Source organism: Lygodium microphyllum, chromosome 14, assembly GCF_053477565.2.
Source record: "Lygodium microphyllum isolate KBCC chromosome 14, Lygodium_microphyllum_v1.1.10, whole genome shotgun sequence".
In the NCBI taxonomy this organism is placed as follows: Eukaryota; Viridiplantae; Streptophyta; class Polypodiopsida; order Schizaeales; family Lygodiaceae; genus Lygodium; species Lygodium microphyllum.
The window spans coordinates 103,778,716-103,850,804 of NC_141148.1; the positions used below are offsets into that span (position 1 = coordinate 103,778,716).

General features: G+C 41.6%; 1 protein-coding gene across 5 annotated transcripts; it reads right to left on the minus strand.

The window, feature by feature from the left end:
• Positions 1-10,939: 10,939 nt before the first annotated feature.
• Positions 10,940-57,007, minus strand: LOC148025923 (uncharacterized). Of its 5 annotated transcripts, none has more exons than XM_087693185.1 (8): positions 56,686-57,004; positions 55,962-56,314; positions 55,144-55,844; positions 54,591-54,707; positions 12,439-12,575; positions 11,872-12,280; positions 11,624-11,776; positions 10,949-11,535 (listed from the first exon to the last, which is right to left on the minus strand). In XM_087693185.1, exons 1-7 carry the CDS (start codon positions 56,727-56,729, stop codon positions 11,624-11,626), a joined length of 1,914 nt encoding a protein of 637 aa, XP_087549311.1. In that variant the 5' UTR covers positions 56,730-57,004; the 3' UTR covers positions 10,949-11,535. The 5 variants fall into 5 exon arrangements, with proteins under 5 accessions (XP_087549314.1, XP_087549313.1, XP_087549311.1 ...); XM_087693186.1 differs by having other exon boundaries at positions 10,952-11,311; XM_087693184.1 differs by having other exon boundaries at positions 10,953-11,317.
• Between the last annotated feature and the right edge of the window lie 15,082 nt (positions 57,008-72,089).

A 72,089-nucleotide genomic window follows, 5' to 3' on the forward strand; every position in this document is an offset into this window, starting at 1 on the left:
CCCAAATGGCCATGCCATAAGGAAACACTTGGCTACTCCGTTCACGGGAACAACATGGTCATGCACACTAGATACATGGAGAGGATACAAAGTATTGCTCTTTGAGTCTCTAGCAATAACCCTAAATCCCTTAGAGATCTTCCATTTCCCATCACCAAAGGTGGTATGAAAACCATCATCATCTAGCTAACCAGTACAAATCAAGCTCTTCTTGAGTTGCGGTACATGCCTTACATTCTGAAGAGTGAAGATAGAACCATGCTGAAACTGCAGTTGCACACTGCCAATGCCTGCAATGTCACATGCATAATTGTCCCCAAGATGGACAACACCATGTCAACCTCCTGTATAGTCTGTAAACCACTCATGGTGAGGGGTGACATGAAAAGAGACACTTGAATCCAAAATCCAAGTGTGCATGTCATCATCCATATCGGTTATCAAAGCATGTGCACTAAAACATGAAGAGACAAAGAGTACATCATTCCCAGTGTCGCTCTCATGGCTGACTACATTCACCTCTTCGATCTTTACACAACTCTTCTTAGTAGGCTAACTCTCTTTCTTCTCTTCCTTGATGTCATCTGTCTTCTTTCCCTTTCCTTTCTCTTTCTTCCATTTATAGCAGTCACATTTGAAGTGACCCTTCTTGCCACAATGATGGCATTCAACATTCTTACCACGTAATTTATTGCATCTGTTGCTATCAGTTTTTCCTTTCTACTGTGATCTGCCTCTAGTATGCAAAGCACTGGAAGACTTACTGGATGCATCATTCTATCGATTCATTTCTTCCATGAGTAGAGCACTCTCTACATCAGCGAACAAAAGCATAGCATTAGAATTGCTCATAGCAATCCTGAAGGTATCCCAACTCTCTGGCAAAGTGCAAAGCAAGAACGTAGCTTTGAACTCATCATCAATCCTAAAGGTATCCCAACTCTCTAGCTAAGTGCAAAGTAAGAACGTAGCTTTGAACTCATCATCAATATTGAACTTCAAAGTGGCAAGCTAGTTGAAAATGGAGTTAAACTCACTAAGTTGAGTAGACATTGCAGTACCCTCTTTCATACGCAAGTCCATGAGTTTCTTCAACCAGTAACCTTTGCTTGTAGCACTCTTCTGGGCATACAATTCTTCCAATCGCTTCCAAATATCATAAGAAGAATCCAACCCTTTAGTGTTAAATAGCAAGGTATCAGAAATTGATAGCTCAATGGTCGAGCATGCAAGCTCTTTCACCTCATCCCAATCGTCTTGCTCTTCATCAGGTGGTTTTGTTCCCTTTACTTTAATTGGCTTTGCTTGCTTCTTCTGCAACAAGATATTAAAGCACTGCTTTTGCCAAACTGCAAAGTTGTGTGCTTCTTCAAGCTTCTTGATATGCATAAGATGATTGTCATTGCTATTAGCACAACCAAATAACTGTATGACATTAAATGATAGCTAATTCCAAGCAATGGAAGCTCCAAAATCCACTCAATAGTATGTTAGGAATATCCCCAAGTATGTATAGCATGAACATACATCAGTTCATTGCCTAAAATGCCTCAAAATCATTCAACGATAGTAAACATACCAATTTCCTAACAAAAATAGAGTGCAGTCTTGAAATTTCTGAGAATACAGGTGGTTGTCTTGCAGTTCAGGTGTTCAATCCAGAAATTCCCGACATACATGTGGTTGTCCTATAATTCAGCAATGCAGTCCCCCAGACATTTAGGAAAAATCTGTCCTGAAAATTCTGAACTAAAATAACCTCTCAAATTGACTAAGATTGAGCTCCAAAGACCATGCAAAGCTACTCAAATCATCAAATTTCCTGACAGTGAGGTATGTTATCTTGGATATGCAGGAAACTATCCTGAATGTACATCAGTAGACCTGTAAGTAAAGCTTATCCAAAAAATGAGCTCTAATCACTACTCAAATGCATTCCAAAATCAAATCCAAGTATGTAAGATCAACCATAAGCATAAATACATGGTATAGAATGCCTGAGACCAAGTCCAGAAGCAAGACGTAATGCATACACAATCAAAATGTCATTCAGCCCTATTATTTCAGCAACCAAATCTCTGTCAAAATTGAGTGAAATCTCAATCAAAATCAGCCTAAATGCACTTCAATACATAGGCATATCATTCCTCAATGTCTTGACATCCCTTGAGCATGTATACGCATCAACATGCATGTCCAAGGACCAATGACATTAAAGGATAGAGAGCTACATGTGAATTGCAGGCCGTGGACTCTGTATTCTAGCCACAAGCACATCTATAAATGGATTCAAATCTTTGCCAAGATTAGCTCAAAATGGCCTCAAGACAATGCCACATGATTCCCAAAGCATCCAGCATCAAGATATCCAATAGTTATCATATGAGCATCAATCTCAAGAGAGCATGTGTTGCCGTGTTTATTTCAAATTTGAATACTATGTATTTCAAACTTAAAGCTAAATGTATATCAATCCCAAGTGTCATACTACACTTCAATGCTCAATAGTAAGCATTAGATGCAAAGTCTAGAGCACAACTATGATGCCAAATGAAGAGAAGCAGCTATTGTAGGTCCTAAGCATGCTGAAAACCAGATTTGCATACCCATGCTGATAGCACCTTCAGCTCTGAAGTGATTGGAATGCTGGTCCAAGTGTTGGAGATGATGGGGAGGGTCCCCAAGTGGCCAACGATCGCTGCCAACAAGCTCAAAATGAAGAGGGAAGCTTCAAGATTCAAGAAGAAGCTGCTGCCGTGCCTGCACACTCTTCACATGGAACTCTTCTTCAACTTCAAGCTCCTACACCTGAAGAAATGCCAAGCTCCTAATTACTTGAACCAAGCTATGATACTAGTTTGTTGAGTTAGCTTCAATGGATCTTCTATGTAGAGATGCAAGTTATGAGAGAGAGAAGAGATAGAGACACACTATTTTTGTGGTACTGAAGAGTGTACCTTAATAATGATTTTAGATAGGTATATGTACTATGTACAACCTGGCCCTTACGGGTGGACACAGGCACTACCCTTTATCCCAACATCGGATGCATCTCTAAGGATAAGGCACAATAGAAATCTCCCTTGAACACTCCCAAAATTGATAAAACTCCACATGGAAGGTTAATTTCTACATCACGCAACTTTGATATACATAATCAGTAAAAGAGTACAATCAACCTTGATTGAAAAAATATTATCCACAATAATCAAATAATTTATTTTAAGAGAATAAGATATTTAATCATGATGTGGTCGAAACAACAAGATGCCAAAGGATATGACATGCATCAAAATCCTAATCTAATCAAGAATAAATGTTGTAAACAATGCCATCAACTTGATATATTGGTCATAATTATTGTACCAATGTTCAAATGATAATGAAACACTTTTCAATGCTAAATCCCACTTCTTCATAGCCATGAATGACCTCTCTTACTTCAAATTTCCTTCTCTTAGCTTCTTTATATCCAATAATGGCTGCTCCATCCTTTGAATAATCCAAAAGAGCAAAATGAGCCCTAGAATGTCAAGAGCTTACACACAAAATCTCACATACATTTTTTTTTCAAATAATTAGTTTTGCCTACCTAATCATTAAAATTTACTTGGCTACCCCAAATTTTAGAATAGATTTTAAACCATATCATATTGCACAAATTATTACATGGCTTCACTAAAAAGTTTCATGTTCAACATTTGCAATTGAACTTTTCAAAGTCTTGCCCTTGTGCTACTATGTTATTAATGCAATATCCATGCTCGAAAAGCTAGGAATAAGATCACATGTTGTGTTGGGGTAAAAGGCCCTTGGGCCTGCCTGTGTATAGTGACCGTCCATTTTCTTTATTCATATATATATATATATATATATATATATGAAAGTGCAATAAGACTGTCATAACATTGTTGACAGCACCTACATTGTGTGTGCTCTTCTCTCCCGTGTCTCCTATATCCCTTTCAACTGGTATCAGAGCACGTCCTTCGCGAGCACTTCTTGGACTTCCCCGGTATCTACACGAGGTATGAGAGCTTGCTTCTCACTCAGTTCTCAGCCATTCTTTGACATGAACAGCAGGGTTTCATGAAGAGGCAGCCATAGCTTCCATCATTGAAGCTTGTTCTCTTCACCTCTTGCTTGGACTTGTCCTAGGCTTGTGTAGGCCTATTGTAAGACTTCATTGAACTCTTGCTTATCCCCTACCCACTCTGATTTGGCCCCTCAAGTATAGCAGCATGCTCACGTTTTATTTGCGCCTATTTGCAAAAATGGCTTAAAAATCACTATTTTTGTCATATCTCGGGCATTCAGAACCCGATTCAAGCAAGGTAAGAGTCTAAGTTGGGGTTTTTGCACACTCCAGACGCGATGGTGATGTTGGATTTGCCAAATTATGATGACAGAATATTCTGCAACAAATCTCAGGTCTGAGACAATATGTATTTGTATGCCTATGGCTTCTATGATGCTTCTACTGATGTCTATTGATACCGGATCACTTGTGGATGTTATGCCTCTTATGTGAGACGCATTTGGAGCTGATTTAGCTCAGCCATTGACTGTTTTGAATAGTTCTAGATCTGTCTAAAATAGGGCAGCCACCTGTTACTTCAATTTTATACTTACAAGTCTTGGCATTTGATGCCCGGTTGGTGCCTATACATACGGAAATGCATGCCTATGGTTTGCCTATGGATTTGAGATTGGATTGAGCACTGATTTGCTTAGCTTACAGAGATTATATGCTACTGGAAACTTCAAGGCTGAAGCTATTTAATGATTTGCCAGGTTATGCCTATTGCGTATGGGGTGCTCCCGACTACTTGGGTTGATGTATTCCGGCATTTGGATCATGCCACGTGGTTCTTCTATGCTCCAAAATTGTTTTGAGCTGAGATTAGAGCTCGATTTTATGGTTCACTGTCACTTCCTTGCAGCAGGCATTTCACTATCATGACATGGTTTATGCATACGCTACACAGTGCGGGTTATGATGTCTTAGTGAATGTTTTTGGTTGGTTGTGGATGGCAGTTGTTTAAGCCTCATCTCGACACTCATTTGAGTATCCCCTTGAGCAATTGGACATTGACTCGGCTTTTTCCGTTACGACTTGGCTTCTTCCGTTACGACCTTGGATGCTATATGGGATTTTATGCTCTGATTATGGATCTTGGCTATTATTTGGATGCACTTACAGGAATTGAGTAGTGAACTGCTCCCTTGTTTTGGTAGTTTCCTATTGAGTTGTGATTGCTCGTTTGCATTTTATATGCTGGATACTTACTTATCAGTGAACTTTGATAGTGCTTGAAATTTATAGTTATGGCTGTCCTGCTTCTTTGTTATATGGCATCTATGCTATTTGGGCTACTATTGTCCGTGTATATCAGGGAGCAGTTCATCTTTATGGCCACTTGTGTATACACCTGGATGCCTTTACACAGATATTTGGGCTTTTATTGGAGCTTGATTCTTGCAGGTTTATTTGCCACCTGCAGTTCTTGGCTGGACATGTATGTCAGTACATGGTATGAGACACTGCAAAGTTATGTATACTCCTATGTTTCGGGGATGCTTATGTATTTATGGCTCCGAGGCATGCTTATGCTTTTATGGCAATGAGGTATAGTGGTTGGATATGTCATGCTTTTGTCTGATAGGCTTATCCGTGTGGAAGCTTTTGCATCCGTGGTTGATGCCTTTGTGTTCTCCCCTTCTGGTTTGGATGAGTCCCCTTTATAGTATGCTATGATGACTTCCAGCTCTTCTAGTCATGCAAACAGGTCTCTTGATGAGCTTGTTCTCTCTAATGAGAGTTCCCCTAATTCTTTGAGCTCCTTGGATGTATTAGACAGCCCTACTCATGCTATTACAAAGCAATTGTTCTCTTCTACTTGTTTTACAGGTTCTATTTGCTTTCATTGTGGAAAGACGAGGCATATGAAGCGTAAATGTTTCAAGTGGATTAGAGAGCAGAAAAGATTGCGCCACACTGGACATGAGAGTAGAGTCAGTGATATAGTAGGTGAGACCACTGTTGATAGTGGTATGGTGCATGTAGCTGCCCATGATGATGCAGCTGAGCCTAGACTCTTGGCATCGTGTTACCCGGCAGATTACTTGCTCAATGATATGACATATACCTTTGATTGGCTTTTAGACAGTATGGCATCTTGTCATGTTACTCTACATAGAGCTTGGTTCTCTTCTTACAGGGAGGTTGACGAATGTATTTCTTTGGTCCTTGAGCAGGATTGTCATGTTATTGGTACAAGGGATATACACTTGGCTTTGCCAAATGGGTATTCTCTTATGCTTCATGATGTTTTGCATATACCTACGCTCAGTAAGAGCCTGATCTCTGTCAGTCAGTTACATGGTGCAAGATGTTATGTATCTCTTGGGGATACTTCATGAAAAATCCGTCATGGTTGCTTGGTATTGGCCAGAGGTGCTAGATATGGAAATGATTATGTAGTACATGTCTCTCATGTGGGAGATTCTATGGTTGCAGTTACGCAGATATCACATGCATTGTTATGGCATTGTCGGATAGGCCATGTATGACACACTGAGATGGATGCTTTATGTGATATGGGCTTATTGCCTGCTCTTCCCCATGCTACTTGTCCTCATTATACTCATGGTCCGTGCAAAGCCTCTTTGGCTTATGGCGATCGTGTGAGGCATGATCCTTTAGATCTGTTCCATGTTGCAGTATATGGACCTATGCCTTCCCAGTCACTTGGTGGAGCGTCGTATTTTGTGACCTTCATGGATCATGCTACCCACCGTGTTTGGGCTTACTCTTTGGTACGGATTGAGGATGTTGTTACTATACTTGACAGGTTTATGGATTCTGCTGGTAGTAGGCCTAGATGCTTGCAAATGGATTATGAGAGTCATGCTCTCTCTCCCAGCTTACGGATCTCTTGTCAGCAATATGGCATTGATTTCTTATGCCCACGGTATTATGGGATTGCTCATGGCATGTGCCTGACTGTACAGGCAAAGGTTGCTTCTATGCTTACCACAGCTAGGTTGTCTTATGGCTTGTGGGCTGAGGCCCTTATGATGGCAGTCTACTTGGTTAATCGGACATCGTGTTTCTCTTTGGATGTTATTACTCCGCATGAGGCATGGAGTGGCATGATACCCTCCTATGATCACTTGAGGATGTTTGACTGCCACGCATCTGTCAGTATGCCACATGAGCCTATGTCACGCAGATGCATACTCCTTGGTTATGGAGATGATGACTTTACAACTTACAGGTTTTGGGATTTAGATGCCCAGCAAGTTCTACGCAACCATCATGCTGTCTTTTATGAGACGCAGATACCTCTCAAGCCTCTTGATGCGTGTTCAGTGCACTTTATGCTGATTCTACAACCGTATGTCAGTCTTCCACTTCGTTGAGGCTGCATACTGTCTTGAGACCCCGTCTGACTTGTGTCTAGGATGCTGGCCCTCTTTCATGATTGGCTCTAGAGAGTTTGGATGCTCTCTACTGTCTTGTATGTGTCACGCTGATGCAATGCGCTACTCTGATGATGATGATGTACAGCCTTGCACTCATGAGTTGTACTGGATTGCTCCGTTGTATGGAGCTACAAGATCACTTGCCTCTTGGATGTCTTGGACTCGGAGATTCCCGACACTTATTGCACATCTCGCTTTTCGATTGGGCGTTGGGTGAGATGTCATGATTCCTCACCTTGTCTCTTTTCTTTTATTTTGTTTTTTCTCTCTGTTATTTTAACGATATTTTACTAGTAGCTAAAGGGCATTTTTGATGAAATCATTGTGGCCATTGTTTGTAGTCAATTTATTACTTGTGAGATAACAGTAGAGTAAATTGTCGAATCCTAAACTCATTCTTTTCTTGTTGCAAAATGAATTAACAATCTTTAGAGATAACCCTGGCCCATTGGCCTTTTAGTGGGAGGTTGTTGGGGTAAAAGGCCCTTGGGCTTGCCCATATACAGTGACCGCCCATATTCTTTATTCATATATATATATATATATATATATATATATATATATATATATATATATATATATATATATATATATATATATATATATATATATATATATGAAAGTGCAATAAGGTTGTCATAACATCGTTGACAACACCTACATTATGTGTGCTCCTCTCCCACGTCTCCTGCATCCCTTTCATGCTGGTGATGCCAAATATATGCGACAAAATGACCCAAGAAACATATGCAATATATAAGTCCTAACATGCATTGCAAATTGGAGCTCTCCATGTGGTATTTAGTACCTAGGTTAGCAACCATACACAACTACAAAAACTCAAGTCACTAGGGCACTAATGATAAGAAGACTAGAAGCAAATATGTCAACAAAAAAATGCATTGGATGAGACGTAAAGGGTCACCAAGGAACTCTAGACAATTGAGTCAATTGGGAGTCACTTTTTGTTGAGGGTCCTAACATGCATTGCAAATTGGAGCTCTCCATGTGGTATTTAGTACCTAGGTTAGCAACCATACACAACTACAAAAACTCAAGTCACTAGGGCACTAATGATAAGAAGACTAGAAGCAAATATGTCAACAAAAAAATGCATTGGATGAGACGTAAAGGGTCACCAAGGAACTCTAGACAATTGAGTCAATTGGGAGTCACTTTGTGCTGAGGGAGATGAGGTGTTATCCCCCCCCCCCTTTGGCCCCTCCTTAAAAAAGCATTAAGAATGCTCTTGACCTATGCTCTTGCTGAATTGAGCCACAACCAAAGTTTGCTCAAACTAAAAAGTCTCTAGGTAAGGTTGCAATAATTGAGATGAATCTTCTAACTCACCCTCTTACATCCAGTTTGCATCTATAAGTGAACAGTTTCGAAAGTTCACTAGATAGTGACAAGAAAATTTATCTTTGACTTTCCTCTTTATGTATACTAATTCCTACTCAAGAACCAAGTTCTAATCAAGTTAACATGGGTTCTACCTCATCAACCATATCCTAGGGAGCATCCGCGTAGAATGGTCTAATAAGACTCACATGAAATCCATCGTGAATCAATCCTCTAATGATTTGATAGCTTCAATATGTAAGTCACATTGTTGTATCTTCTATGAAACCTAAAAAGACCCATGGTATCTAAATTCCAACTTGGGGACTAAGTGCTCTTTTGCATTGCTCAAGACTTTACCTTTTAAAAAAGAAAGAAAACTCAACCACCCTTTTCAAACCCTAATGCATGTGCTAATGATCAATTGCTCTCTTTTTCTATGCTTGAGAACTTTGGAGAGTTGGCCCCTCGCTTTCCAAACCTAACTCCTCACAAGCAAATCTTTATTACTCATGATAGACTAACGCATGCCATTATACCTCGTGTTCCTAATCCATGCCATCAATTCTATAAGACATTCTTACTAATTTCCCTTTGCTTAACAATGATTACTAGTGTTTGCCCTTGAGACAACCACATGCTCCCCTACTTGAAAACACGGTGGATGTCATGCTCTTCACTAAAACCAAAGGGCACTAACAACTAAATCTCACAAATACAAAAGACTATATATACATCAACAAATCACACATTCAAAGATAGTTGAAATAGGATGCTCTGTATAACATCAATTGCCCTCCAAGCTCTGGTATTCGTTGTGATATTACTTTGAGATTGATGAAGAGCTCTACAATTCAAGGTACAAAAATTGATGTTTAACGGTCAACAACACATTGTTATAAATCCTAATTTACAACATATAATCAACCCTCAATATAACCCCAACTTCTCAATGCATACTCTTCCAAATCGATCCTACTTTGTTCACGTACATTTACCAAGTATTCCTCACAAATATGTCCCACTTTGTCCTTGTACACTTACAACTCCTCACAAACCATGATCCTTCACAAGACAAAACTAATTGGAACACTCATACACTCTAAAAATAGTCCAACTCCATTCCAATACATCTTAACAATCCCCCTTGGAAACCATGGCACTTCGAGTGAAATTAATTTTTATCAAGCACCAATCTACATATCCATTCAACACGCAGCCTTGAGCCTTGAGATTGATTGCATGGCCTACAAACACTACATGCATAATCAAAGTGCACCTCACGAAAGGAAACATAGATGCAATATAGTTTTATCTCCCCCCCAATCTACATTCTAGGTCAACTTCTCCATCAAGCAACCTTGATTTACCCTAAACACAAAATTCCTAATAAACATTGATCAGCAAAATCCTAATCAATCAGTTCTTTTGTGAGAGAAGGTACACAACCCTAATTTCGTCCAAACGACAAGATCCATGCCAAGGAGAACTCTGGGTCAAATTTTAACCCAAATCAACACAACACCATACACAATGCCATAAGCTTGCCTTATTGATCAAAGTCGATATATCAAAAACAAAATAATGATAAATGGTGTGTTACATGCAAGATACCAACTTAAGATGCATGAAAAGAAGCAATTTGCACAAGACAAGGTTGTGACACTAGAGTAGAGAAACAAGAGTGCATGGAGAGAGAGAGAGAGAGAGAGAGAGAGAGAGAGAGAGTGTGTGTGTGTGTGTGTGTGTGTGTGTGGGGTTCGTTTTCATACGTGGTAAGAGTATGAAGGCAATACCTTAAAGAATTACGTTTGTCACGCCAGATCACTTATCAAAACAGGTTTCCAACTCAATTCCCAAGGTCATTACTATGAAAATACATAACAAGTCTCAATTCGGGTATTTTCAAATGTGTTTGCGTGCTATGGCATTTGTAGTGTGTATTAATCACCATTTCAAGACACAGTAATGTCCATACAGCACTATGTCTTAAAACCAAACTAGTGGTTAAGAGAACCATTCTATTATCTCATAGCGTACATCATAATACCATTGACGACACAACACCATAAAAAGTGAACCCCAACTACAGAAAATATTTAAGACTCTTGTAGAAACCTTGACAGTGGCATCGGAGGTTGGGATCATGTAATTTAACCTTAAACGAGGACAATCACCTTTCAAATTTCAACACAACTGTGCCTGCGCCGGGCCGGAGGCGGGGGTCCGGTTGAGAGAGACAGAGACAGAGACAGAAACAAGGAGAGAGAGAGAGAGAAAGATTTACTATTGAAGGCTAGAAACCCCATCAAATTACTCCTCGGATCATTATACAAACATCAGGGCTTCTGATTATATTGCCCTTCCATGCTAGCAATCTATACACAATTCTTCGTTCTGTTACAGTGGCTGCAAGAGTGTACGAAGGCCTTTGAGATTCCATAGCCTGCTATATGTGCTAGCCAGTCACCCGAGCACAACCTGAAACTTTTCGTGCCAGGAAAGCAACGGACGACGATCAGCTAAGAGAGTTAGAAATTCGATAAAGCTAGCTAAACACAAGAATGTTGGGCTTTCAGCAGTGCTGGTGTTGGAAAGATGTCTTCCATAAGACTTTCAAGGGTGACAAAAATGTGATCCAAGTAGACCACCAAGTTGTATCTGTGTGCATCCATTTTCACACAATTGATGCGACGGCACTTAACCTTCAGAGCGAAAACAATGATATGCTGTGTAAACCTTGATATTAAGAAGATACCCAAGAATCAGAAAGTACGTCACACCTGACCATACCTATTTAGCCCTCTTAGTATTTGGTTTGCTTTTTAGGTTAGTAGCTTTAGCTTCCAGTTGTTTCGAATCATCAGCATGCTTATCCACTGGATCTAATAACGGTTCAAGTTCATCCCATTCAAGGTCCTCCTGATCACCATCCTCATACTTTACCTACACAGCAGTCGAAGAAACAAGTTATAGGCTGGCATATATAATAAATCAGACCCTGAAGATTACTATATAAACCACGACTAACACCTAATCACCTTGTAGTACTTTGTGACCTTGTTATATTTTTCTATGACTCCACTGTACAGTGTGCCACTAAAATCTTTTTTGAATGTTGTGCCTACGAGAGCAGTCTTTTCTGTCACAGGAGCTGCCACCTTGGAGCATCTGGGTGTTCCCTCGATGACCTCGTCTCTGTTTGCCTTCCGTTTCAACCCAATTTGCTTTGCAGCACTTCCAGTCTCTTGTCCTCTGCTAATAGGTGACTTCCCCTTACCAGACATTTTCATGGATTTCCTGGGTATCTTAGGCTTGCCTTTTGAAGCTTTGAGTCTCCTGGCCTCTCCATTCTTTCTGGATGTTGTTACCCTGCCTTTGTTTTGTCTACCGCCCTTACTTTTCTTTTGTGGTGTTATATTTTGTTCTTTCCTTTGTTTTTTAAAGCCCCTGTATGACAATTGCAAAGCTCAGTTTTAGCTCATATACTGCAAGAAAAAACCTAATGGAGGACCCGATTAACTTCTAGTGCCCTGTGAATACCAATTAGCTAACAGTTTATTATCGATTTGAATAACAACTGACGAGGAATGCATGAGAAGTCCCACTTGTTCTTTTCTTCGCCAACCCCTACTTCTGAGCTCATTCTCTTCTTTGATGCCAATGTCACAGTGCTTGGAGCATGCAAGATGGCTTTCACCTCTGCCATCTCCAAATCTTCTTCATCTCCATCCTCATAGATAATCTAGACACAGCCAAATAAGGAATATCAGTGTGTACTTGGAAGAAGTTCCTAACGAGATCAAGACCGTGGATGTGCTCTTTTATCACATATTTGCATGTCTAGCTCGGTAACAGTCTGATCTGCTTTTAGAAGATAAGATAATATTCATGCTCATGATTGGCATGCTAAACATTGTCTGCAAACTCAAAACTAACATTTTAAAAAACAAAGAGCAAGCAGGAAAAGGCAAGGTGGCAATCCATGGAAATAAATTAAGCAGCTATAGCTGCAAAAGGCAGTTGAAATGCACAGACATAAAGTAAATCGCCAGTATTGCAGATTTGTTTTGTCCATGACTCTATTGCAAGCTGCAAAGCGTGCCACTATCCACCAGCTAGCATTGAATCATGTCCCTGCTGAGCATATCATCAGCAATGCCCCTAACCCAAACAATCTATCACATATCCAGTAATGCAGTAAGGATCTTTGTTGCACAGCCTGTGTTGAAGAAATTACTGTATCAAAGTAAGAGCAGGTATAAAATGAGAAAAGATGGATTGAAACTGCATATACCAATACTTCTAACCATGAAACAGACACAAGCAGAGGCATACAAGCTTACTTTGATAAACAACTCACTAGTTTGGTCACAACAGGGGACATAAAAAACCGTCCTTTTACATATTAATATGTTGGGAATAAAGGCCCTCGTGCCTTTAAATGTGCTCAGGTGTGAACACACCCTTAGCACGTGTACTTACACATATATATCTATCTAAAAACGTAAAGTGGTACACTTGTCATTGTACCCAAAAATCGTGTGCGCACTCTACTCTGCTCTCTCTCACTCTCTCTATCTCTCCGAGCGTAAAGAACACCTACTGTCTCAATCCTCGTGCCTCCTGGTCACTACAAACTGGTATCAGAGCTGCGGTTGAGGCGTTCATACCTCTCCGAGTTCGAGCAGGACAGGCAAGCAGGCCATGAGGTCGTTTTCAGACCTGACAAGCAGGCATTTTGTCACAGGCGACAGGTCGTGAGCTGCAGAAGGCTCCAGCGAGGAGAGTGCGCGATGGGGCCAGCGGGGCACCAAGTGAGCAACGGAGACAGGGTGTCAAGCTCAACAGCTGACAAGCTGCACACGCAACAGGCCTCCACACATGACGGGACAGCAAGTACCAAGCAGCGATCTGCACGGCAGGTCCGTTGACCCGTCGTTCAACTTTTCTTTTCCTTCAAATTTCCTTTTTCTTGAAGTTCCCCTACCGAGGGTTCACGCATAGAGGCACATCTTCAAATTTTCATGCAATCCAAGTCCAGAAATTTGGGGCTTTTCTCGAATTTGGGGATCTTAACACAAAACTAGACAATCTAACTCAGAAGTTGCGAAGTCGGTGCACATTTGCCCAGGAATTTTGGGGCTTTTCACATTTTAGTGAAATTCTTTTAATTTCACTGAAATTAGTGCACGCAGGACTTGGAAAATTTGGGGATTTGTCCAGATTTGGTGCGAGCAAGATGCAACAATGATATCTATCTCAGCAATTGCAAGAATTTGTGACATTTTGCCTCCGACATTTGGGGCTTTTCATGTACATGCACAAATTGGACTGAAATTTACCCAATTTCTCAACATTGATACACATTGGACCCGGTGCAATTTGGGGCTTTTGCAGTTTGGGCAAAATTTGTGCATCATTTGGTCATTTTATGTACATGCAGGTTCAATTCCATGTAATTTGGACATCCAACACTTGGAAAATTTGGGGGTTTTGCTCAAATTGCTCTATTTTAGCAAAATTGGCATGTTCTATGCAAGCAGAGAAAAAGCAGATGTGTGGTTGATGCTTTGAGCACAAAATTTTGGGGCTTTTGACCGTGCATGTCAAATTCTATGCCTGTGGTTATATGTACAACAGAAATTACAGGTTTGCTGAAATTGCTCTATTTTAGCAAAATTGGCATGTTCTATGCATGACGGAGAAAATGCAGATGTGTGGTTGATGCTTTGAGCACAAAATTTTGGGGCTTTTGACCGTGCGTGTCAAATTTTATGCCCATGGGTACATGTACAACAGAAATTGCAGGTTTGCTGAAATTGCTCTATTTTAGCAAAATTGGCTTATTCTATGCATGATTAAGAAAATGAAGATGTGTGGTTGATGCTTTAAGCACAAAATTTTGGGGCTTTTGACCATGCTTGTCAAATTTTATGCCCTTGGGTACATGTATAACAAAAATTGCAGCTAAAATTTGGGATTTCTCATGTAATGTGATGTATATGCCCTTGGAACACCTGTAATCAGTTGTGGAATGTTGTAGCATATGGTTTGGTGCTTCTGAAAATTTATTTACAGATCTGAAATCTCTGCTTCTACGTGGTCATTTATTGCTGATTAGTACTTGTTTGTACCTTGGTCACTTGGGTGACAGTTTGGGCCTGCATTTGCTGATTTTTTTGTCACATTTGAGCTGAAAATCATGGCTAGCAGCAATGACAACAGTAATCTCATGCACATAAACAAGCTTGAAGGAGCACATAACTTTGCAGAGGTAAGAAGAAGAGAAGAGAGGGCAGTGGAAGACTTCAGTTTGTAAATGCCGTTCTCCTCATATCCAGATGATAGAACCTTCCTCGATTCACGATCAAGGACTCGCACAGTAGAACTGTCAAATTCCACCAAAAGACCAAGGGAGCAAATCTTATGAACTGAAAGGAGATGGTACCCCAATCCTGGTACATGCAAAACCTCTGAGGTATGGGTGCCACCTCGTCCATCCGGAATAAGCTGCATCTTACCCCGACCTGCAATAGAAACTGAAGAGTTGTCTCCAATGAGAACCTGCCCACGCGAAGGTCGCAGCTGGGCAACACCATCTGATGAAGGAGTCATGTGCCGTGAGGCACCACTATCAATAATCCACTCTCGAGATTGGGGAGCCGCCATCGCAGCATCAGAAGCATTCGGTGAAGCGTCCTCTATGACAACTAAATGTAGAAATGCAGCTGATGAGGGTGCAGCCACCGCTCCAGAATCCTTGGTTTCCTTCTTCTTGGTGTCCTTCGAGTCTTTGTCAAGGCAATCCTTCTTCCAATGGCGAGTCTTTCCACAAATATGGCATGTGGAGTCTTTGTCCTTGTCCTTCTCCTTGTCCTTCTTGGACTTGTTATCCCTCTTCTTCTTCTTTTGGTCCTTCCCCTTCTTCTGAGAGGCTTGACCTGTCAACGCCTCCGTCTTGGAAGCATTCTGTCCCTTTAACTGTTCCTCTTGGTCCAAGACCATAGGAACCAACTCTTCCCACCGAAGAGTAGACTCTCGCCCCGAAGCAATAAGGGCAGAGTTAAATGTACCGAATCGTGGCGGCAACTGGGACAAGAGTGTGATCGCCATGTCTTCGGAGGAAATTGGCTTCCCCGCATTCTGAACCTGCATCTGTAGCTGCCTTAGCTTGTTAATGTGTTCCCTTAGCGAAGAAGACTTATTGACGGACAAGGTCCGCATCTGTACCTCCAAAGAAACCCTCTTCATTAGGGTCATCCGATTGTACATTTGATCAAGCTCCAACCATATCTCACAAGCCACTGTCAAGTGCTCGATGTGAGCGATCACGGCTGTAGTGCATGATAGAAAGAGAAAGGATCGAATCCTGGCATTCAGTTTGTCCCAATGAGACTGGGCCCTGGCCAACTCCGCACGAGCATCGGAAGAGAGTTTGGACTCATCTCTTACCGAAGGCCGGTCAATATCCTCCTGTACCAACTCCGCCAAATCATAGGACTCAAGAATGGCCAACATCATAACGCGCCAAATGCGGTAGTTGTCGCCGTCGAGCTTCTGATCTGTAGGAAGAGCCGGTAAGACAGGCACCTTCCGGTCCATAATCGCCTGGAACTCCAAGTCCATCTCTGTAGACATCTTCACCTGCAATGCCTTCTCAAACGCAAAAGCAGTCCCCTCTGACTGAGTAAACTCAGCCTGCTAAGGCTCTTCCGCGTCCCGAAGCTTCTTCACCCGCCGAAGGCGATGAAAAAGCAAAACCTGCACTTTTAGGTTGAAAACTCAAACTTCCTCCGCGTTAAACAGCAGCAAAATCCACCACCTGTACTCCTTTCCTGTGCGCCCACACTCGTTTCAGCCTTGTTCCAAGGCGCAGCCCTCCTGTCTGCCCTTAAACGCAAAAAACGCAAATTTGTGTCGCGATGAAAACTCCTTTTCAGGTTGATTCTGCGCTCAGTCAGCCCTCAAACACTGCTCTGATACCATGTCAGAGTGCAGCGGTGCGGAAGCGTAGGACTGAGAGAGAGAGAACGCAAAGAGAAAAGGAAGGGAAAGAGACAGTGTACAATGAAGATCTGCTGTATAAAGAATGCTGAATACAAAGATATACACGGGCGCAGTGCGCTGGACTGCGTGTCTCCACCTCGACGATGCGACCTGCTGTCCACCTCGAAGTCTGCTGCAGTCTGCACTGTCTGCTGTCTGAAATCTGTGAACAGAGACAGAAATCTGCACGGCACCGGTCTGTAATCTGCGACAGAGAAGAATGTGTAGACTGCTGGAAACGTCGGCAATAAACAGGTGAAAAACCACCTAGAACGGGGCGCCAAAATAGGGCACAGCCTGGAATAAATCCGCTGCAGGCAGTCGGACTGCCACGTGGCAGTCCGACTGCTGCTGGTCCAACTGCAGCAGTCCGACTGGACTGCACCAGGCTGAAACCTGCCTGGCTGTGATCTCTCTAACATGTCAGAGTGCAGCGGTGCGGAAGCGTAGGACTGAGAGAGAGAGAACGCAGAGAGAAAAGGGAGAGAAAGAGACAATGTACAATGAAGATCTGCTGTATAAAGAATGCTGAATACAAAGATATACATGGGCGCAGTGCGCTGGACTGCGTGTCTCCACCTCGACGATGCGACCTGCTGTCCACCTCGAAAGTCTGCTGCAGTCTGCACTGTCTGCTGTCTGAAATCTGTGAACAGAGACAGAAATCTGCACGGCACCGGTCTGTAATCTGCGACAGAGAAGAATGTGTAGACTGCTGGAAACGTTGGCAATAAATAGGCGAAAAACCACCTAGAACGGGGCGCCAAAATAGGGCGCAGCTTGGAATAAATCCGCTGCAGGCAGTCGGACTGCCACATGGCAGTCCGACTGCTGCTGGTCCGACTGGACTGCACCAGGCTGAAACCTGCCTGGCTGTGATCTCTCTAACACCCCCTCTCAGAGCCTGGGCAGGGCAGAAGCCTGAGGGATCTGGAATGTTGCCAAAGTAGAGCCTGAGGAAGCGCCTTCGTAAACAAATCCGCAAGATTATCCTCCGTCTTGCAATACTCCACAGTGATGGTCTCATCCAGAAGCTTTTCTCGGATGAAGTGGTACTGGATCTCAATGTGCTTCGTCCGGGCATGAAAAACAGGATTTCTTGCCAAGGCAATGCAACTCTCATTGTCACATCGCAGCAATGTAGGACGAGTCTGGGAGCACCCAAGCTCCTCCAACAATCTCCGAAGCCACACAACCTCGCATGTGGTGGAAGATGCGGCCCGATACTCCGCCTCAGTAGACGAAAGGGCTACCGTGGGCTGCTTCTTGCTACTCCATGAAATAACACTTGCACCCAAAGTAAAGCAATAACCTGTTGTAGACCGCCTGTGGTCCACGTCACCGGCCCAATCCGAGTCGCTCCAACCTGCAAGTACAAGATCTGACCCATCTGTCCCTGCGGGGTAATGAATCCCCAAATCAGACGTCCCCCTCAGATACCGAAGTATCCTCTGAGCAGCTTGCCAATGCACCGTCTTAGGTTCACTCATGAACCCTGCCAAGAGCCCAACAGCAAAACATAGATCAACCCTCGTGTTGAGAAGCCAAATCAAAGACCCTATCAACTGTCGATAGCGGGAAGCATCCGCCAAAGGAGAAGCTGAGTGGGAAGTGGCCTTCCAGTTCGGATCCATAGGAGTAGAGAGGGCCCGACAATCTTCCATCTCAAAAGTCACCAAGAGCTCCTGTACATATCTCTGTTGGGAGAGAAAAATCCCCCTCTGAGACTGATAAATCTCATGTCCTAAAAAGAAATGGAGTAGCCCCAAATCCGTCATCTCGAACATCCGATGTAAAGCTGACTTTGTCTCCTGGACCTGCTGTGCATCATCACCTGTGACAATCAAATCATCAACATATAATACAAACAGCACACAACCATCCTCGGAAGTGTGAACATACAGCTGCGGATCGGCCTTGGACCGCCGATATCCCAACTGAGTCTGGAGGAATGAATCAATCTTCTCGTTCCAAGCTCGCGGGGCCTGCTTCAGACCATACAGGGCCTTCTTCAACCTGTAGACTTTCCCATCTGAAGAACCAAAGCCAGGAGGCTGCTCAACGTAGATCTCCTCCTTCAAATCACCATTCAAGAAGGCCGACTTCACATCCAGCTGATAAACAGGCCATCTCCTATGGCCAGCCAAAGCAAGAACAGCTCTAATGGTTGCCATACGAGCTGTAGGGGCAAAGGTGTCATGACAGTCAATCCCTGGGCACTGGGCAAAACCCTTAGCAACAAGGCGAGCCTTGTGCTTATCCAAAGTACCATCACTGAGATATTTGGTCTTGAAGACCCACTTGACTCCAATCACCTTCTTCTTCGGGGGGCGTGGCACAAGTGACCAAGTGCCATTCCTCTCAATAGCCTCCAACTCAGCTTCCATAGCTTTCTTCCATGGGGCGGACTGTAAAGCCTCCTTCACGGAGGTGGGCTCTCGATCCTGCATAACTCGGGACATCAAACAATAATTGGAGCAAACAAGCTCCGAAGAATGCGCCTGGTGCCTCCGTGACCGCCGCGGACCATCCTGCGGTCCCCACTCCTCAGGAACCCCCTCGATCCCTGAATCACGGAGTGTGTCACGGGCCCAGCGAGGAGGAGGCCGAACCTCCCCTCGTCGTTCTCCATCAGTAGAAGACTCTGGAATGTCCACCGGTGGTAATTCCTCAGAAGGATCCGGTGGAACAGTAGACTCTGTGTCAGAAACAGAATCATAATCAAACGGCACAGGCTCCAGTGGAACTGTAGGAGCCAAACTCTCCCCTGGATCTCCAAGAACGGGATGCTCCTCACCCGTTGAAGAAGCCGGAACCTCCACAAACCGCACATCACGGCTAGTATATACATCCCGCTTAACGGGATCATACAGTCGGTAGCCTTGGTACTGGGAGCTGTAGCCAACAAATACCTGTTTTCGGGAAGTCGCTTCAAATTTGTCACGGTGAGCCTTGGGAATGTGAACATAGGCATCACACCCAAAGACCCGAAAGTAAGAAACATCTGGCTTCGTCCCAAAATAAGCCTCAAATGGAGTCATCCCTTCCACGGCCGAAGTAGGGGATCGATTAAGGATATGGACTGCAGTAGCCACAGCCTCCGCCCACATAACCTAAGGGGTCTGTCGGTGCTCCATCATGGTGCGCGCCATCTCGATCACACTGCGGTTCTTCCGTTCTAGAATACCATTTTCTTGAGGAGTATTGGTATTGGCAAACTCCTGGTGAATTCCTCTATCTGCACAAAACCGAGCAAATTCATTAGACACAAATTCACCTCCCTTGTCGGATCGCAAGGTCTTCAACTTCCGGCCTGATCGGTTCTCCTCAAAGAGAAGCCAATCCTTGAAGTGCGAGAAAGCTTCTGACTTTAGTGCCAAAAAGTAGGCCCATGTCATCCTGCTGTAGTCATCCACGATCAGCATGAAGTACGAGCTCCCACGCAGGGACTCATTCCTCATAGGGCCACATAGATCCGTAGATACTAGCTCCATCGGTGAAGTAGACCGCCGCAAAGCTGTGTGGGGAATGGCATCCCGATGCTGCTTCCCCCATATGCAGGAGACACATGGCTGCTGGCTCACCACTATATCCGGCAACCCTCGAACAAGCTGTCCACGTGACGCCTTCCGAAGATAGTCATAGTTCAGGTGACCAAACCGAGCATGCCATAACTCAGACTGTGACTGTGAGGTAAGAAGAAGAGAAGAGAGGGCAGTGGAAGACTTCAGTTTGTAAATGCCGTTCTCCTCATATCCAGATGATAGAACCTTCCTCGATTCACGATCAAGGACTCGCACAGTAGAACTGTCAAATTCCACCAAAAGACCAAGGGAGCAAATCTTATGAACTGAAAGGAGATGGTACCCCAATCCTGGTACATGCAAAACCTCTGAGGTATGGGTGCCACCTCGTCCATCCGGAATAAGCTGCATCTTACCCCGATCTGCAATAGAAACTGAAGAGCTGTCTCCAATGAGAACCTGCCCACGCGAAGGTCGCAGCTGGGCAACACCATCTGATGAAGGAGTCATGTGCCGTGAGGCACCACTATCAATAATCCACTCTCGAGATTGGGGAGCCGCCATCGCAGCATCAGAAGCATTCGGTGAAGCGTCCTCTATGACCACTAAATGTAGAAATGCAGCTGATGAGGGTGCAGCCACCGCTCCAGAATCCTTGGTTTCCTTCTTCTTGGTGTCCTTCGAGTCTTTGTCAAGGCAATCCTTCTTCCAATGGCCAGTCTTTCCACAAATATGGCATGTGGAGTCTTTGTCCTTGTCCTTCTTGGACTTGTTATCCCCCTTCTTCTTCTTTTGGTCCTTCCCCTTCTTCTGAGAGGCTTGACCTGTCAACGCCTCCGTCTTGGAAGCATTCTGTCCCTTTAACTGTTCCTCTTGGTCCAAGACCATAGGAACCAACTCTTCCCACCGAAGAGTAGACTCTCGCCCCGAAGCAATAAGGGCAGAGTAAAATGTACCGAATCGTGGCGGCAACTGGGACAAGAGTGTGATCGCCATGTCTTCGGAGGAAATTGGCTTCCCCGCATTCTGAACCTGCATCTGTAGCTGCCTTAGCTTGTTAATGTGTTCCCTTAGCGAAGAAGACTTATTGACGGACAAGGTCCGCATCTGTACCTCCAAAGAAACCCTCTTCATCAGGGTCATCCGATTGTACATTTGATCAAGCTCCAGCCATATCTCACGAGCCACCGTCAAGTGGCTCGATGTGAGCGATCACGGCTGTAGTGCATGATAGAAAGAGAAAGGATCGAATCCTGGCATTCAGTTTGTCCCAATGAGACTGGGCCCTGGCCAACTCCGCACGAGCATCGGAAGAGAGTTTGGACTCATCTCTTACCCAAGGCCGGTCAATATCTTCCTGTACCAACTCCGCCAAATCATAGGACTCAAGAATGGCCAACATCATAATGCGCCAAATGCGGTAGTTGTCGCCGTCGAGCTTCTGATCTGTAGGAAGAGCCGGTAAGACAGGCACCTTCCGGTCCATAATCGCCTGGAACTCCAAGTCCATCTCTGTAGACATCTTCACCTGCAATGCCTTCTCAAACGCAAAAGCAGTCCCCTCTGACTGAGTAAACTCAGCCTGCTAAGGCTCTTCCGCGTCCCGAAGCTTCTTCACCCGCCGGAGGCGATGAAAAAGCAAAACCTGCACTTTTAGGTTGAAAACTCAAACTTCCTCCGCGTTAAACAGCAGCAAAATCCACCACCTGTACTCCTTTCCTGTGCGCCCACACTCGTTTCAGCCTTGTTCCAAGGCGCAGCCCTCCTGTCTGCCCTTAAACGCAAAAAACGCAAATTTGTGTCGCGATGAAAACTCCTTTTCAGGTTGATTCTGCGCTCAGTCAGCCCTCAAACACTGCTCTGATACCATGTCAGAGTGCAGCGGTGCGGAAGCGTAGGACTGAGAGAGAGAGAGAACGCAAAGAGAAAAGGAAGAGAAAGAGACAGTGTACAATGAAGATCTGTTGTATAAAGAATGCTGAATACAAAGATATACACGGGCGCAGTGCGCTGGACTGCGTGTCTCCACCTCGACGATGCGACCTGCTGTCCACCTCGAAGTCTGCTACAGTCTGCACTGTCTGCTGTCTGAAATCTGTGAACAGAGACAGAAATCTGCACGGCACCGGTCTGTAATCTGCGACAGAGAAGAATGTGTAGACTGCTGGAAACGTCGGCAATAAATAGGCGAAAAACCACCTAGAACGGGGCGCCAAAATAGGGCGCAGCCTGGAATAAATCCGCTGCAAGCAGTCGGACTGCCACGTGGCAGTCCGACTGCTGCTGGTCCGACTGCAGCAGTCCGACTGGACTGCACCAGGCTGAAACCTGCCTGGCTGTGATCTCTCTAACAGCCCGTATGATGCTGTCTCATGTTGTATTACCCCATGGTTTTTGGGCAGAGGCTGTTATGACAATCATACACCTAATTACACCAAATAGGTCTTTGGAAAGGGGAGTTCTCCAAGAAGCGTGGTCGAGCAAGCCACCTTCATATGCTCATCTGAAAGTATTTGGCTGCGAGGCTTTTGTACACATTCGTAAAGAAAAACGCAACAAACTTGAGCCAAAGTCTTGTAAATGCATTTTCCTAGGATATGGTGACGAGGATGAAATGGGATATAGACTATGGGATCCCAAGAAAAGGAAAGTAGTACGCAACAATGATGTTATCTTCCGGGAAGATCGCATGTATAAACAGCCTGAAAAGACTGAGGTCTGTAGGGTTGTATTCCGGAAAGAAATACCTTTTGGACAGCACAATGTGCCCGCTGTACAGCAGCAAATACGTGCTGTAAATGAACCTGTAAATGCAGAAAATAATGCTGGAAATGATCAGCCAACTATTGCCCATAATAATGAGCCACTAGATGTGCAGGAGCAGCCAAGACAGCAAGCTGTTAATGCTGATTTGCAGGCTGAAATGCCAGGACAACAAGCTGAAAATGCTCAACAGCCAACAAACAATGATCATTGGGTTAGAAGATCATCTAGGGCTACTAGACAACCTGATAGATTTGTTTCTGGTGCAAACAATGTGGCTGATTATGTCATGTTGACTAAGTATCAAAAAACGAGTTATTATAGCACTAAGAGATGAGATCCCCTCTTCTCCTCTAAGATCTCAAGCCTAGCGCACTTTTTAGGCAGCTTTGTTGCGAAAAAAGCGGCATTCTCACAGTTTCATCTCGAGAAATCCCTCTGTCTCTGAGAGGAACAATGTGGGATTGCATGAAAACTATCTCGACAATTATCTAAGCAAATGCTCTACAAAATTAGGTTCAAATACTTGCTGTAACTTTTAGGGTTTAGCAACCTGAAGTGTTTGTTTCCATTTTTAAACACTCCACAATTGGTTGAAGGCCAGCATTGAAGGTAACAAGGTCATTGCTGTAATATTTCCGCTCAAAAATATTGTTGAACTTGACTCCCCGCACGCCGTGTAAAACCTATGCAAGGTCATCTCCCACATCGTAATTATCGGTAGATTAATCCGTACCCCGCACGCGCAAAAATGAGGCCTCCGCATTGTGAAATCAAGGCCAGGGTTGAAGACCGTAAAATCCCGCGGGAAAACACCCTTTTTTAAGGGAAAAAAAATGGATAATGGTAAGGTTAAGTCAAAAATTTTTAATGATTATCCCTTTCCCCCAACCGATGCATGGCTGGAGGAGAGAGAGTAGAAGAAGAGCAAGTGGGGAGTATGGGGAGCTTGTAGAGGTGGAGATGCATGGGAGAAGAGGGAAGCATGGGGGGCTCCACGTGTGTGGAGTCTCTCTCTCTCTCTCTCTCTCTCTCTCTCTCTCTCTCCCCCCCCCCTTGCTCTATAAAAACACTCCCCTGTGAACAAAGAGGAGGATAGAGGAGAAGGCTGCCGCGCTGTGTACGTTCGTGGAGAGGAGGGACTGCTGCCGCCACCAGAAACGCCACCGCCTGCCAACGCCGCCGAATCTGCCGTCAAGCTACCGTTGCAGCCGCCGCCACGACCAGCCCCGCCATCATCAATCATTACTTTCCCCTTCGTCCTCGACTTCCATAAATCATTGGCCTCCACGTTTTTTTTCCTAGTTAAATCAGAAGCTTCTAAGGGGGCTTCCATAAGCCCCATTCCCACAAGTCTTCCCATAAGCCCCAATCCCACAAGCCCCCGGGTTTTTTAAAGATCCGCATTTCGGTGAAGGAATCTCCTGCGTACGAGGGAGAAGGCAAAACTTGAGGCTATTCGGAGAACACACAGAAGCGAGGGTAATCCGCGGAGTTCAAGCCATCAACGATGGCTCCCAAGAAGTCACAAGGTGCACCTGCGGAAGGTTCTTCCCCGAACTTACACGTGGATATCACCGCGGATCCACAAACCCAGGTTCCACGAATTTATTCCCACATGAAGAAATGTTTTAAGTACGCTTAATTCCATAGGGAAAATGCATTCTACGTTTATCGTTAATTCATGGGTAGTGATAAAAGTACATTTGATAAATTATCTCTTTGAACGATAGATAAGGATTTGTGCATATCATGCATCTCCAAAGTTATGAATGAAAAGCACTTACTCACCCTATATACTTAGTCGTAAATTGCCTTGTCATGCATTTTCAAAGTGGAAGCCTAAAACACATATTGCCTAGGGTTAAAGAGAAAATTGTTAAGTGCATTGGCCGTAAAGGAAAAGAGTATCTTGCATTTAGTCAATAACTTCCTTCGTTATGACTCGCATGAGGAAACTGTTAACTTCCGTTGCACAGCATGAAAATGAAACAATGGACATTACACGTTGCTTGCAAAGATGTTGTCAGACGGACTAAAGGTTAAACGTCACATGAACTTCATTAACAATGTTATATTTAGAAAAGGTCGCACGTTACGTAAATTTCATTTCATCGAGTTGCATTTAGAAAAGATTGTATGGCTTATCAAAGTATGAAACTCAAATGCTAGGACAAAAGGTTGTAGGCATTACTCCTCAATGTAAATCCTAGTAGATCCTATATAAGTTATTCTTCAAATTATCATGCATTTTGACTTTAGCAAGAAAAAATAGAGTTATTGTGGATCTTGTGGTACGTAGAAGCAATGAATCGCGTGTTTGCATGTATTGTGACATTTTGCAACTATTTTTCTCCTTTAGATCAAGTCTATCATCTCTAGGAAAGGGTCGTTCTTATCGCAAGACAAGTAGAACAATTTACCCAAATCACTTGTGATATTATTAACTGTTAGGGTTTCGTATAGGCATAACTAGTCGACACGATAAACACCTTAAGTACTAGCTAAGGCTTGGCACGTTGGAAGTGCTACCTAATATCGCACTTGGAACGCCAAGTCGAAGTCCTCAAACCCTAAGGTCCTACCCACATTCACGGAATGTTTGGATCAATTGGACGCTCATGCAAACAACGATCTAGGGTTTCTACCCTAAGGATCGTTCGACCTATGCTAAAACTAGGATTGAGTTTGGAAACCCTAAGACCGAACATTGTCGGCCTAGTACAATTAGGATTGGGTTGGGTAAGAAGACGCCCTAATCCCTGCATATTGTCTAAACAAAAGTCCTTAACCAGGAAACGCCGTTCAATGGGTGAAATAATCCCATGAGATAGATGCGACACTTGTGCAACAAGTTGCAACGTCGCACGTCCTTGTAGTTTAATCACAAGATAGATTTGCCATTCCTTGGATTAAGGTTGGCAGATTCTAGCGCAAGTATAACTTACAAGAGGATGGGTAGTCATCTTGTTATATCACCTTCTTGGGGTAATTTCCCAAGATAAGGGAAGTTATGTATTGCTTAGCAAGCAAAGCATCAATCAAGTTAGAGCGACATGATAGCCAGGATTTACTGTTAATTTATGAAACCTAAGGTGTAGGTTAAGTTGGATTAACAGGGTATGGCCCTAACCTAAAGACAAAAGGGTGAACAAACAAACCCTTGGGGATCTTACCAAGTCGCAATTGATCCTAGATCGAATGCTGGATGCATTGGAAGAGAAGGATTTACTCCTTAGCAGTTGACCAAATAAACGACCACTAGTTTGATTGTGCTTGTAACAGTTTAGGAGCACTGTTTGCATTATTTGCTCAAGGAACTAAATGATGGAAAGTTAATTAATGCTTTAGGTTGAAGGCCTGAAGGGAGAGGCAGCATCAGTTACCCTCGACTGTCTGCCTGACCCTAACCAAGGGGGTTGTTAGTCGCGCCGGGAACGTGGACCGAACCCGCTACAAGAGGTCTCTCCGTTGAGCGCTACTTGGAGCAGGAGGACGCTTGGGTGCCAGGGGAAGCTCTGGCCATAAATCCCTTGCCTTTCGGGCCCTGCACAAGAGGCCAACGTGACTCGGGATTGAATCTCGAGGCCCGCATACTAGACTACGGACGGAATCTTGGATTAGCAATCCCTGTGGATTGCTGGATAGCCCTTGGGCAGATTATGGATTGCCTTCGGACGGATTATGGATTAGTCTACGGGCTGGATTTTATGGATGTATTACAAAGATAAGTAAGATAACCTGTTGAAAAGGAACTTGTTTGGCACTATTTTTCTATGTCAAGTGCTAAGATTACGTGAAGGAACCAGTATCTAAGTGGCTAATTAAGAAAGTTGTTTTATGCGTGTCCAACTAAATGTGGTAGGTAATTCGACAACTAAAACAACCCTGAGGAAAGTGCGATGGATGTGGCCATGGGTCCGTCCTACGGATGGGTGGTCCCGGTTGGCCGGAAACTTTTCTCAAATGAAATCGATAGCAGGAAACTTCTCTTGAAGGAAATGAACAGCAAGGAACGTTGACCTAGAATCTAGGTTACTAGAACCCCGATTTATGTTGTTTTAGGGTAACGGAATGAGACTATGCCTTATGGGCAGAGAGATCGAGCTTTGCATCCCTCTCGTTTCTCATTCTCCTTGAACCAAGTGCAGCATGAATCCGCTTCAACCCTGGTATTTTTGCGTAATATAGAGCTCGACGCTAGCTGCATTCTAGGAGTTTGACCATTGGAAAAACCTTGATTCAAGTCGGTCCTAAGTGGGAACGGCCAGAATACTTCCACTACGTGGCAGACTTGGAAAGACCTAGATCGCAAACCCCGTAACATTCCATGGGAGTGCCGGGCGGAGCTTTCTAGACCCTCTTTCCGATGGGCTGCTAAGACGTGTCCTGCAAGGAGACAGATGGACACGTTACAATTGCACACCCATGGATCAATTTCGTTGAAATAAAACCATTCATAACCAATTTCGAGCATACATCATAATCTAAACAAATACCGGAAGGGGCACCAAGCTTTGGGGCCCACAAGTATCACGTAGTACAAGAGCACTCTAGCTCCAATTATGCGTATATTTTTCTTGTTGCATTCACTAATTAAGTATTTGCTAAAATATATTCTATTGCCCTTTGGGCTTCCGAAGGCCGGTTTCATGATTCTATTGCCAAGACATCACCATCTTTCTAAAGGAAATGAGCTTTGAGTCGTCTTAAGAAGTAAACACATGCATTTTGGCTTGTTGTAATTCAATTACAAAAAAGTTTTTAGTTGCTGAAGATAGGGTACAAGGGGCAAATAGTAAAAGATGTCACACAACAGTGGTAATAGGAGTGAGAAGTAGGAATCCCCTCTTGAAAGGCACTCAACACATGGTTAGTCACTGAATGTTGAAAATGCTACAAGGCAGCAAGCAACAAATGTGATTGGTGAGCATACAACTCAATCACATGCAACTCCAGTCTCTGATGTTAAAGGAAGAAATGTTGCTTCACATTCTAAACAACCAATCAAGGCTCATTGGCAATCTTTTCAGCCAAAATATTGCATATACTAGTACTGGTAATGCTAAATGTGCATGGAACTCCAATTCAATAGCATGATCATCCATTAAGAAATAATCTGCAGCATATTCCTCACAGATAGCAAACAATTCCTCAACCATCTATGCATCCAGGTTATTTTTGGGGGTGGATTAGTGTTTCAGGCTATGCCATATGGTTGCCATTGCACCCACCAATGTTGGCATGCAGAATCCATTTGGTTTCCAGCCATCTATGTTAGGTGTTCAGGGGAATTATCATGGGGCATTGCAGCTTGAAATGCACAATGACATGTACGGTAACATTGGTATGCAGCCAAGAATGTAAACTGGAATGTTTGGTCAATTGCAAGATCTTGTTGGGCATATGTTAAACAGAAAGGCAGCAATGGCATCACTTTGTCCACCATTTTTGCAGCCAAGAGTGTATGATAACTTTCTACCTTGAGATAAGGTTAAAGACAACAAAGAAGGTGGGGCAGCAGTCAAATTTGAAACTTTTAATGGTATGCAATATAGATTCAAGGCTTTCACCTTCATTCAAAATTTGATACAGCCTAGTCTGGGGGCAATAATTCTGAGCATTTGAAAGTGTGCAAGGCAACCACTTTCTTAAAAGGAAATGCACTTAAGTGGTGGACAACCTTTTAATTCAAGGCAAGGCACCAACAACTTGGGTGCATTTTAAACAAGTTTTCTCTTCCCAATGGCTCTCAAACACTTTTGAAGTGGATGCAACAATAACTTGGCACAAATTGGACAGAATTCATTGTGCTGATTTGGAAGAGTACACAAACAAATTTTGGGCAACTTTGCTGTCAATTAGTTCTTTTCGTGAGCCTGATGGTTGAGCAAATAGAGACCTACTATAGTGGTCTACCCAATGAGATCTCCCACTATCGCACTAATACAAAAGTGAACAGCATAGCACAATTGACTAAAAATGCAGATACAACTTATAAATTGATGAAAGGCCATGTCATAGAATTTAAGGGCAGCAAAGATGCTTCAAAGAACAATGCTAAAAACAAGGGCAGCAAGATTAAGTTTTTGGACAGCAAGTTTAATGTTAGAGAGTGACATTCCCTGGACAAGCAAGTGCAGTTTTCAGCAGGCAGTCCACGTGGCACGAGCACAGGCAGCAAGGCAGATGACATGTGGCCGGTCCGACAGCAGTGCAGGTGACACGTGGCAAGCAGTCGGACAGCAACAGTCCAACAACAGTTGGCTGCATTTAGCTGCATTTAATGCAGCTGACCTGCTTGGTTTTTTGTGTTTTTTTCAGCCTATTTATAGGCCCTGATTCCAGCAGTCTTGGTCAATTGGTTTTCACAGATTTCAGGCTGCAAACCGTGGAGAGTGCTCTCGCGGCTGACAGAGACTGAGATCTTTAAGGTGGAGACATACGCAAATATTCTCTCTACACCCGTGTATACTTCTGTATCCTTATATAGCATTCTTCACTACAGATTTTCTATGTTTCAATGTCTCTCTCTCTCTCTCTCTCTCTCTCTCTGTGTGTGTGTCTGTGTTCACTCTGTCTTGATCATTCGCTTCTGCATTGCTTCACTCTGATATGTTATCAGAGCATTGAAGGACCGACTCAATTGAAGAGGAGATTTCAGTGCGACACAAGGCTGCATTGAAGAAGGCTATGTTTTGGGCCTTCAAGTGCAGATTTTACTTTTTTATTGCCACCGGCGGGTGAAGTAGTAGGACGAGTGACCAAGAGCCCTAATAGGCTGTATTTTCACAGTCAGAGAGGGGCTGCTCTTTGTGTTTTGTGCAGGCATTGTAAGTGAAGATGTCTTCTAAGGCCGAGACTGAGTTTCAAGTGATCATGGATTGGAAGATGCCTGTCTTACCGCCTCTTCCATCAGATCAAAAGCTCAATGGCGAGAATTACCGCATCTGGTGGGTCGTGATGCTTACCATTCTGGAGTCCTATGATTTGGCGGAGCTTGTTACGGAGGCTATTCATCGTCCTTCACAAGACGAGTCCAGACTCTCTTCCAGTGATAAGATGGAGTTAACAAAGGCTCAGGCACATTGGGATAAACTCAATGCTCGCATTCGCTCGTTTTTATTTCTCTCATGTACTACAGCTATTATCTCTTATATTGAGCATTTGATGGTGGCTCGAAATATATGGCTCGAGCTTAATCAGATCTACAATCAAGCGAGTTTCTTTGTAAGTGCAAATGCAAACCATTAGTGTCAATAAGTCATCCTCTATGCGGGAGCATATCAACAAACTAAGACAACTTTGGATGCAAGTTCAAAACGCAGGGAAGGTGATCACTTCTGAAGACATGGCGATAACTCTTCTTTCACAGCTACTGCCCCGCTTCAATGGTTTTTATTCTACCTTGATTACTTCAAGGCAGTCTGAGACTCTTCAGTGGGAAGAGTTGGTTCCTATAGACCAAGAAGAGCAACTGAAAGGTACCAATGCTTCGTAATCTGAGGCCTTGGTTGATCAATCCTCTTAGAAGAAGGGGAAGAACCAAAAGAAGGAGAAGAAAAAATCTAAGAAGGACAAAGAAAAGGAGTCTACTTGTCACATTTGTGGCAAAACAGGTCACTAGAAGAAGGATTGCCCCAACAAGGAGAAGAAGGAGAAGGAGAATGAGAAAAATAATAAATCTTCCAAGAATTCCGAAGCGGTGGCTACTCCCTCATCAGCTGCTTTCCTCCACTTAGAGGTGGCTGAAGATTTGACCCTAATGGCTTCTGATGCTGTGTTGACAATCCCATACACCCGAGAGTGGATTGTTGACAATGGTGCCTCCCGGCACATGACTCCTTCAGTAGGTGTTGCTCGTTTGTAGCCTTCGCATGGCCAGATTCTCATTGGCGACAATTCGTCTATTCCTATACAAGGCCGGGGCAACATGCATCTTATTCTAGATGGACGTGGTGGTGCCCATATATCAGAGGTACTTTATGTGCGGACTTTGGGGTACCATCTCCTTTCGGTGCACAAGATTTGTGCCCTAAGGGCTTATTTCTTGAAGCTAAAGCCAGAGGCTTTCTCCAACTTTAAGGATTGGTTGCTCTTTGAGAAGAATCAATCAGGCCGAAAGCTGAAGTCCTTACGATCAGATAAGGGCGGAGAATTTGTTTCTAAAGAGTTCGCTCAATTTTTGACAAATCATGGTATTCACCAGGAGTTTGCCAATACAAACACCCCTCACGAGAATTGCATCTTGGAGCGAAAGAATTGCAACGTGATCAAGATGGCCCGTACCATGATGGAGCACCGTCAGACACCTCAGTGTCTATGGGCTAAGGCTGTGGCTACTGCAATTCACATCCTTAATCATTTCCCTACTTCTGTTGTTGTTGGTATGACTCCATATGAGACATACTTTGGGTCCACGCCAGATGTTTCTTATTTCAAGGTTTTTGGGTGTGATGCCTATGTTCACATCCCGAAGACATGGCGTGACAAATTTGGAGCAGCTTCCAAAGGACACGTGTTTATGGGCTATAGCTCCCAATCTCAAGGCTACCAATTGTATGATCTTGTTAAGCAGGATGTCTACATGAGCCGTGATGTTCAGTTCATGGAAGTTCTAGCCTCAAAGAGGGGCAAGGAACACCCTGTTCTTGGAGATCCCGATGATAGTTGGGCGCCCGCACGACTATTCCTCTGAAGCCTATGCCTCTTGAGGACTCTTCTTCGAATGAGGAGCTTAGTTCTTAGCCCCCATATTCATTGCTTGCTCCCCCACCATCGATGGACCTTCCAAACACTTCTGCAGATGGAGAACGACGAGGTCCGGTCTCCTCCTCATTGGACTTGTGACACTCTTTGTGATGCAAGGATTGAGGGGGTCCCTGAGAAGTAGCAGCCGCAGGATGGTCCGTGGCATTCTCGAAGGAACCAAGCACACCATACTAATCTTGTTTACATTAATTATTGTTTGATGACTCATGTCATGCAGGATCAGGAGCCCACTTCCGTGAAGGAGGCTTTACAGCATGATCATTGGCAAAAAGCAATGGTGCAAAAGCTGGAGTCGATTGAGAGGAATGGCACTTGGTATCTCATGCCGAAGCCTCCTTATAAGAAAATCATTGGAGTCAAATGAGTCTTCAAAACCAAGTACCACAGTGATGGCACATTGGACAAGCACAAGGCCCACCTTGTTACTAAAGGTTTTGCACAATGCCCAGGGCATTGACTTCCATGATACTTTTACCCCTACAACTTAGTTGGCCACTATTCGTGTAGTTCTTGCCTTGGCTAGCCATAGGAGATGGCCGGTCTATTAGTTGGATGTGAAGTCTACCTTCTTGAATGGGGAGTTGAAGGAGGAGATCTATATTGACCAACCTCCAGGCTTCGGTTCTTCTAATGGTAAGGTGTACAGGTTGTGGAAGGCTCTCTACGACCTTAAACAAGCTCCCCATACTTTAAATGAGAAGATTGGCTCGTTCCCCCAAGAGAAATTAGGATATCAGCATTCCAAAGCCGACCCTCAGTTATATGTACACACCTCAAGTAGAGGTCATGTATTGTTTGTCCTTTATGTAGATGACTTGATTGTGACAGGTGACCATACTCAGATGGTCGAGTAGACGAAGGCAACACTTCAAGAGAAGTTTGAGATGACGGATATGGGACTTCTACACTTCTTTCTAGGTCATGAGATCTATCAGACTCCGAGGGAGATCTTTATTTCCAAGCAACGGTATGTACAGGAGCTCTTGGCTATGTGTGAGATGGAGAGATGCAAGACTCTTACAACTCCTATGGACCTGAATTGGAATGCTACAGCTCATTCCGATTCTCCTTTGGCAAATGTTACCCATTACAAGCAGTTGGTTGGTTCCTTGATCTAGCTTCTCAATACATGTGTTGACTTATGTTATGCTGTAGGTGTGTTGACCGCGTTCATGAGTAAACCCAAGATGGTGCATTGGCAGGCTGCTCAAAGGATTATGCGGTTCCTGCGGGGGACTCTTGATCTTGGGATATATTACCCTGTTGGTATAGGTGCTACAGACTTGGTACTTAAAGGCTAGTGATTCAAATTGGGCTGGTGATGTGGATCATCAGAGGTCCACGACAAGTTATTGTTTTACCTTGGGTACTAGTGTTGTTTCTTGGAGCAACAAGAAGCAACCTACGATTGCCCTCTCTTCGACTAAGGCAAAGTATCGAGCAGCGTCTTCTACTACATGTGAGACAATGTGGCTTCGCAAGCTTCCGGAGGAGCTTGGATGCCCTCAGACTGGTCCTACTGTTTTACACTACAATAATGAGAGTTGCATTACCTTGGTCAGGAATCCTATGTTTCATGCTCGGACAAAGCATATTGAGATCTAATACCATTTCATTTGGGAGAAATTCTGGATGAGACCATTTCCTTGGTCTATTGCAAGACAGAGGAAAATCTTGTACACTTGTTTACCAAGGCGCTTTCCCAAGCTTTAGTTTGACAGCACTCCAGATCCCTTAGCCTTTTGTCATATCCAAGATCTAAGAGGAGATGTTAGAGAGTGACATTCCCTGGACATGCAGGTGCAGTTTTCAGCAGGCATTCCACGTGGTAGGAGCGCAAGCAGCAAGGCAAATGACACGTGGCAGGTCAAACAGCAGCACAGGTGGCACATGGCAAGCAATCAGGCAGCAGTCAACTGCATTTAATGCAACTGACCTGCTTGATTTTTCATGTTTTTTTCAGCCTATTTATAGGCCCTAATTCCATCAGTCTTGGTCAGTTGGTTTTCACAAATTTCACACTGCAGACCGTGGAGACTGCTCTCAAGACTGATGGAGACTAAGATCTTTGAGGTGGAGACATACGTAGATATTCTCTCTGCACCCGTGTATACTTCAACATCCTTATACAGCATTCTTCACTGCAGATTTTCTGTGTTTCACTGTCTCTTCTCTCTCTCTCTTCTCTCTTTGTTCACTCTTCATCTTGGTCATTCGCTTCTGCATTCCTTCACTCTGACACTTTAAATCTTCAAAAAAGGGTCAACAAGCTGAAAATCAGTCTAAGTCATTCTTTCAAAAATACAAACAAGGTAAAAGGTCATTTGCTAGTGCTAAGAAATTTGTTGAAAAAAAGAATTATATGATGCAAAGAAATGCTATGTTTATGAACAAGCGGGGCATATAGCATGTGGATGCCTAGAACATAAGTCTAAAAACCATGCAAATGACAATAAGAATCAAAAAGGCAAGAACCATAAAACTTCAACAAAATTGGCATCTAATCTTGTTGGTGACCAATCAAACACAAATGCTTCAGGGCTATGCCATGAATGGAGCGAAGTGAGGGATCAACATGCTTTAGTTTTCTTTGGTGCAAGTGCTTGTGCCAACTTCATTTCTCCTGAATTAGCAACCAAGTTAGGCATCAGAGATAATGAGATGGGTCCCATGGGTGAGGCTAGTTTGGCTTGTCCTAGACATGCAAAGCCAGTTACCCCTATTATTGGAAAACTCCATATTCATTTCTAGTCATAGATGAACAGTTAGGATTTTTACATCATGTCGTTGAAGGGCTGCAATGTATTATTGGGTATTCCATGGTGTCACAAAGTACATGCTATGATCAATGTATCACTCTCACTCACAAAGAAAGGCAACATGTTCTTGATGAAAAGTTGAAGGGAGATTCAATTCCTCTTCTATCTACTTCAACAATTTTTTCAATAAGAAAAAACATCTTTCTATGTACTTGGTTTTTGCAAAAGATGTTGGTAAAGATGATGCTATGTCTAATGTTTCAATACGAAATAAGGAGTGGACAGAATTCTTAAATGAATTCCAATATTTTTTTGCTACCTCCTTACCTAGAGAATTACCACTTGAAAGGCCAAAGTTAACCTAGTGCTTGTAGTGCCTCTGAACAGACCACCCTATAGAGTGAGTGCTGCCCAACAATAAGAAACAATGAGTTAGGTTAATGACTTGTGGGAAAATGCATGACTCAATCCAATTCATCGCCCTTTTGCTCACCTATACTCTTTGTGCAAAAAAAGAATGTCCATGGAGAGAGTGTATTAATTACCTCATCTTGAACAAGAAGACAATCAAAAATAGATTCTCTATATCGAGAATTGATGATATCCTTGATTAGCTATAGAGAATTGCAATCTTCAACAAGATAGACCTTAAAAGTGGGTATCATTAGATACCCGTAAGACCAAAAGATGTGCACAAGACAACTTTTAAGAGCACTTTTGGTTTATATAAGTTCTTAGTCATGCCATTTGGGCTTACAAATATACCTATGATATTTAATCACATGATGGATAGAATTTTTTAACATTACAGGTCTTTCATTGCAACATTCTTTGATGAGATCATAATCTACTCAAAGAATGAGTCGAAACATAAGATGCATTTGACTTCTTTGTTCGAGGAACTCAAAAAACACAAGCCGGATATTAATGCAAAAAAGTGTGTATTCTTCATGTTAAATATTTACTTCTTAGGGCATATTGTCTAAAAAGACCATGGGACAACATAGCCATGGATTTTATGTTTGATATTCCTAGGATACCTACAAGGAGTGATGGTATATGGACTATTATTTGTAGGTTCAACAAACAAGCTCCTTTCATTCTAGTGAGGAAAAGAATATCTCTGGATCGCATGATAAGATTGTTAGTGTAGAATATATTTTAATGTCATGGCATACCATAGTCTATTGTGAGTGGTAGAGTTCCTTGCACGATGAATCTCTTTTGGAGAGGTATTTTTGAGAATATGGGTATGACCCTAAATTTCTCATCTTCTTTTCATCCACAAACAAATGGGCAATTTGAAGAGGCAATGTCACTATTTTAGATCTTTTGAAATGTTGTGTGCCAAAAGAAAATCCCACACAATGACGCATTTTGCATACCAAGGATAAGATCTTTTGAGGCCGACAAGTATGTCGAGAGTATGGATGAAGCTTATGCTAAAGTAAAGATATCTCTCCAGAAGACTTGAGAGAAGCAAAAGAACGCACCCACCATACCACCATAGAGCTTTGACATTTGTAGAGGGTGACTAGGTCTTGTTATGCTTTGAAAAGTTCAAGCTAAAGAAAACGAAGGGTAAAGAGCGCCTTTTTTTAAAACTCAACATGAGGCATTATGGGCCTTTCCAAGTGTTGCAAAGGATCAATGAGATGGCTTATAAGTTAAAGCTACCTTGTCATTGGAAGATTCACAATGCCTTTCATGTGAATCTTCTTAGGTCTTTCTATGGTGATGTGCTTGAGGATATCATAGATGAGATGCAGCCAGAGATTGAGAAACTTGATAAAATCTTAGTTCCTGAGCAGATATTAGCACATAAAGAAAGAAAAGTCAAGGGTAACCTTTCCTGCTACTATTTTCTTTAGCCTTTGATATAATGATACCTTGAAAAACTAAAATAGTTAATCTTTTCTTTTTCGAGGATAGATATGCATCACTTGATGCAAAAGAATGGAAGAGATGCTTTAGTAGAATCACCTCATTTGTGCCAACTTTACCTCGGTGCTTTTCAATTGAAGCAAGAGAGGGGTGGTACTTCTACTTCCTTGGTAAAGGTATGTGCATATATCTGGAGGTTGTTTAGAGATCTTTCAGATTCCATACAAGTACTGCTCAATTAGCCTACTAGACACGTGTTTCTACAGTTATGCTTGGTTATTTACTCATGTAATAAGTATTATTTTGATAGCTGTGGATTTGTATAGTTGTGATTGGTTATATATTAGTGCAGTAGCTACAATCTTGAAAAAATGCACATTGCCACAACATGGAGTAATAGCAATGTGCTTGGTTACATGGAAACATGTGTGAATAATTGTACATTGACAATACATGTGTCATAGAGTAACAGCAACCTGCTTGGTTATTTCAAAACATGTATGAACAATTGTACATCAACAAGACATGCAATAATGGCAGTATGCTCGATTGCTAGTACTAAGTTGCTAACTGCATACAATCCGAATAGCTTGCAATGTTTCAAGAGAGGGATATGTCACAAAATGTAAAAATGAACTTAATGATTTGATTAAACTTCACGTAAATTTTTAATTAAAATGAACTTTAATTATGGTAATCCCTAGCTCTTTACATAGTGACCATTGCATCAGTAGTGAAGAATTTAACAACCGACGTGCAATGGACAAGTGTATATACTATGCGGTACAAGCACAATGCAAAAGTAACAAGGTACAATTTGAAACTTTCGTTAAATTGAAAGTTTGTACCTTAGATTTAAGTTACATTAAAAGTTTCGCCTAGTAAGCAACTCATTTAGGACACTTAAGTTATAACGCAAGTCCTAAGCTTAAGTATGGTCCAATGAGCAACTCACTTATAATTAATGACTAAGTCACTAATTAGCCCTTCATCAAAATCGAGATCTCATTAATAAGGACATCTAGTTACTCATTTGGAAAGCTTATCTTGGCTATTTAGGGGTCCTCCACTCTCATTTTGAACAACCCAAGTTTAGAGACAGTCATTCTTCTCTTCTTTGCTATAAAAATTGCAGGTTTCAACTATCAAATATGAGTTGATATCATAGATGGAGTGTGAACTGTAGATAACATTTTCCTCTTGGCATGGGGATTTCATTGGAAATCCTTGTAACTCCATATATAGCAAGATAGATTGTTGTTTTTAAACTAAATATCAGAAATAGATTAATACAGCACTATGAGCTAAGATTCTCTCTTCTCCTCTGAGATCTCAAGCCTGGTGCACTTTCTAGGCAGCTTTGTCATAAAGAAAGCAATGTTCTCATAGTTTCATCATGAGAAATCCCTTTGTTTGTGAGAGGAACAACATAAAATTGCATGAAAACTAAACAAGATAGTTATCTAAGAGAATGCTCCGTAAAATTGGATTCAAATACTTGCCATAACCAAGAACACTCTAGGTCCAATTTTGTGTGTGGATTTTTATTGTTGATTGCTAAAATGTGGTCTATTGCCCTTGGGAATTCCAATGGCTGGTTTCACATTACCTCATAAATTGACATTTTGTTCTTGTGAACATGCATTTTTTCACATTTATTCCTTTTTAGTTAGAGATTATCGACTCTGGATTCACCATATTCATGGCAACTCACTAGCAATCTCCCTAGGCAATCACTCCTATCCACTTCTACACATATTCCCTATATTTTTCCTCTTCATTGATACCCATGGGTGGCCGAGATAGCTTATCTACTTTTATGTTGTGTTCCATCTAACCATCCTTTTCATTCTCCCTAGGGGTACAATTGCTTAATGGGGCACAAATCATTAATTTTTTTTTAAAATTAAAGCAACAAGCAAACAAACAAAACAAAGTGATTCCATTCGCCTTTGCAGGTACTAGTCCAATGCCTTGGCCTCTCTAGGATGACCCTTTGGGCTCCCTTGGTAAGATAACCGTCATCTTTGTAGTCTTAGTAGGTTGTTGGGCAACCGATAAGCACCCTTTGCCCAATGCCCTGGTTGCTTTTTGGGGTAGGACGCCTTGGGGTAAATTAGAAAATGTGCTTGAGCTATCTTGTTAGTCCCTTCCTAATTCTAGTTTTGAGCCAAAGAGAGGATATCAAGCTAAAAATGCATTAAAAACAAATAAGCTCGTCCCAAAACTTAAATTATTACCAAAGTTTCATTAAACAATGTGTGCTCCTAAAGAGTGTCTGTGTCCCAAGCCCTAATTTTGGAGGATCCACACTTTTATAAATAGATAGGCTATCCATGAAACCAATCTATGACTCACATAAAGCGGTAGTCCCTTCAATTAATACCTGGTCTTTTCATATACACACACAAACAAATACCTTACTCCCTCGCTCAACACCAGATTGGCCCCGAAGTCCGGCACTCCTTTCGGTATTTCTTTATCAATTAAAAGATGGAAAGTTACAAAATGTTCCAAAGTACAAAGCTTGTGAACAATTAGCTTTCATCTTTTCTGAGTAAATTTCAGCTGTTAAGGACAATACAACATTATCCAAAACAATATCCCAAGTAGGAAAACACTTTCTGTGACCATAACTCAATAATTCAAGTGTAGAATTGCAATCTGCTGAGCTCTGTATTTACTGTTTTTCACCTCTTTCTTGACCTATACTCAATCTTATTCCATTCCAAATCTGTTCCATACCAGTTGGACTACAAACCCTTTAACCCTGGCATCATTCCAGTAGTAAAACAGTCCCACAAACAGCACTAAATCAGAGCTGAAAACCCTATTCTTGTGTGGCGTGATCATCACTTTCTTCAATTCCTGCATTGGAGAAGCAATCAGCTGCTTCTGAACCTGAACAATGAGACTCTTGCCTCAATAGAAGAGCAAAGAAAACACAGAGCTGTACATTCGATTGAATCAGCCCATCATGTAGAGCATTTCCTCTGAGAATAGAGAGAGAGTTGACCAGAGGGAGCAAGCTCTACCTCCGTACATGAGTCTGAGACGAAAAAGTACTCTCCATAGTTGATGTACTTGCAACAATCTGCCCTCATCCCACGCTCAGTTCTGCCCCTCCTACATTCAATTTTTTTTAAAAAAAATATTGCTCTCTCTCTTTTGGAAATTTGTGCCCAAATTGTAACACATGGCACACACGTAACAATTTTTCCATTTAAACCTTCCGATCTAAAATTCTCCATGATTGGTGCAAAATTTGACCTTGGCACAAACCAGAGAATTAATCCTCGTACAAAAACGAAGATAATAACGCGAACAAATCCCCTGCATTCCTCAAGTTGTTCTAAGCAACTTTTATCATTGCAACCACATCAAAAAGTGTAATGTGGCTCAATTACGGTGACTTTTATTCCGTGGGCATTCTCACATGTGCATCTTTTGTCTTGGCCAAAGCTCATTGTCCTGCACCGTTTCTAGTGGCTAAGCACAGTCCCAAACCACTAGCATTCTGTTCTTCAATGCCCATTCAATCCGGTCCCAAGGCTCAGACAAACCATTAGTCCAATTTGTCCCAATGGCTGCCTCTTCTGGACATGCAAAGATCTTGGCTTAATCCAAGAAAACTCTGGGGGTAAAAAAAAACAACAGCAACTAAAGAAAAGAAAAATAAAATATTTATATAAGTAAATGAGGAAAGCAATTGCAAAAAGTATCACCACCTAGTGACAACCCACCGCTCAGCCCCAATCCTGTTTTGAAGATTGTCGACACCTGTCCCCACTATTCACACCCCCTTAGCGGACTCAGTTCCAATTCTATTTTGTAGATTGTTGGCACATGTCTCTACTGTTTGCATCCCCTTCGTGGAGGATATCTCAATTCCAGCTCTTATTTACTGCCATTCGTCACCAAGTGCATTTCCATTAGCATTTGTTGTTTTTGGTTGTCACCTGCACTACCATGGCAGCCAACTACCCACGTTTTGTAGATTCTTGCAGTCGCCTGACTACTATGTCAGCATCCAACCTACATTTTACTAATTCTACTTCTGTCTACACCATTTGACATTGATCCAACCTTTGTGGACTACATTTGTTGCAACCAAATTCCATGGAGGCTTTTTCCTCCCATTTGAGATCCATTATGCGAGGAAAATAGAGTGGCCTCAATTACTTCCATATGCTTTATGGGCTGATCGCACTACTCAAAGTGCTACAACAAGGTACATGCCAACAAAGTTGATGTACAGGTAGAAGCCAATCATGCCAACAAAGGAAGTAACTATTACATGGAGTGTGTTGCCATGGGATGAAGGGATGAGTAGAGAAGAGCTACTAGCTCTAAGGATCATCAATTAGAAAAGGTCAAAAGATATAGAGCTTATAGTGCAAAGATTGAAAAAATTCAGATTGAGAAATAAAGATAGGTTTAACAAGAGAAACATATTGTGACCTAGAGTTATTGAAGAAGGAGATCAACAACATGTGTATGAGAGCAGTTTGGATAATCAACATAGTATCATCAAGGTCTCCAAGAGATGGTTTGAACCATATATTGTGAGACATGCATATAATAATGCAACATATTCTCTTTCTAAGCTGGATGGGACAAAGTTAAAGATATCCATAGTTGGTAAAAGGAGTAAATTATTCAAGAGAATAGAGAAGAACGCAAAACGCCGGGTTGTCCACTGTGAAACCCTAAACGCAAAACGCAGAACGCAAAACGCCGGGTGAAGGGTTACTCAACACCCCCTCTCAAGCCCAAAAAGGGGAATAAGAGGAGGTGGAGATGCAATGCTACATGCTGAAGAATACTCATGCAGCAGGTGCCACTTGGACAGTGTCCCTCGTGGGAAAATTGTTCACTTGCCCAAGCACGCTAGTACAAAAATAATGAAAACATACAATGCATAGAAGGAATATCGGACTTTGTGTGGTGCCTTGTGTGGTGCCTTGTGTGGTGCCAAGAACCATAAGAATATGCCCATACTCGATCTCGGGAGTTGACTCCATGTTGACTAAGGGACAAAGAAGATCCATCCTGTAATCTAAAAATACCACTTGAAAGGAAACCTTTGAAGATAGTCAAGAGACTGGATGAGCTATAGAATCCGAAACTTAACCTCGAGAGAGAAACCGCTAGCTCTGTGACTCCATGCTGGAAGGAATACGAAGACCTGGCCACCAAGTTGCTGTTGAAGACCCAAGGGCCCCGATCTAGGTAGATTCTCTAGATCCTGGGCATGAGTAGAGAAAATGACTCCTCAAAGGAGAGCCACTCCTCGAAAGTGAAAGGTGGCGGTGTATGAAGAACTTCATGGCACATAGAGTCCCTCTCTAAATCGGAAGGAGTAGAAGTAGGAGCCCCCTCTGAAGCCGAAGAAGAACTGGAAGCCCCCTCTGAGGGCGAAGTAAGAAAATCCCCCTCTAAATCCCAGTCTTAGAGAGAAAGGAAATCCAACCACTTATGGCTCACGGACTGCGAAGCATCTGATGATGAAGGAAGCACCGCCAATCGTGCCGAAGAAGGTATCCGAGGCTCAAAAGAAGCAGCCAGAAAGCACCCAAAAGGAGCCTCTCAAAACTGAGTGGAAAAGGGTGGGGAAGAAGGAGGCTTAGGATGAGCCAAGGGTAGAGAATGGTCACGGACTCTCAGGAGAGTGGACTATGGAGAAGATGTAGGCCATGTAAGCCATTGTACCCGAAAGTAGGTGGAGGAAACCTCCGCACAGTGGGGTGGTCTCCAAGAGGGCTTATCGCATCGTAAGGTCTTAGAGCCTCCGTGTGCTCAAAAGGACTTAGTGCGCATCAGTTGCGACTTATTGCCTTAAGCATAATACTCTGCTAGCCGATGCAGAACGATCTCTGTGGCCCAGAAAAGAGAGGTGACACAAGGAGTGCCTCATGGAAGACGCATATACTTCAGAGAGGTGGGGAGCAAAGGTCGAAGTCGATAAGTATCGGTGGTGTGTCCGATGATGCCACAATAGGAGCACCCAATAGTTTGGTCATCTGTTGGTAAAGAAGCCATCGGTATTAGTGTGCCTTGCTGAAGAAGAAAGAAGTCAGCCACAAACCACTAGCCACAATGTCCGTCTCAAGGGGTGGGAGGGCAGGGAAAGGACTAGAAGTGGCCTACTGGCTGCAAGAGTGTGCATAAGAGGTGGTTGCCAAGAGGAGGAAAACAACCGCCTGTATCAGAGAAGAGCCATTGGTAGACTGGAAGGAGCTGCCAGGTGCAAACGCTGGAAGGGCTAAACCACCAGTGGTCGGGAAGAACCACCAGCAATCAAGGTGCAGCCACGCCAGCCGGGGGAAAAAGCCGCCAACTGTGAAAAACAATGCTTGTTGTGCTGCCAGCATAGCTGACTAGCTGATCCGCCAGTCTATAGCTAGTGCCGCCAAGTAAGAGAGTGGAGCAACCGATCTGCAAAAGCTAAATTGCCAACAGTTTTTGGCAGTGCCACCAGGTAGAGAGCAAAAACGTAGACTAACAGGGTGTAGCTGCCAGTAGTAGGAGCTGAGTTGTCTACTGACAAGAAAACACCGCCAGTAGATAGACTGTGTGTCATGAGAACATGTATTTTAGAAACCTCACTTAACATGTGGATTAATTTTAATCACATGATTAAGTAAATGTTGCACATGTGAGGTGCAATTCGGATTAAAAAAGTAAATTTACGAACCCGGGACCTGAAGAAATCACGAGATACCGAAGGCAAAAGTTGTTATAAGTTATGCCACACAAGTACTTGGTGGTATTTGGTGCCAGTTGTTGGCCTAGGTCATCCATTTGGCCATAAGTGTCAGTTGGTGACAATAGAGAAGTTGCATTTAATGGTTTAATGCCAATTTGATGGTCAAAGATGGTGCAGAGACACTCGGGAATGAAAGTTGCTTGGCAATTTAATTATTGGCCAATCATATTATTTTTCAGGGCACCGAAATAATTATTAGATTAATTTTCACTATTTAAAGACTAAAAATTAATATTTAATTATGAAAATTTCTAGAAAAACCATTTGGCACACTTGTCAAAAATGCCCATGCAAGACTGAAAAACGTCTTCAGAGACTGGATAGAAGCATTTCTATAAATTCGGCCTGCAAAGGAGAAGAAGGAGAGGCTGCTAATCTGATTTGCAACCATTGGAGGATCTTTTGAGGCTACCAAGGGCAAGAGAAGACCAATCAACACCAAGAGGTAGCATCTTCGAGCTGTTGAGACAGGGCAGCAGCTGTAAATGATTGATTTTCTTCAGTTATTTGCATCTACAAGCTGTTGTGGCAGGGCAGCAGCTACATTTGGCTGATTTTCAATCATTCTTCGCGACAAAACTCTGAATTTTCTCTCTCCAGCTTTCCCTCTCATCTCCCAACCATTTCACAACCTTGCTCCGAAGATCTCAACAATTGGACCCTTGGAGGCTGAGAAATTGCAAATTTCTCTGCTGTAAACCCTAATATGCAACAAAAATTAGGGTTTAGCAACAGCCTCGAGAATCATGCCAAAAATTGAAAGCTTCAAGACTAGGATTGAACAGGGCTGAAGCTGTTTTTAGCCTATTCAAGTGCAGGGCCTAGCAAATAATTGAATTTGGGGAATCTTCCATTTCCATCAAAGCGGATGAAGGCCAATTGATTGCCCGAATCAAGGGGCAAATCGGATTAAAGACTTGCTGGTGATTCATCACAGCAAGGGAAGTTGGAATACCAAAAGGGATTGAGAGAATCCCATTGTAAATCAACTTCTTCTTCAATAAAGCTAAAGAAATACCGAAAGGGGCGCCAATTTTGGGGGCAAATCGAGTGTGCATTGTCCAAGATCAATAGGTAAATTTGTATTTTCAAATTTGCACTAATTGTTTGCTACTGTAATTAAGTTGTAATCAAAGATTTACCACCCATCCACGGAAGGAAGGCTGGTTACACTATGCCACCAAACAGCAGCCACCTAAAAAGCGTAGTCAAATGGAGCTGAAATGCAGCACTGCCAGGAGGGAGAAGCGCCACCAGCTACCAAAGAACAGCCACCACGAACTGGGCAGAGTAGGAAGAGGTCGGCCAGCTACAAATGCAAGCTGGGCTGAGCCTCTAGCTGGTTTAGCTGAGCTACAACTTAGAACAACCGCCAAAAAAGTATTGATGCAACAGAAAAAGAAGAGTACTGGATGTTGAACCTACCACCAGTCTTTGCCTTCACTGGAGAGGAGAATCTTTGCCACTGTTTGAGCAGATCCAACTCTGATATCATGTCAAAAGATGACGTACCAATGAGAGAGTAGGATTTGCAGGGAAGAACACGAAGTGAACTCGGTAAACACTAAGAAGAGAAGAGAAGAGAGAAAAAACTCTCATGAATGGAATGATGAAGATCTGAATCATGGACTAAATGTGATACAAGGGAACAAGGGTACTGTAGCACAAGGAAGATGATGAAGACAACCACGAACTGCAATGTCCTTCTGAAGGGGTGTGAGGGCAATGGAGAGGCTGGAGAGGAGGTGATGGACTGAATGAATCAGCCGTAAATAATGAGTAACAAAGGCAGCCTATAAATAGGCAAAAGATTGTCTAGGGTGTGTTGAGAATAAAGGCTCTCATGCCTTTTAATGTGCTCGGGTGTGAACACACCCTTAGCACTTGTACTTTCGTATATATATCTATCTAAAAACCTAAAGTGGTACACTCATCATTGTACCCAAAAAGATTGTGCTCACTCGCACTCTCTGTCTCTCTCTCTGCTGCTAACAACCACTATAATTGTCTTGATTCTCACGCTCCAAGCCACTACAAACTGGTATCAGAACGGGCAAGGAGGACATGCTTCTCGAGACGTCAAAAGTGAGCCAGCTGATAGGTGAGCTCTCGACGAGTACCAGATCGGCAGTCAACGGGAGGGTTGACTGTCAGACGTAGACCAAGTGGCGTGGGACAGGATACGTTTCCTGTAGGCGACGACTGGCAATGGGGCGATGGATGTTGATGTGCAACGGATGGAACCAACGGGACGTGCCAAGGACGGAACGGGACAAGCATCGTGCAAACGTGATCAACGCGACCAGGCGAGCATAACCACCGTGCACGATGGACGGGACCAGCGAGACGTGCCAAGGATGAAATCAGCAAGACTCACGTGCACCAACTAACAGGTCAACGGACCTGTCACCCATCATTCTTTTTTTTTTCAAAACTTTTTTTGAAATTCCTCTTCCCCTACCGAGGATCCACGCGTGGAGGCACAACTTCAAATTTTCGTGAAATCTAAGCCCAGAAATTTGGGGCTTCTCCAGACTATATACTATTCATGCAAAATTGAGGCATCTGTGTCAGAAATTGCAGACATTGTGTGCATTTCAATTGGGGATTTTGCTAAAATTATTGAAATTTTGCTCATCTGAGTGAAATTTCTCAACATTGGACCCATAAAATTTGGGCCTTTTACTGTATTAGTGAAATTTTGTTCAGCTGAGTTAGATTGGCTGACATTGGTGCACATCTGGACCCGAGAAATTTGGGACTTTTGCAAAATTTTGTGAAATTTCGCTAATTTTGCCCGCTTTATGCTTTCGGAAACATGTATTAATGCAATTGGGATAGATTGGTCAGTAAAATTTGGGGGTTTTGCTGAAATTGCTCTATTTTGGCAAAATTGGCATATTCTATGCACGTCAGAGACAGTTCAGATGTATGGTTAATGCTTTAAGCACAAAATTTTTGGGGGCTTTTGGCCGTGCGTGTCAAATTTTATGCCCGTGGGTACATGTACAACAGAAATTGCAGCTAACATTTGGGACTTCTCATGTAATGTGATGCATTTGCCCTTGGAACATGCTGTAGTACATGGTTTGGTGCTTCTAAGAATTCACTTACAGATCTGAAATTTCTGCTTCTACAAGGTCATTTATTGATGGTTCATACTTGTTTGTACCTTGGTCACTTGTGTGACAGTTTGGGCCTGCATTTGCTGAATTTTTTGGTCACATTTGGGCTGAAAATCATGGCTGGCAGCAGTGACAGCATTAATCTCATGCACATAAAGAAGCTTGAAGGAGCACATAACTTTGCAGTTTGGCAAAAACAGTGCTACAATATCATGTTGCAAAAGAAGCAGGCAAAGCCGATTAAAACCAAAGGGGCAAATCCCACGAACATGGAACAGGAAGATTGGGATGAGTTAAATGAGCTTGCACGCCCAACCATCGAGCTATCGATTTCTGATGCCTTGTTGTTTAACATTGAAGGTTTGGATTCTGCATATGCTATTTGAACTCGACTGGAAGAACTGTATGCACAGAAGAGTACCGCAAGCAAAGTGTATTGGCTGAAAAAGCTTATGGATTTGCATATGAAAGAGGGTACATGAATGTCTACTCACTTTAGTGAGTTTAACTCCATTTTCAGCCAACTAGTTGCCTTGAAGTTCTTGATTGATAAAGAATTTAAGGCTACGTTATTGCTTTGCACTCTTCCAGAGAGTTGGGATACATTCAGGACTGCTATGAGCAATTCGAATGCGATTCTTTTATATGCTGATATAGAGAGTGCTCTACTCATGGAAGAAATGAATCGGCAGAACAATGCATCCAGTAAGTCTTCTAGTACTTTGCATACTAGGGGCAGATCATAGCAGAAAGAAAAATCTGATAGCAAGGGACGCAGTAAATCATGTGGCAAAGATGTGGAATGTCACCATTGTGGTAAGAAGGGTCACTTTAAACGTGATTGCTACAAATAGAAGAAAGAGAAAGGAAAGGGCAAGAAGACAAATGATAGCAAGGAAGAGAAGAAAGAGGGTCAACCTAAGAAGAGCAGTGTTAAAATTGAAGAGGTGAATGTAGTCACTCATGACAGTGACAGTGGGAATGACGTACTCTTTGTCTCTTCACACTGTTGAGATATTTGCAATCACACCTAATGTAGCATCTTTGTATGAGGCAGTCTGGGCTTAGGACATGCAGGCTGCAGTAATCCCATATGCACAGAGAGGAAAGATTGTTACCCATCCAACAACTATAAAGCATTGTACTTGACTACCACTTTTCATGTAGAATGAATACAATGTCATGATGCTTTGTACTTTCAGTTAAGTGTCTTGTCATTGTCAGTCATACACAAGATTGTGTTTATGAGTCCAAGCTTTCATCTTGGAACCTAATTCACTTGTGTAACAAACAGTGTCTTTGTTTCTATCATCATGAGTTCACTCTATGCCTACAAGCCACCATAGCCATGTCCTAGATCCCGCACATCTCGACATGGTATCAGAGCCCAGTTGGGCATGGCATTGCTTCTCCAGTCTCTCTTGATTTCTCTCAACCTCTATCCAGCTCAGTGTGAGTGTATGACTCCAATCTCTCACTTGAACCCCATAGCCACTGTTTGGCAGCCATAGCCAGACACGATATACAGCACTTGGAGCTTCTATATCTTACTCTACAGGCCATCTCAGCCCACGATTCCTTCTGGAGAAACATTCCTCTACTCGTGGCGAAACTCCCTGGTACATCACAATCCAACATTACTCATCATTGAGCCCAGCATTGAGTGAATTTGAGCTCGCTGGAAATTCTACGCCTGTATCAGGTCGTACTGTTGTCTCTACGCGCGAAGACCGCGATCTTCTCTGTGACCATAGGGCAATTCAAGGATGGCTCATAAGCTCTCTCCCCACTAAGTATTGGCTCGAATTGCTGTACTGATCATCTGCACGAGCTGGTTTAACAGTCGTCTGTCAGAACCCTAAATAGGGACTCCATAGCCTTTGAGCTTCAAGCTCATAAATCACTTCTTTTTTCTCACTCCTACTACTTGGATCACCCTATTGACATCCAAATTCACTGATTTAGTCAGTGCCACACATCAAGGAGGGGAAGTTCTTGGATATCTTTGGATATTTTTGAAGATTGGAAGACCAAGCATTCAACATCAAGCTCAAGCTCCTCTTCCATCTCACTCCTCTCACTCCATTGAAATTTTGCCACTCTAATCTGAGCTCCCAACTAAGTTTCAAGCAAGGATTCAAGTGTTTTACCCGCAAGATTTGTCCATCACACCAGCAAGGAGGGGACTCAAGCAACCGGTTCATCAAGCAAAGCAACAACAAGCATCAAGAATCATCATCTTCAAACCATAGTATCTCTTGATACTAATTCAGTGCTTCTTGGCACTTTTGCTCTTTAACACATTCAAGAATCAACTCACTACTGATTTATCTCTGATTTGAAGCTAATACTCAATGACCAAAATGAAGTTTTTCATATGGACACATGCTATCAAGGGTGACACAACTACGCTTATTACTCACTTATAATATGTAGAAGATGTTACTCTACCTACAAGAAGACATGGAGCTACCTATATCCAAATGCCATCAATGCATCCATTTGAAGACCTTGAAGACATGAAAGTGCAAAAGTTTGAAGACATTTCCGTTGTCTCAAAGATTGTACCTTTGCTTGAGGGGGACCATAAAGACAAGAACCAGATGACTAATGCAAGCAACCAGATGACTAATGCAAGCAAAGTCGATGAAAATAAAGTGGCAAGCAACAGCAAGTACATGATCAAAAAGGGCAAGCTAGACTACTTCGACAAGAAGGCCTACAATGAATTGAATATCTATGTCAAAAGTAATGCTGAAAACTGCAAAGGCCTGCCGGTCCTTGATCCAATTTTTTATTGACTTCTTTAGCCTTGTAATGTCTAGCCCAAATGTCTTTATCATAAGCTTGTAAAACTCCTCATGTAGCCTACAGCCTCTGTAAGGCCCTTGTTATAGCCTCTAGATGACCATCATGTTTGTAATACCCACACTCAGCCTTTTTCTGCGACAGCCTCTGGTGTTTTGCCATGTTTATGGTGTGCCCACACTTTGCAGGTGTTACTTTCACTAAATCCTCTACACACTTTGTACTTTCTGGTTGTGATTGAGGAGGGGTGTTGAGATATTTGCAATCACACCTGATGTAGCCTCTTTGTATGAGACAGTCTGGGCTTAAGACATGCAGGCTACAGTAATCCCATATGCACAGAGAGAGAAGATTACCCATCCAACAACTATAAAGCATTGTACTTGACTACCACTTTTCATGTAGAATGAATACAATGTCATGATGCTTTGTACTTTCAATTAAGTGTCTTGTCATTGTCAGTCATACACAAGATTGTGTTTATGAGTCCAAGCTTCCATCTTGGAACCTAATTCACTTGTGTAACAAACAGTGTCTTTGTTTCTATCATCATGAGTTCACTCTATGCCTACAAGCCGCCATAGCCATGTCCTAGATCCCGCGCATCTCGACACACACTTTGGTGCACATGCTTTACTTGCAAATACAGATGATGACATGCATACCTGGATTCTCGATTCAGGTGCTTCCCTTCATGTCGCCCCTCATTGTAAGTGGTTCTCTACCTATACAAGGAGTCGACGTGGTGTTGTCCACATTGGGGACAACTATGTATATGACATTGCAAGTATTGGCAATGTGCAGTTGCAGTTTCAGCATGGTTCTGTCTTTACATTTCAGCATGTACCTCAACTCAAAAAGAGCTTGATTAGCACAGGGTAGCTAGATGATGATGGATTTCATACCACCTTCGGTAATGGAAAATCGAAGATCTGTAAGGGATCTAGAGTGATTACCAGAGGTTGTAAAAGTGATACCTCGTATCCTCTCCATGTATCTAGTGTGAGTGATCATGTTGTTGCTATGACTGAGTAGCCAAGTATTTCTTTGTGGCATGGCCGGTTGGGACACATGAGTCAAACTAGAATGAAAGTGCTCTCTCGTTTGGATTACTTGGCTTTTGTCTTCGTTATGCTAATTTTGAGCATTGTGATCATTGTGTTCATGGTAAACATGCACAAACATCTCATAAAAAGTCTCTTTCACTGAAATCTTCTCCTCTAGAGTTAGTACATTTCGAGGTATGTCAAATGCCAGGATTATCTTTAGGAGGAAAGAAATATTTTGTCACCTTTGTCGATGATGCTACACGGAAGGTATGGGTTACCCTATTCGTAGCAACGATGAAGTGCTTGACAAGTTTAAAAAATTATTGGCATTGGTTGAAAATCAGACTGATAAGACACTGAAGTGTCTTCGCTCTGACAATGGTAGAAAATATATGTCCAAAGCCTTTCAGGCATTTTGTGACAACAAAGGGATCAAAAGGGAGCTCACCGCCCCTCATAATCCACCCCAAAATGGAGTTGCAGAGCGTATGAATCGGACCATATAGGATAAGGTCCGTACGATGTTGTCTCATGTTGCATTACCCCATGGTTTTTGGGCAAATGCTGTTATGACAGCGGTACACTTGATTAATCGGTCACCAAACACGTCTTTGGGTGGAGGGGGGGGGGGGGGGGAGGGAGTTCCCCGAGAAGCGTGGTCGGGCAAGCCACCTTCATATACTCACCTGGTTGTGAGGCATTTGTGCACATTCGTAAAGAAAAACACAACAAAGTTGAGCCAAAGTCCTATAAATGCATTTTCCTAGGATATGGTGACGAGAGTGAAATGGGGTATAGATTATGGGATCCCGAGAAAAGAAAAGTAGTACGCAACAATGATGTTATCTTCCCAAAAGATCGCATGCATAAACAGCCTGAAAAGACTGAGGAGGTTCGTAGGGTTGTATTCTGAAAAGAAATACCTTTTGGACCACAAAATGTGCCCGTTGTACAACAGCAAATACCTATTGTAAATGAACCTGTAAATGCAGAAAATAACGTTGAAAATGACCAGCCAGCTATTGCCCATGATAATGAGCCACTACATGTTCAGGAAGAGCCAGGACAGCAAGTTATTAATGCTGATTTGCAGGCTGAATGCCAGGACAGCAAGCTGAAAATGCTCAACAACCAGCAAACAATGATCATTGGTTTAGGAGATCGTCTAGGGCTACTATACAACCTGATAGATTCATTCCTGGTGCAAACAATGTGGCTGATTATGTCATGTTGACAGACTGAGGTGAACCGTCTTGCTTCAAGGAAGCAATGGACAGAAGACAGCAAGAAATGGTATAAAGCCATGTTGTCAAAAATGGAATCTCTTGAGAAAATGACACTTGGAACTTAGTGTAGTTGCCCAAAGGCCAGAAAACACTTCCATGCAAATGGGTTTACAAGATGAAGGTCACTTCTGGTTCCTCACCAAAGTACAAAGCAAGATTAGTTGCAAAGGGGTACAAGCAAAAATATGGAATTGACTTTGATGAGATTTTCTCTCCTATAGTCAAAATGACTACATTGAGAACCATTTTGGGCTTGTTTGCAACTGAAGATATGGAACTCATACAGATGGATGTAAAGACTGCATTCTTACATGGTGATCTACATGAAGATATATATATACACCAACCTGAACAGTTTGTGGAAAAAGGGAAAGAGAATATGGTATGTAAACTCAAAAGGAGTCTGTATGGGCTAAAACAAGCACTAAGAGAATGGAATCACAAGTTTGATACATTTATGCAGTGTCAAGGTTTCCATAGAAGTCAAGTGGATCACTGCTTGTATACCACGAAGGCAGCAAATGGCAGCCTGATTATCTTGGTTTTGTATGTAGATGACATGTTGATTGCTAGCAAGGATACTCATGCCTTGGACTCATCACTGAAGCAAAGTCTTCATGGCAGCTTTGACATTAAGAGTCTTGGTGATGCAAATTACATTCTTGGCATGTGAATACTCAGAGATAGGTCAAAAGGATTGCTCTATCTATCTCAACAGGAGTATATCTCCAAGGTTTTGGAACATTTCAATATGGAGGGGGGAAAACAATTGGGGTTCCATTGCCTCCATATGTGAAACTCAGTGCAGAGGACAGCCCTACATCTGATGATGAGAAGGCTGAAATGGCCAAAATGCCATATGCTTCAGCTGTTGGCAGTTTGATGCATGCTATGGTTGCTACACATCCTGACATTGCCTTTGCAGTGGGAGTGGCTAGCAGATACATGGAAAATCTTGGTAAAAAGCATTGGGAAGCAGTGAAAGGTATTATGAGATACCTCAAAGGCACAAAGAAGTTGTGCATCTGCTTTGGAAAGCATAAGGCATCTGTTGTTGGCTTTACGGACGCAGACTATGCTAGTCATACGGATTGCAAGAAGTCCACTTCTGGGTATGTGTTAACCTTCACAAGAGGAACAATCTCTTGGATCTCCAAGCTACAAAAGTGTGTTGCATTGTCTACTACAGAGGCAGAGTATGTGGCTGCCACTGAGGCATGCAAGGAGGCTTTATGGCTTTCACATCTGGTGGGAGAGCTTGACATTACAGAGTTACATATTCTCCATTGTGACAGTCAGAGTGCTATCATGCTAGCACGGAATCTCGTCTTTCATGCGAAGACGAAGCACATATAGGTGAAGTACCACTTCATTAGAGATGTACTTGACAGCAAGAGCATTGAGCTTGTCAAACTACATACAGATGATAATCCTGCAGACCTCACGAAGGATCTTCCAGCACAGCAGTTTGCTCATTGCTGACAGATGATGGGAGTTGGATAGATATATGTATTTCAGCTTTGTACATACCTAGACTTCGCTCATTCTTTTCTCCTCTTAAGGCACATTGCCTTTAGGTGGGAGGTTGTTGGGAATAAAGGCCCTCGTGCCTTTTAATGTGCTCGGGTGTGAACACACCCTTGGCACTTGTACTTTCATATATATATATCTATCTAAAAACCTAAAGTGGTACACTCGTCATTGTACCCAAAAAGATCATGATCACTCTCACTCTTTGTCTCTCTCTCTCTTGCTAACAGCCATTAACTGTCTCGATCCTCACGCTCCAAGGCACTACAGGGTGGCATCCGGAGGGAGGGCGCTGTCTAGGGTGGTGCCCCACTGTGGGCGCCCAACCCCTTTTTGGGATTGTCCACTGTGAAACCCTAAACGCAAAACGCAAAACACAAAACTACGGGCGAAGGGTTTCTCAACACCACTATAGTAGTATTGCCATACCATTGACAAGTCAAGAGGGGTCACAACAGATCAAGCAACCACACTCTGTAGAGCATGATACCCACCACCTCATCATCATGCCCAATATCCTTACCTTCAGCAAATTGAAGCCATCATCACTCGCCAACAAACACGAGTATCTCCTCTCAATGGACTCGCTATCTTAGACTACCCCATGACAAAGATTCTTGCCTTGAGGAGAGTACAATATTTCTAGAGAGCCCTATTAAGTAGGGTGGAATCCTACATGTCAAGTGAAGGATCATTGAGAGATCATTTCCTACATGAGGTAGCTCATGCTTGCAATTATTAAGATTGTAAGCATCAACATATTTCATGATTTCCATTCATATTGTTGTTGTTGAGTTGAGATGGCGTGGTCAAATGTACTCCTCTCTTTTTCTAATAGGCCATTTTGGCTTCTTGGAAATGTAAATGCATCTCTCTCTCTCTCTCTCTCTCTCTCTCTCTCTCTCTCTCTCTCTCTCTCTTTTTCGTAAAAGGTAATTGTATTAATTACGAAAAAAAGATACAAGTTTACATGATTACAAGATACACGATGGCTCTAAGCCATCATGTGTAAAATCTCTCTCTCTAAAGCAGTAAACAACAAAAGGGTTACAAAAAGTCATGGCAAAGACGCAGAGGAAATTGCCATAATGCTAGGGAAGTAAGTCCTCTCTCTCTCTCTCTCTCTCTCTCTCTCTCTCTCTCTCTCTCTCTCTACACACACACACACACACACACATACATACATACATACATACATACATACAGACATCTGTATGTGTGTGTGTGTGTGTGTGTGTGTGTGTGTGTGTGTGTGTGTGTGTGTGTGTGTGTGTGTGTGTGTGTGTGTGTGTGTGTGTGCACGTGCACGTGTACTCCCCTCCCCCTCACATTACAATTACAACCTAAACAATACAAATACTATATGGCACTCATATAAAATAGTTTTAGCACTTCAATCCTGGATTGCCGGCAGATTTCATTATAAGTTAGCAGCTACTCACCTTAAACCACTGATTTTCTGGATCATAATCCACAATATCACCAAGATAGTATTTATTTCCAAACTTCTTTCGCACCTTTTGGCCCTTGAGTGGTTGAACATTCTCCTCACTTACTCCCTATTTTGAAAAGAATAAACAGTGAGACACTTAGCTCTTGACAAAATAATATTAGCAAGGTCACATAGGTAGTGACTTTTGGCTGAGATACAACCCAGTTCTAGTGAGGAGTGAACTAAGCATGCAATTTTATTGCCTTATTTTCCAATAGTACTTCAAATTATTTATCTTCATACTCAAGAGTTTAAAGCTAGCATAGCATAAAGGCAGCATTGTAGCAATGATATTTCAGTTCAGAGGCTAGATAATGGAAACATCCAGTCATGAAGAACGATTGAAAGTCAGAGCTTCTTCCATTTTTAATCACTGAACTTGGATAATCACGTTACATTTAGCAATTAATAATGTATCCAACTGTACAAAATCTAGAAAAACTTTTGAGAGTTAGAAATTATCTCTATGTCTCTGGATAAATAAGGGAGGAATCTCATTTGACCTGTTCTGAAGGCTTGCCCTGTGGTAGCTGATCACTACGGGCTTGGTTACTAGTCAAAGCATCACTACCATCTTGTGATCCTGTTGTCAACATGTCTTTGTTTCCTTCCTTTGAAACTGGCAGCTCATCAGCTACTTCTGTCGGAACTGAGGATGGTTCAAGCACATTGGCCTCCCTAAGGCTTGCTGGCAGCTCATCAACAACTGCCTGGATCTCGGGTGGTTCAAAAGCAGTGGTTGTCGAATCTTTTGTATTTGTTTGAGTAGGGCCCGATGACTCATGCATTGCCTGCTGGCTAATATATGGTTCTACTACTCCTGGACCTGGTGGCTCTACACTTGTTGGCCATTCAGCAGATGGCTCAATAACTTCACCAGGACCTGGCAGCTGCTCAGCCAAAGGCTGGTCTATGGATGCTTCAGTTACAAAAGGTTTTACAATGACTTCAGATAGGCTAGAGTGGCCCAACAGTGGAGGCTGAATTTCAGCCTGTCTAACCACTGCAGCGACTTCTGGAAGCACACTATTGCCTACTGGCAAACAGAGACCACCAGCAGAAGAAAAAGCAATAGATTCTGTATTTATTCCTGCAGGCGCATTCGTTTTCTCTGCGACAAGAAACTGACTTACTACTGGAGCAAAACCTTCCAGTGCAGAAGCAGAAGGCTCCTGCAGTGGAAAATGAGATTGTTGAAATTGTTCTGCACAGAAAGCTACATCCAATGAGAACCTGTAATGCATCTTTTCTTTGACCTAAATTTTCTATTTGTCTTCTCTGTCAGCGTAAATAGTTGAGTCAGGAGTCCTTCAAAACGTACCTGCTGCATCTCTCGATACATTATTGGTGTATGGTGCTGATGTGACCATGCCATCTTCTAGCACAATCAAGTCATCAAAAGCTTCTTGGACATTAGTTCGCTGTAATCCACTTTGAACGTTTGGATCTGCAGGTGGAATGAAGCTTTCATATGACGGTAAGATTGGAAACTGACTGCCAGTCTTGACCGCGGCATCACTAGTCCCTATGTTACTGACAGTTGCACTTTGTGATCGTTCTTTAAAAGTGTGGTCGGGAAAATGTGATGAGGAAACAAGATTGCCTGGCCCCCTGCCAGTTGCTGATGAAGCGATAAACTCTTTGAGTGCTGAATCATATACCTTGGCGAATTCTCTACAGCATGGTAAAGGCAGAGATTAGACATAGAAGCATTAATAATTGTCAATGAGAGATGGACGCGTACATAGACACGGCAACGACTGTCGAAAGACAGTAGCATCAAGAATAGTGCAATTTCTCAAAAAATGGCCGCCAAAGGGAGTTCAAATAGTTGATTCTCCTTCATTTCGAAGATTGTAAGCTTGTCACAGTTCCAAAATACTGATCACAACCGCATATAAACGAAGAACGAATTGCAATTCAAACCAGCTCGTTTATTTCGCTTCAGAATGTCGCAGGAAGCGTGTTGTAACGCCAATTTTCTTAGAGCTCAACACGAATCCACTAGATGACTCGAAGGAACCGCTATGGAAAAGACATCTCACCTATCACTGTCACCATTTGAAGGATCATGACTTCCAACTTCCATTTACGGTCCTGAAATACCAGTTTGACGAAAGGGAGAGATCGCCGAGTCTAGCAGCGCCAGATCTGGTTAGCGAGTGCGTGTGTGCGTGTCTCTCTCTCTCTGTCTTTCAGTACCAGGAAAGAAGGTAAGGCTTGGAGCAAGGTCCTTAGGCTATGGAGTTCTCGTCTTCGCAGTGAAAGAGAAGCGAGTTTCCGTGGAGACGCGAGAAGCCGCCAAGTGCCCGTTTGAAGCTCGCGCTTGTCCATTTCAGCTTCAGTCCTTTAAAAATTGGCATACTATTTATATATGTGATTTTCGGTCACCTCTTTGCCCACAGTGATGATCCGGAAGCGCGCCCGCCGCCCAGGCAAGACACGTGCACCTAAAAACGAAAATAAAGCAAACGGCTTTTTAGGCTCCTCCTAGCAGAACTTAGAAGTAAGGCCAGTTACACATGGGTCCGGATGGCGAAATGAACATGCAAAATGTAGGGCCGTTGAGTGATGTGTCAATATTTCATTGGATCCACAAAACACTCATGAGAAACACATCTGGACAACAAAGATCTTCTACCCAAGGGCAAAGCCATGCCAAGTGGGAAAAATACAATCACCATTATTACTATAAGTGAACGGCGAACCAATCACAAGAGTCATAAGCTCTAACAAGTGGGCCAAACACCCCTTTTTTGAAGACATCGTCCGTGCCCTATGTGTAACCGACCTAAGTCTTCCATGTCACTAGCTTGAGTTCATTCTAGTACTGATCTCGTTAAAAGGGAGTGTGGACACATTAGAATAATTTGAAACCTATTATCTTCACATGTATGTAACATAGTGTGTACCTTTTCAGCTAGGCCATTTCAAGGAAAAACCAACCACTCATCACAAATATCGTCATTTTATAATTGCAAAGTGTTGTCTATCATGTTGCAAATAGTATTTCTACATAATATGGAGTGAGACAAATGTCAATGCAAAATTTATTTCTACATAACATGGAGGGAGAAAATTGTCAATGCAAACTTACTTACTCTATACGAACTAAAGAATCATAATGTCATGGTTGAGTATCTTGATAAGAAGCACAATCAATGTACATAGCACTTCGAACAAGAAAGAGGCAAACAAAGAAAAATGTTAAAGAAGAAAATATGCATGTTTAATGATGAGACTAGGCACAAGCACTTAACAGACATGTAATGTAGAACCATCCTAATATGGCAGAGAGTTGGCATAATGAGACTAGGCACAACCACTTAACAAACATGTAATGTAAAAAGGAGAGTTGGCGTGATACTCTCCAACACTCCATAATTACGGGGGAGAATGTCCTTCCATCGTGAAGGAATTGTGGTGTATTATGTTGTTCTGTGTATTGTGGTAGAAACCAAGACAAATAAAAGCAAACTTACCTAGATGTTTGTGTTTAAGATCAAGAGCTAATGGATCAATAGCATGAAGCCATGGTAGTCATGAACAACATGGGTGAAGAAGCATGTGGCATCCTTGTGTAAATCAAGGGTCAAGGACAAACGGGTCGATAGCATGAAGCCATGGCAACCCTCAACAACATGGACGAAGAGGCATGCACCATTCTCTTGTAAAATGAAGATCCATAGCAAACTAGTTGGTAGTAGAAAGCCATGGCAACCCTTAGCAATGTGGGCAAAGAGACATGCACCATCTCAAAAGCTTGCTTACCTAAACCCTACTATCATGTTATTATTTGAATTGACCAAAGCTTAAAATTGATCCACCATTAGAGTAACTACATTTTCATTTTCAAGATTAAAATTTTCTAGAAAGTTCATTGCCAAGAAATTGGCCTTTTAAGCTATAAGTGCAATAACATGTGCTCAACTTGGTTACTATCAGTCCAACTATTTTTTAATAGATCCACTTTAGTCTCATTTCTCACTCATGGCATAAGCAGACATACATATCCTTATATTCATACATTTTCATTGGTAGTGATCAGTGGCTGTTTGTGACTTGAACTACAAACTCAATTACCTCAATCCAAAATAGGGTGCACCATACAAACTTAAGTCGTTTTATATACAAGGCTCATTGTAGTTCATCCAAAGAGAACATGGATCCATTCTTGCAATCTTACAAATCTTGGTTTTCTTGCTTATTAGCAATCATCTCAAGATAAGAAAGCTACGAGGCTTAACACTCAAAAGTGACCACAATGTATCTCAATTGCTACTATTCTCCTTCATTTAGGACTCCTTCTCTAAACTATAGATATTGGCATTGCATATGAATTTGGGATACTATGTCATAGGTCTTCAACTACATTCCATATTCTACATACAAATAATACTAAGATCCCATAACATCCACTAACAAAAGAGAGTACCTCAAAGTCTTAAACATGCAGAATTAACCTCTTGAACTACTAGGAAGATATGTGCAATCAGGTCTAGTTTATGAGAATATTCAATGGATGCAATATTGTGTTGTATTAGACTAGTTTGTAGGTGGATTGTGTGCTCATGGTTTTGGCTCATGAGTGATGTGCATAATCATGTACTTGTTACTAATAAATTTTTAATTGATAAATGGAATTTAAAAATATTTCCTTATAGAATGTATGGTTTTTCTTGCTACACATTCTAGGCTCAAAGATAACTCGTCCATACTTTGTTATAATAGTGACTTCATTCCTCTCATCAACAAGTTTATACAGTTAAATATAATATATGTATTCTTGGTGATTAGATAGTCTCAAATATTTTTGCTAGAGTTTAAACTTTGATTTTATACTTAAAGATATTTAGACACATTCAACATATGTTTCGAAATGTGCATTGGATGAAAAGCACTTGCAATCATAGGCCATAGGAGAGGTTTGCAATCAGACTATATTAAAGCTAACTATTATTTTATAAGTATATAGTGATTAAATTAAAATCTAAACATCTATATTATAATCACTTTTATCGTGTAGATAGATCCACAATAACTTGTATGTAAGAGAGATGATCAAGAGCTCAAATAAAAATTTCTACCCCCAAAGAAGAACTCCTCATTGACATGTTGGGGTTAAATGCACTTGTGCCTATGCAACCCTATATTTACTACACATACCATGACTGCACACTTGCACACTACGATTGGTGGGCACCCATCACTGTCACTTTATTTTTTATTCTCTTAGTGACAATTGAATAAAGGAAGGCTTTTCCCTTCAACTAGTATCAAAGCCAACCATTCGAGGAGCTTCTTCATCATGACTTCAACTCATGACAAAAGCTTCGTGAAGCTTGTAGGTTTCATGGCAGTCGTGGCTTCTTCACTCCCTCGAGGTATACATTGAACTTTATTATCTCTTGGTTTTCTTCCACTTACTCTCACTTGACATAGAGGTTTCTCAAGATCCTTCAAGCACTATAAAGTGAGCCTTAAGCTCAGCCAGCACCAATAGTGAGCAGCAACAAGCATTGTGAATTGCACCTATTGTGCTACCTTGTTTCTCTGGTAGTTTATACACCTCCTCTAGCCCTTGGACACTCTCTAGCACTTGGATAATGCTTTGGCAACTCCCAACATTGGTACTTGCTCCCAAGCATCATTTGAGAGTCCCCCAACTTCTATCGTTGGTGATACAACACACATTTTGTACGAGGGCTAGGATTGTTCTATTGCAAGGTCTAGAACTCACTTATGCTTGTATTGATTCCATGTATGCCCCTGTATTGATGTTGAATCATTTGTGGATGTTTTGAAATGCCTTTGGGATGCATTTGAGCTTGCATTCGCATAGTTTTGATAGGGTATTTGCTGCTATACACTATTTGAGCAACAAGGTTTTTAAATGGGAAGGTTATGCCTATTGAGGCTTGATGCTATTCAGGTATGCCACTTGAATGTATTAATGTACATTGTTGATACTTGGATTTAGATATGCTTATGGAATGCTCTTGAATTTGAGTTTGCATCACTCTTTTATACTGCGCACATACTTCAATGGATGCACTTTCTAATATATTTGAATTTACTTGGATACATTGCATTAGAGCTTTGGATTTCCTACACAATTGAGCTTGGCTTACAAAGACAATGGGACTCTTGCCTTACATACATGCTTTATACTCATGGATGTAGTTACACCTAGTAGTGGGCTAATTTGATTTACATGCTTTGGTGGATACTGGCACTTATCTCTATCATCAATAGGATTTAATGGTGTATACATGCCTCTTGGTTATGTATTGAGCTTCATTACTTTCTGATCAGTCAATTGTGTATTTGATGGATCTCTAATTGACCTTGAGATCTCTTGTATAGACGATGTCTATGCCTATGGAATGTATTGGTTACTAGCTCCCTTGAGTTTATGATAGACTTTAGTATTGGTTGTATGCCTATTCACTGTTAATTGCTCTTATATATCCTGATTCTTACCTAGATATTCTTGGCAATGGGAGCTTGCTAATTTTTTATTATTTGCATTTATTTACAATAGTTCTGTAATTATAATTTTTAGCCTTGACTTGGATTAGCTAAGTTTTGGGGCTAACTTGCAATCATTTATACAACAGCACATTCTCTTAGATTTTGCAATGGTATACTATCATTATGGCTAATTCTTTGATGAATGATAGTGCTATTTTCAATATTAAATTGATGGTACTAATTTTCCCAATTAGAAGATGTAGGTATAGTAAGTACTAGTCCAAAAGAAGCAGGTTAGGTCATAAAAACCATGAGTGTAAAGCCCAAAGGCATGGATCAAGATTGTTAGGATAAGTTGGACGAGCTATATAAATCCACCCTTATATTATCATTGTCTAAATAAGTTAATTTCAATGTTGGGTCACCTAAGGATAATGCATGGTAGTAATGGAAAAAGATATGTAATCTTTATGACGGACAAAGTCTTGCATCACAAATGCATTGGTTGAAACAAATCATGGACCTTTGCATGAAGCAAGGGATTGGTGTGTCCATGCATTTGAATGAATTTCATTTGATTTTCAACTAGTTGACTTTGCAAGGCATTGAGTTTAAGGATAACCTACCTCCCATGTTCTCACTTGTGTCACTTCACAAGTCAGGGGACACTTTTCATACTACCAAGTGTGCTAATATACCTAAGGATGGCTTGAAACTCCATGATGTTGAGGGTGGTTTACTCATAGAGAAGATAAATAGAAAGAATGTGGATGTAGCCCATACTTATTATGCATTGATCATTAGGGGTAGACATGATAGTAAGAGCGGTAAGGACCGCCATGGTAGAGACTCAAGGTCTGAGTCTCATGGGTAGTTTTATAGTAAGTCACATGGTTATAAGTCCTCTCTTACATGTCATTACTATGTGAAGCAATGTCATATTCAACCACAATGCAATAAGATGTGTGATGATAAGTATAAAGAGAAAGTTAAGGGCAAAGTCCAAGAAAAGTGGGATGATTACAGTGTTGTCCCTAGTAAGTCCAATGTAAAGATTACAAAGATAAATGTAGTGTAGCCTGATTAGATGATGGGTTCATCTTAGCAACTTCCTCTCTTCATGCTTCTTAGTTGATTGGTGCTTTGTCTACATATTCTCAATGTTGGCTACTTGATTCGAGGGCTTCTTTTCGTGTTACCCTAGATAGGGGGTTGGTTTTAGCCCTATCACAACATGATAGGTTCTGTGAGATTGGGAAATGACTTGGCATTGGATATTATTGGCATTGGTGATGCACAACTAAAATTTCTTTCACACATATTTTTTATTGTACATAATGTATGTCATGTACGGGCTTTAACCAAAAGTCTTTTATATGCTAGATACTTGGATGGTGCAAGCTATTATGCATTGTTTGGTAATTTTGCATGGAAGATTACATGTGAAAATATTGTTTTTGATTGAGGTGCCAAGGATGGTAGCCTCTATCCTTTATTTGTATTTGAAACCATTGACTATGTTTTGGTTGTGGCTAAGATACCACATGTATCTTTATGGCATCATTGCCTTAGACACATGTCCTTAAAGGGAATGAAAATACTTGCTCATTTGTAGTATCTTCCACCTCTTGATTACAAATGTTATGATTGTTGTGACTATGGTCTTTATGGTGGGAAAATACAAAATTCCCATAAGAAGTTTGGCATTACAAACATAGGTGAGTCTTTGGCTCTTGTTCATTCTGATGTATGTGCCTATGCCTTGTCAGTCTCATTGGATGGCATAAAGTACTTGAAAACTAGTCTAGGCACATGCTAAAATGCCTAAGTTCTAACAATGGGGATGAATACACCTCTAAGGCATTTGATCAATTTTGTGATGAGAGAGGTATCAAGTGTTAATTGACCACTCCCTACACCCCACCCAACAATGGTATTATCGAGTGCATGAACACGACCATTCATGAAAGAGTTTGCACTATACTTAGTTAGGTAAGCTTATCACAACAATTTTGGACTGAGAAAGTTACTACTATTATATATTTGATAAATAGATCCCTATGTATCGCTATTGGTTGTCATGTTATAGAGAAGGTATGGTTTGGAAAATATTTCTCATATGTGCATCTTAGAGTCTTTGGATGTGAGGCTTTCTGCCATATACCTAAGGATAAACAAAAAAAGTTGAATGCATCTTTCTTGGTTATGTGGGGATGTAGGTGAGATGGTCTATCGCCTATAAGATCTATAGCTCGGAAGGTAATCTATAGCCACGATGTTGTTTTTCATGAGAAAAAGATACATAAGTAACCCTTGAGCAGGTAGTTAAGGTATGCAAGGTGATCTTTCAAGAGGAGTCTCCTATTACCATACAATCAGCTAGACATCTTGCAAAGTTGATGTTCCAATGGCCCATGATCATGATGTTGGATAGGATGTACATGTCATAGAACTCAAGTGAAGCCCTTACTTATGAGGAGGCCACGTGCAAAGGTGATAGTCACTCTTGGAAGAGGACCATGCAGTCTAAGTTCTATTCACTATAGAAAAACCATACATGGGATTTGGTTCCTTTACATGGTGAAAAACATGCATTGCCATGCAAGTCAGTATACAAGTTGAAGAGTACCTTTAGATGCCTCAAGCCAACATATAAGGCCAAATTGGTTGCTAAGGGTTTTAGGCAGGAGCAGGGCATTGACGTTGATGAAGTCTTTTCTCTTGTAGTCAATATAACTATCCTATGCTTGGTTTTGGTCTTGGTCACACAGTTAGATATGGACCTTTATTAGATGGATGTGAAAATGACTTTTTTGCATGGGTACTTGCATGAGGATATCTATACTCATAATGATATGGATTTGTGTTTTTACATGAAGAAGACTTGTGATGGTAGCCTTATATCTTGGTACTTTTTATGTCGATGATCTGTAATTGCTGGGAGAGCTCATGATGAGCTAGATACTTTTAAGACTCTGCTTAAGAAGAGATTTGAGATGAAGGATATGGGTCGGCCTCATATACTCTTGATATGTGCATCACAAATGATCACTCTAAGGGGCTATACTTGGCCATGATAGCCACTCGCCCTCGTATAGCATTTTTAGTGGGAGTTATGATACACTATATGGCTATACTTGGCCGACAACATTAGGATGATGTAAAGGATATCATGAGATACCTAAAAGCCATTGCAGATATGAGCGTTTGCTATTATGGCAAGGATACTACAATCATGGGTTATAATGACTCTGACTATGTAGAACATGCAGATAGTGGAACGTCCACCTTCTTTGGGTATGTCTTCATTGTTGCTAGAGGTGTTGTTTCTTGGATGCCTAGGGTGTAGAAATGCATGGCCTTATCCACTCCTAAGGTAGAGTATATTGTAGCCATCAAGGCTTGTAAGGAGGCCATATGGTTAGACCTCATTGGAAAATCATGGTATTACTATTACTCCTACACTACATTCAAATTCTACTAGTACTTTTCAATTGGCCAAGAATTTGGTCTTCGATACAAAGACAAAGCACATTGAGGTGTGCCATTACTTTATCAGGGAGGTGTAGAGGACAAGTCTATTGAGCTTCTCAAGATCTAGATTGACAAAAATCCTATACATCTACTCACTAAAAGTCTTTTAGTAGAATGTTTTGCCTTTGTTAGGAAGATAATGGGCATAGGATGAGATGATGTTTATTCCTTATCCTGATATACTTTATGACATTTTTACTTTATCACTTTTTTTAAATTCTTTCCTCACTAGAGGCACATTCACCTTTAAGTTTGGAGGTTGCTGGGGTAAAGGCGTTTGTGCCTATGTCACCATGTATTTACTATTTGCACAGTAATTGCACACCTATACACTCTAGGGAGTGGGTGCCCATCACTGTCACTTTATTCTTTATTCTTTCAGTGACTATTGAATAAGGAAAGGCTAGCTACACGTTGTGACTATTGGAGTTCTTACATATTGTGTGTGTGTGTGTGTGTGTGTGTGTGTATCTCTCGCTCTCTTGATTCATCCTCCATAGCTCACATCTCTCTTACTTTTGCTTGCATGTGCTTCCACTTTCTCATGCTTCTACTCGGCCTTCTCCCTTCATGACAAAGATTCTCATAAAGTTCTTTGGACAATTGCCACCAACTAACTCTAAAAATCTCATGGCTATTTAGAGTACAAAAGTAATGCAAACCTACTTTCCATGGAAGTATACCTTTGGCACCAAAACTATCTTTAAAGGCTAGTCTTTTTGCAATAGACACACTCCTCATGGAAACATACCTTTAGCACTTGAACTATCTTTAAAGGCTAGTCTTTTTGCAATAGGCTTGCTAGCCAACTCATGTCATTTTCAATATCTTATCTAAGGTTCATTGTCTATATTTATTGAATCCACCATGGCTTTACTCTCATAGACAATCTTGCATAAACAAGTGGCTAGTAGTATGGCAAGCATTGAAGACATTGAGCTTATTCTTTTTATCCTTCACAAAGCAAAATTATACTATGGTCCTTCCTGGAATTAGAATAGCACTTGATGGAGCATTATAGAGAATAGGAAAGACTCCATTAAATCAGTAAACACATGTTGAGATGACAAGCTCAACATGTGTGGACATTGATAATGGACCACTTGGCTAGATGGATCCACATGTCTACACTTAGCACGTCAATGGTCATTATGATCCTCACATGGCTACTAACTTATCACTCATTATATTTAGTTTGTTGCGCCTTCCTTTGGTTGGCATAGTTATAGCACCAATTGATTAGTATAGTTAGTTATACATTGTTTGACTTAGTAGACCACTTTCCTTTATGTTATATATTATCTATACTTTGTGTATATTATATTGTGCATGGAAGAAGAAGAAGAAGAAACCAGCAAAAAAATGTCTTGGCCTCCATCTCTCTTCTTGTGTTCTTGAGTGAGATTTCTCTTGTGTGTATGGTATGTGTTTGGTGTAGCAACTCAAGCAAGTCCCCCCACCACATGATTCTTGACATGGTATCAGAGCGATGCCACTAAGAGGCTAGTTTTGAAGGCTAAAGTGAAGGAGAAGAAGGAAGGATTCAAGTAAGCAAGCAACGGGTAAGAATCTCTCCCATTCTTCCACTCTTTCTCTTGGATAGTGCCTGTGGAGGCATTGGAAGCAAGGTAGAGTAAAAATCTCAGATTGCTGTGAGATTTGGTGTATGCCATCTGAGGCCATTTTAGGCCCTGTTTTAGACATGCAAGGGTACGAACAACAGTTTCAGAGCATATTGCAATTTTGGTTGCAACGATCGAAAGTGGATATACAGGTTACTAATTTCACATTTGTAAATTTGAGGTGTTTGCCAGAAGCAAATATAAGTTTTATATGCAAAGAGGTTGCAGAATACATGTACAGTTAAGCAAGTAGTGAAAAGGCTACTTGATGTATTGCTGTGCACCGTTTGTGAAAGGTTGTAGAACACTTGCTTACTGTTTTGTATAATTTTTTATAATGGTAGAGAATAGTGGAAACCCCATCATTGAGAAGCTAGACAAGAACAACTATTCATAATGGAAGTTCCATGTGATGAACTTCCTTATTGAAAAAGGACTTTATGAGTTCATTTCAGGTGAAGAAAAGGAGCCAGAGCTGAGTAATCTTGTGACTGTAGATGAATTAAAGGCATGAAAAGAATGAAATGCAAAGGGTAAAAAGGTGATGTATTGGCTATCTACAGTCATTGATAATACTATGCTGGGGCATATCAGGAATGTAGAAAATTCACATGTAGCTTGGATAATTTTTGAGAACATGTTTTCACTAAATATAAAGGCACAAAAGATTCAACTCAAGCAAGAGTTGAATACTTTGAAGAAAGGAAAAATATCTATCAGTGAGTATATTCTGAAGGTGAAGAGCATTGCAGATGCTTTGGTAGCAATTGATGCAATATGCCTGAAGATGATGATTTGCTTTCATCTACTTTGGGTGGTCTTAATAATGACAAGACTTGAAAATCATTTGTCACTTCTGCATATGTACAAAAGCCATTTTTAAATTTTGATAAATTGGTTTCTCTCATGATTACCGAAGAGATTAATATGTAGTGTGACTCGTTTGAAAGAAATTGTGAACAGGTCCAAGCATTTTCCTCAAGTTTAGGAAGGGGATGTGGCAAATCCTCTTCGAGGGGCCATGATATGGGACATATTGGTAATAACCAGCAAAACATGTTAAATTAGCAATTTGGTAAAATATAGGTTTCAGAAGGCCATGGAAACTTTAGAGGCAAGGAGATCTCTAGAGGAAGAGATGGATGGCAGATCAGAGGTTCTGATAATTCTAGTATTGTTTATCACTATTGTGGCAAAACATGTCATATTGCAACTCATTGTTATGCTAATAAGGATGATATCCACAACGGTAAATTGTAGCAAGGAAACTATTAAGCCTTACTAGACTAGAAATATCATATGGTACTACATCTATAGTTAGCTCTTGGTTTGGAAGACTAAGGAGTAGCCCCACATCTTTAGGTGGATCTACAAGTATTGCAGATAAAGACAAAGCAAATAAGAAAGCGTTGGATAGTAATGATGCATCTACTAGTTATTTGGGAGTTGATGGAGATTCTAATGGCTCACAAAGTTTGGATGATGAGCTTGGTATTCCTTTAGTCAAGACACTAGGTGTACAAAGAGCATATGGTAATGTAAAGTCTCCATTAACTAATCTAGTGATACACAAGTGGTCTAGCAGGGTCAAATACCCTGTTAAAAGGTTTGGTTTGGAAGGCCATGCAACTCACCATTATGCTTACATGGTAAAGGTAGTTGATGATGTTAAGCCCACTTGTTTTGAGGATGCTATTGGTCATGCTCATTGGGATGCGGCAATGGATGAGGAGATGGTTGCATTACAAGCCAATAAGAATTGAAATTTGGTATGTTTACCTAAGGGCCTAAGGGCAAGAAAGCTATTGGTTGTAATTGGATTTACAAAATCAACCATAACGTAGATGGTTTGGTTAGTAGGTGTAAGGCTAGGCTGATTGCAAAAGGCCATGCTCAAATATATGGCATAGATTATGAAGAGAAATTTAGCCTAGTTGCTAGAATGGCAATTATTAGATGTGTGATTGCTTTGACAGTAGCCATTGACAGTAGTCAAAGGTTGGAATTTATACCAAATGGATATCAAGAATGCCTTCTTACATGGTGAATTGCAAGAAGAGGCATATATGGAGTAGCCAACAGGCTATGAGGATTTAGAGTGTCCCACATATGTGTGCGAGTTAAAGAAAGTGATGTGTAGGTTGAACCAAGCACCTAGAGCATGGTCCGATAAGATCGGAGAGTATATTTTCAACATTAGCTTTTATTTTTATGATACAGATCACTCATTGTATGTGAGAAAGGAAGATGCAGGCTTGGTCATCATAGTCATCTATGTAGATGACTTGATTATTACAGGCGATAATGACAATGGGATTGCTAAAGTTGACTTTTTGAAGAAGAAGTTTGAGATGAAGGATTTGGGTACACTGAAGTACTTTCTTGGTATTGAGGTGATTAGGTGTAATGCGAGTATATGGCTATTCCAAAGGTAGTACGGCTTCTTGGATATGGTATCCAAGTATGGTATGATAGCATGTAAGCCTCTTTTAGTACCATTGGAGCAAAATGTGAAGTTGAGTGTTGAAGACCCTACTATGTTCAAGAGGATAGTAGGGAGTCTGATTTACATGACTATCATAAGGCCAACGCTTGAGCTATGCTATTGGCCTTGTTAGTCAAGATATATAGGTGTTCAGATACATAGATGCAATTTGGGCTGGTAGCATGTCAAATAGAAGATCTACCAACGAATTCATGTTTTCCCTTGGTAGTGCAACAGTTACATGGAGTAACAAAAAGCAATCTACAGTTGCTTTATCAAGTACATAGGCTGAGTATAGAGGTGCTGTTGTGGCAATATGTGAGGTGGTACGGCTACAAAAGTTATTAGGTGATTTGGATGTGGAGGGAGATGGTCAATTTGTCATTCACTGTGATAACATGAGCATCATACAGCTAGGTAGGAACCCAATATTCCATGCTAGGACAAAACACATTGAGGTGCACTACCACTTTGTGAGAGAGAAGGTACTTGTAGGAGAGATTGACTTGGTATATGCTAGCACACACGATCAAATAGCTGACATTTTAACAAGGCATTGGGTGCAAAGAAGCTTTGAAAGTTTCAAAGCTTACTTGGAGTTGCAGAGATACAATTGAGCTTGAGGGGGAGTGTTGAGATGGTGGAAAGCTCAACACGTGCAAACATTAATGATGGATTTCCTAGCTAGATGGGTTTGCACGTCTACACTTAGCACATCGGTGGCCATTATGATCCTAACGTGGTCGCTGACTTATCACTCATTATATTTAGTTTGTTTCACCTACCTACAACTATCATAGTTATAGCGCTAGTCCATTAGTATAATTAGTTATGCGTTGTTTGACTTAGTAGACCACTTTTCTTTACATTGTATCTTATTTATACTTTATGTACATTATATTGTGTGTGGAAGAAGAATAAGAAACTAGCAAGAAAATGTTTTGGTCTTCATCTCTCTTCTTGTGTTCTTGAGTGAGCTTTCTCTTGTGTGCATGGTGTGTGTTTTGCACAACAACTCAAGCAAGTCCCCCCACTTTGTGATTCTTGACAACAAAAACATAATATGGTCTTTCTTGGCATCAGAATAATAGTTGATGGAGCATTGTAGAGAACAAGATAGGGACATGTATTCGTTCAATTTATGGTCATTATTTACACATGACCATTAACACCACCTAACACTCCCCCTTAATGGCAGTAGTGTGAATGTCTTAATTACACAAAAGAACAAAAACCAAGATGCATCACATTTCCCTTAAAATTTCATGGTGCTTCACTCCCTAGAGCTATATGTTATAATTTTTATAAGGAGGATAATGCATTTAACCTAAATCTAATGTTGCTTTGATTATCAATAACATCAATGACTATGTCTTTATATTCTTCTTCTATATCTCATGATTGGAGTTAAGGAACAACAACTTTTCATTCCATTGATCACCTTTACTCCCCCTCAATGGGATGAGAAAGGAAAAGATTGCAAAATAAGCATATTGATCTTGAACAAAAGAATCTACAATCTAAGCATCATTACCAGTCTTATCCATAGATGTAGTGGCATTTGCTTTTAACTCATTGAAATTATATACTTCTCCACCATAATCATTGCCAATATTAGGAATGGCATTAGAAACAAAGTAGTCATGTATATTTGAATGACCAACACCTTCTATGTTGTCCGTATTCAGAGCTTCATGGGCCAAAAAATATTGCGGTAATCAAGGATGGAGAAATTTGGCCACACTCTACAATACAATCTACTGGTGCATAAATTAAGACTTCAATATCTTGAAAGTAAGGGTCTTGTTAAGTACCATCATACAAAGAGAATTGGAAAGATACACATTTAATGCCATAATCCAAAGAGAATTGGTAGGCTTCATAGGGATTTTCAATGTATCTCTCATGAAATCCTTAGCTGCTCGCTAAATTAGGAGAGCTAGGGAAATCCAAAATTGGACAAGTTAATCCATGCTAATTAGAAAGACCTTTGATGCCATCTACATCACGTGCCCTTTGATGTCCAAGCCCTTTACTACATGCATGTAGCCAGAGCCAACACTTCAACAAGATGTTTAATGCCTAATTCACTAGGGTGAAGAAAACACTTGGCAAGACGAAGAAACTTAAGTAGTTCAACCTTCATCACTCTTTATTCAAGCTTTACTCATAACCATGTGAATCCACATCAACATGTGAGTAACTTGATGATATATCAGTCATAATAGGTGAGTATCACACTAGGTTTCTTAATAGATAGAATCCCAAACTCTTCGTCCAAGCTTTGCTCAAAACCATTTGAATCACATTAGCATGAGAGAAACCTAATGATGTATTAGTCGCAATGCGTGAGTCCCTTACCTTCTCCTTGCTTTTCCTCAACACTTATGATGTATTAGTCGTAATGCGTGAGTCCCTTACCTTCTCCTTGCTTTTCCTCAACACTTATGATGTACTTGGTGGAGTGACTTGTGATTGTAATCTAGGACTTCAAGGCCTATAAATAGACCCATGATTAAGAGACTCCTTTGACCTATTCAATGTGTGTGAGATTGTTCACTTGTTTTCTATGGAGCCACACTCTCTTACATATCACTCCCAATTTTTATCTTGCACATTGGTATACCAACTACTCATTTAACCAAAGGTAACATCCTTGCTAACTCTTAACTTATGTCTAAGAGCATTATAGAATCCATACCCCTTATGTTCAAGAAAATATCCCACAAATACACATTAGTTTACTTTGAGATCTAATCTACTATGCAACTCATCAGGAATATGCACATAACAATATATATAAATACTTTCCAATGGGATAGATTTGGCTTTTTGCATGTATACTTCTCCTTAAGTATCATACCATGTACAACAACTGTAGGTATCCTATTCATAATGCATACAATAGTGGCACTTCAATCCAATAATAGTGAGGTAAGTTTCTTTCAGGCATCAATTCTCAAGCTACATTTGCAATATGCCTATTTTTTTGCTAAGCAACTCTATTTTGTTGTAGAGTATACCTACATGTGAACTACCTTTGAATACCATTTTTTTAAAAGGAAATGAGAATAAGTACTTTGTCACTCCATCTGACCTAAGGCATTTAATATGCAACCTTGTCTCCTCAATCAAAGCTTTAAAGGTTTTAAAGTGAGTGAACACCTCGCTTTTCTCATGTATAAAATAAACGCATACTTTTTGAGTATGATCATCAATGAAAGAGATCTAATGTTTGCGACCACTCATGGTTACAATGTTTGTAAGATTACACACATCAAAATCAACTCAATTGGCTTCTTACATATATGATTTTCATGTAGAAATACATATC

Coding starts and splice junctions, on each gene's coding strand:
- LOC148025923 (XM_087693185.1), bottom strand. CDS start 56,729: ATGGAAGTTGGAAGTCATGATCCTTCAAATGGTGACAGTGATAG. Junction 56,315..56,685: donor TCAAATGGTGACAGTGATAG/GTGAGATGTCTT, acceptor ACCATGCTGTAG/AGAATTCGCCAAGGTATATG. Junction 12,281..12,438: donor GTTGGCGAAGAAAAGAACAA/GTGGGACTTCTC, acceptor ATTGTCATACAG/GGGCTTTAAAAAACAAAGGA.